The following is a 72,089-nucleotide window of genomic DNA, read 5'->3' as shown; positions in this document are numbered from 1 at the left end:
TTTAATCAGATCCTCTCCAAAATCCTTTTCAAATCCCAACAGCCAAAGACTTGCAGTTTTGAGAGAACCCTGCTCTTCAGCAGTGTATAGTACAATACCTCCCTCTGGCCACAAGATGGCAGCATAACAGCATCGCTCAGCAATGAAAGGCCTGAGGGCATCATCCTCATGTTTCAGACCAGCCAGAGTGGCAGACATCCCTCCCGCAGCTGCCAGATTTTACATGGAGATTGATGCATTATGAATCCTATAATTATTCACTGAAGTGAATCAATGGGAGTCAATGACCTGTAGACACAAGTGATCCATGATCACATATTCCGTCAATTCTTGGTCCAGAAGCTAGCAATCCATGGCTCAGTGCTTCTACATTTAGGGTTGTCAGGCACCATGCATACGGTTAGTATACAGGATCCATGAATGGACGTCTTTCTGCCTTAGGCCCTCTGCGCACTTGCCGGTTTTTGCCGCGGATTTCCTGCGGTTTTGCTGCAAGTTTCGCTGCAGAAAATGTTCATAACATCTCTGCAGTGATTCACCAGCAAAACCTATGGGGAAAAAAAAATGCTGTGCGCACTATGCGGAATTTGACAGCTGCATGTTTTGCTGCGGGATTCCCGCAGCAAAAACAATTGCATGTCACTTCTTTTCCGCACGTCGCTGCGGGATTTCACTCCATTGACTGCAATGTAATCGTGAAATCCCACAGGGAATAACGCAGGCAGCAAATTCTGTGCAGTTCATTGCGTTTTCCTGCGTTATTCCCTGCGGTATTTTGCGGTTTACCTGCGGTAATGTACATCGCTGCCTGCGGTTTGCAGGGAAGTGATGTCATTATGCCAGGAAGAGGAAGCGAAGCCGAGTAAACACACACACATCACAGACACAGACATAGAACACAGACACAGACATATAGAATACACATAGAAAGCAAACGGAAATATAGAAAACAAAACACGTGGGCTCCGCCGTATTTTTACCTTCCAGCCGAGGTAAGCACACAGCGGCGGCCCGGTATTCTCAGGCTGGGGAGGGCGAGGGCCAGGGTTAATGTCCCCCGCCTCCCTCCCACCTCCCGCAGCCGAGAATATCAGCCGCAGCTGCCCCGGGACTGTCGCATCCATTATGCGACAGTCCCGGAGTGTCCCCGGCTCTTCTTGTTGCCATGATGCAGTGGCAATCAAGGTAATGTAAGGAGTTAATGGCGGCAGATCGCCGCCACTAAGTCCAGGCTTGATCATGGCAGCGTCTATGTGACAGCTAACTTGATCAACCCGTAAGTAAAGTGAAAAAACACAAACACCGAAAAATCCTTTTATTTTAAATAAAACACAAAAAAGCTCCTGGTTCACCATTTTATTAACCCCCCCAAAACACACAGCTCCGGCGTAATCCACGTCCTGCGATGCTTGCATCCAGCCGCGACTGACACACAGCGCTGAATGCAGCCTCACAGCGAGACAGCAGAGGTAACCACAGGGCATTTTCCATGGCCGGTAATGTAAACACACTACCACCGGGAGAAATGCAGCGTGTGCTCACAGGGACTCTATCTATCTATTCTTCTATCTGTCTATTTCTCTATCTATCTATCATCTATTATTTATCTATCTATCTCAGAATGAAATGACTTTTTCTTTTTTTTTTCAATGTGCTTTATTGCATTGAATGCAATAAAGCACATGTACAAACCCGCACCCGGCAATACCGCGAACAATACCGCAGCAAACCGCATGCGGTTTTCGGGTGCGGTTTGCAGCGTTTTTTTACCGTGGGTGCGGTAATCTTTCAATGCCTGCGTAATTTTCTTGAGAAAATTCCATTTTCCAGTGCGCACAAAGCCTTATTCGTCTTCATCCATCATCACCTCCCGGTGACTTCCTTCACCACTAATTTCTCCTTTAACTCCTGCTTAGTTGTTCCAATTATCCCTTTCTCTTAATTTATCCATCTCTGTCACATCAATCTTGCTGAAATCATCCGGTCAGTTCAGTCTGTTCCTGCCCTATAATCCCCAATGTCCTCCGTACTCATCAATCAATTGATTGTCAGGATCAGATGCCCGGGCCTCCTTTACCTGCCGTGTCCTCTGTTCATGCCTCTTGTCTTCTTCCAGTCCATTGTTACTCTGGATTTTACGCTCATTGCTGGGACCCCTGTTATTTCTGCAGTCACCGGTCTCTTCTCACATCAGTGTTATTCTAACTCCATTATATTCTACTTTTCCCCAGCAATTTTTAGGACAGATGCTCCAAATAATTCATCATATAACAATATAAAATGCACGGTTTACCAGGATATTCATGGTTGAATACTTCTATATGCTGCTAACACAATCATGACATTCGCTGACAACTATACATTGGAAATGCCTTCTCCCAATAATATCGCCATACAATGTCATATTACTATAGCCATTCAGTATCTAAATAAAGCTGTCATTCAATTTTCCAATGATACTGATAGCACAATGCTCAATAATACTGCCATACAGTGGAGTGTCCAATAACACTGTCAGAATAAATTGTTGAATAATGCCATCATACAGTGCGCTGTCCAATAACACTGCCATACGATGAGCTGTCCACTACTGCTGCCATATAGTGTACTGTCCAATGACGCCATACCACTGCCATGCAATGTGCTGACTAATACTGGCACCATACGATGCACTGTCCAATACTGCCAACATACGGTGCACTGTCCAAAAATATCTCCATATATAGTGCTGCCTGTAATGCCGCCATAAACTGTGCTGTCCAATAATTCTGTCATACAATGTGCTGTTCAATATTGCTGCCATATGGTTCGCTATCAAATAATGCTGCCATACAATGAGCTGTCCAATAAAACTGCCATACAGTGCACTGTCCAATATTGCTTATATATTGTGCATTGTCCAATAATGCCATAATATGTTGGGCTCTCCAATAATGCCATAATATGTTGGGCTCTCCAATAATGCTGCCGTATGGTGTGCTGTCAAATCATGCTCCCATTCTGTGAGTTGTCCAATATTGCCGCCATACTGTGCACTGTCCAATAATTCTGCCATACTGTGCGCTTTCCAATACTCCCGCCATAAGCTATGCTGTCCAATAATACTGCGATACGGTACGCTATCCAATAATGCCACCATACAGTTAGCTGTCCAATAATCCTACCATATAGTGTGTTGTGAAATACTGCTAACATATTTCGCACTGTCCAATAATACCATTATGTGTTGGGCTGTCTAATAATGGTACCATATGGTGTGCTGTCCAATCATGCTCCCATACTGTGCGCTGTCCAATAATGCTGCCATACTGTGCACTGTACAATAATGCCGCCATACTGTGCGTTATCCAATAATACTGCCATACAATGTGATGTTCAAAATCCAATCAATACTGCCATACAATGTTTTCTCCCTTTAATACCACCATACAATGCTTTCTACCTATAATAATGCCAAAAAGTGTTGTTCTAACATTACCACAATACAGTATCTTCACCCAACAGTACTGCCATACAATGCTTTTGCATAATATTACATACATCCAATAGAAAATAACAAATACTACGGTCATAAAATGCTTTCCTAAATTCCCTACTATTAGGTTTCCATGCTCTTCGCTAAGGCTAACCCTGGGGGTCTACTATTTTCCCACACACATTCTCCCCGTTAGAAAATGGCCCCGAGAATTTCTTACCCCCTAAAACTAACCTTGTCCTCCGACCTGTCTATGCTCTGGTCATACAGGGATCCCTGGCTCCTGGATAGAACAATAGAGTAATAGCAGCCATTAATGTCTAATCTACATCACAGTATTTGGTTTGCAGATTCCATCAAAAATGCCGGACAAAATACCGCCATGTGCTGCATTATTTTGTCCAGTACAAAGAGGGACACTGGTGGAGACCTGACATACAACATTATAGTACACAAGGTATGTTGGTCGCCATTGCTGCCCATCGTGTGACGGACCTGGCTCTGCTATCCTGGTTGTCCTGTTCCTCACACTGCTATCCTGGTTGTCCTATTCCTGACACTGCTATCCTGGTTGTCCTATTCCTGACACTGCTATCCTGGTTGTCCGGTTAATGGCACTGCTATCCTGGTTGTCCTGTTCCTGGCACGGCTATCCTGGTTGTCCTGTTCCTCACACTGCTATCCTGGTTGTTCGGTTCCTGGCTCTGCTATCCTGGTTGTCCTGTTCCTCACACTGCTATCCTGGTTGTCCTGTTCCTGGCACTGCTATCCTGGTTGTCCTGTTCCTCACACTGCTATCCTGGTTGTCCTGTTCCTGGCACTGCTATCCTGGTTGTCCTGTTCCTCACACTGCTATCCTGGTTGTCCTATTCCTGACACTGCTATCCTGGTTGTCCTGTTCTTGGTACTGCTATCCTGGTTGTCCTGTTCCTGGCACTGCTATCCTGGTTGTCCGGTTAATGGCACTGCTATCCTGGTTGTCCTGTTCCTCACACTGCTATACTGGTTGTCCTATTCCTGGCACTGCTATCCTGGTTGTCATGTTCCTGGCACTGCTATCCTGGTTGTCCTGTTCCTGGCACTGCTATCCTGGTTGTTCGGTTCCTGGCTCTGCTATCCTGGTTGTTCAGTTCCTGGCACTGCTATCCTGGTTGTCCTGTTCCTCACACTGCTATCCTGGTTGTCCTGTTCCTGGCACTGCTATCCTGGTTGTCCTGTTCCTCACACTGTTATCCTGGTTGTCCTGTTCCTGGCACTGCTATCCTGGTTGTCCTGTTCCTCACACTGCTATCCTGGTTGTCCTATTCCTGACACTGCTATCCTGGTTGTCCTGTTCTTTGTACTGCTATCCTGGTTGTCCTGTTCCTGACACTGCTATCCTGGTTGTCCGGTTAATGGCACTGCTATCCTGGTTGTCCTGTTCCTCACACTGCTATACTGGTTGTCCTATTCCTGGCACTGCTATCCTGGTTGTCCTGTTCCTGGCACTGCTATCCTGGTTGTTCGGTTCCTGGCTGTTCGGTTCCTGGCTCTGCTATCCTGGTTGTTCAGTTCCTGGCACTGCTATCCTGGTTGTCCTGTTCCTCACACTGCTATCCTGGTTGTCCTGTTCCTGGCACTGCTATCCTGGTTGTCCTGTTCCTCACACTGCTATCCTGGTTGTCCTGCTCCTGGCACTGCTATCCTGGTTGTCCTGTTCCTGGCACTGCTACCCTGATTGTCCTGTTCCTGGCACTGCTATCCTGGTTGTCCTGTTCCTGGCACTGCTATCCTGGTTGTCCGGTTCTTGGTACTGCTATCCTGGTTGTTCAGTTCCTGGCACTGCTATCCTGGTTGTCCTGTTCCTGGCACTGCTATCCTGGTTGTCTGGTTCTTGGTACTGCTATCCTGGTTGTTCAGTTCCTGGCACTGCTATCCTGGTTGTCCTGTTCCTCACACTGCTATCCTGGTTGTCCTGTTCCTGGCACTGCTATCCTGGTTGTCCTGTTCCTGGCACTGCTATCCTGATTGTCCTGTTCCTGGCACTGCTATCCTGGTTGTCCTGTTCCTGGCATTGCTATCCTGGTTGTCCGGTTCTTGGTACTGCTATCCTGGTTGTTCGGTTGCTGGCTCTGCTATACTGGTTGTCTGGTTTCTGGCACTGCTATCCTTGTTGTCCTGTTCCTGGCACTGCTATCCTGGTTGTTCGGTTCCTGGCTCTGGTATCCTGGTTGTCCTGTTCCTGGCACTGCTATCCTGATTGTCCTGTTCCTCACACTGCTATCCTGATTGTCCTGTTCCTGGCACTGCTATCTTTGTTGTCCGGTTTCTGGCACTGCTATCTTTGTTGTCCGGTTCCTATGCCGGAACAGATCAGACATAAGCAATGTAGAACGAAGCCTTCCTGGCTGAAGTTCAGAGAAGGATCGCCCTTATTTTTGGGGCACTGACGATGACTTGGAGAGAGTGGAGCACATCTTTAGGCTATGTGCGCACTAGAAAAGTGATTTTTCTCAAGAAAATTTCTTGAGAAACTTCTGGGAGTTGAAGATTACCACACCTGCGTTAACAAAACGCGCCAAAACTGCGGGAAAAACGCATGCGTTTTTGCCGCGGTTTTTCCGCAGGTTGGTCCCTGTGGTTTTTTATGCTGTAACTGCAATAAATAATATAGATAATAGATAGATAATGGATAGATAGATAGACAGACAGATAATGGATAAAGGGAAAGATGGATAGATGAATAGATAATAGATGAGAAAGACCTATATAATGTCCCACCCCCCTGCATATTCTAAGCTGGCACCCTTTAGTGACTTTCATGTGGCACTAAAGGGTGCTTACCCTTGTGTTTAGCCAAAAAATAAATAAATAATTAAAAATAAAATGACATGAGGTCCCCCATATCTTTTGTAGCCAGATAGGGTAAAGCAGATGGCTGCAGCCTTCAGACCACAGCTGGCACCTTTACCTTGGCTGGTAATCCAAAACAGAGGGCACCCCACACTGTTATTTTACATTAAATAAATAATTTAAAACAAGAAACTTGGGGTCCCCCCAAATTGGATCACCAGCCAAGGTAAAGCGGACAGCTGTGGTCTGGTATTCTCAGACTAGGGAGGTCCACCGTTATTGGACACTCCCCAGCTAAAAATAGCAGGCCACAGCCGCCCCAGAAGTGGCGCATCCATTAGATGTGCCAATCCTGGCGCTTTGCCCCAACTCATCCCATTGCCCTGGTGCAGTGCAAACGGGATAATATATGGGTTTGATGCCAGATGTGTAATGTCACCTGGCATCAAGCCCTGGGGTTAGTGATGTCACGCGTCTATCAGATACCTGACATCACGAGCCCAGTCAGTAATAAAAAAAAATTGACAACAAAAAAAGTTTTATTTGAAAAAACACTCCCCAAAGCATTCCCTCTTTCACCTATTTATTGAAAAGAACAATCAAATCCGGGTCCGGCGTAATCCAATAAGGGTGTCCGACGACGATCCATACCATAGTCACTGTCCCAGTCAATGAAGAACAAAATCTTCCCCATTGGCTGGGAGAGTAGTGCAGTGACCTGAGCTAACATCAATAGGTCAGTCCAGGTCACTGCAGGGGATGACGAGCGCTGCTGTCAGGAGGTTAGATGAGATCATTACCTGCTGTGACGATCTCCTGCTCTCCTAACATCAGCGCTGTCACTGACTTCTATGCCCGCTGTGTTCTCAGCAGTATCACAAGAGCCCGTGACGTCACCGCTAGTGAGTCTCGGGCCGCCCGCGAGACGGGCATAGAAGGCAGTGACAGCGCTGACGTCAGGAGAGCAGGAGATCGTCACAGCAGGTAATTACCTCATCTAACCTCCTGACAGCAGCGCTCGGCATCCCCGCAGCTGCCAGCACTGCAGTGTGAGAAGCTGCTGATACTGCAGTGCGGGCAGACACTGACACTGCAGTGCTGACACTGCAGTGCAGGCAGCCGCGGGGCTGGACAGGGACACAGACTGCACGGGCACCCGTGGGGGTCACACGGAAGTGCTTCCATGCGGTGTCCAGGGAGTGTGATGTGTGTGTTTACTCTGCTCCGCTTCCTCTTCCTGTCATAATGACATTACTTCCCTGCAAATCGCAGGGTAGTGATGACCATTACCGCAGGTAAATCGCGGCTATACCGAGGGTATACCGCACATCACTTGCTACCTGCGGTATACCCGCAGTATTTCGCGATTACATTACAGTGAATGGAGTGAAATACCGCAGGTACCTGCGGAAAAGAAGTGACATGCACATTTGCTCAAGAAATTTTCTCAAGAAATTGTGCAGTATTTTTTTTTCCCATAGGTTTTGCTGAGAAATGTCTGCAGAAAGATTCCAAACATTTCTCAAGAAATTTCTGCAGCAAAAGCGCGGGTAAAAACGCAGTCTGTGCACAGGGCTTAAGGCCAGGCTGCTCTGTAGCTTCTGGCCTGATCCTGTGGATGCCATAGTCCAGTGCTGCCAGGCTCCCGTCCCGCTGAGGTAACTCATCCGGGCAAATTTACTTCCATCTGTTCCCCTCTCCTCATATCTTCTGCATGCTCGGATCCTCTTTTCTATGCCCACAACAACTTCCTTTTCTTCGTGAATTGTGGTCACTGCACTGGTGGGGGATCAGGACACGACATCTTCATATGGTGACAGAGGAGTGGGCACATCTGAGCCCCTTGAATTCCTGCACAGCGGATACACCAAACTCTATATATTCACTGTATATGATAAGTCTTTCCTTCATACATTTCAAGGTTTATTCTACCATTTTCAGACACCCCCTATAATACCAATAATAACGCCAACTCTGCTCATTCCCTGCACAGACCATCAACAGGAAACATCTCAAATTCTCTTCCAGTGTCCAAAAATCATCCTCCATCCCGTTTACATTCCTTACGTATGGCCAAAATCGCCCCCTCACCCCACCTCAGCATCCAGGTAAAGTCATTAGGAGACACGGGAAGGAAGCAACACCTTCTAATGACCATGACCCTGGCTGAGCCTCATCTTACATGGCTCCCTCTGGCTGAACGTCACTGTGCCCCCCGAGTGCTGGAAATGTCTCTGCTCCTCTCATGTTTCCTCCTGCCCTCACTGTGCTTCTACAATGCTGCATGTAGTATGGAGATCTTCCCTTTCTCTCCAATCCACACGTCTTCCTCTAGCATGTACCCCTTATTGTGAACCTCTGAATATTATCCCTTCTTTACTAGATCAGCCGCCTTCATGTGAAGTCCTTCAATTATGTCAGAATTCTCCACCTCCCCCATATAAAGTCTCCCAGCACTATGTAACCCACTGTCATGTCAGCCCCTCTATGTGTCTCCCTCTATATCATGTCAACCACTTCATGTGTACCCCTCAATATCATGTCAGCAGGGGCGTAACTAGAGTTTGATGGGCCCCGGTGCAAAGTTCAGACCTGGGCCCCCCCTCCACGTACATCGACATTTAGGGTACAGGATAATGACACTGACACTCGGGGTACAGGATAATGATGCTGACACTTGGCTCTTACCCACAGCAACCAGATTTCCCATGATCTGAAATCCCTCTATCAGCACCCAGCTTTCCTATTTTCTGATATCCATCTTGTCCTCGGCACACTGCTTCCCCATGCTCTGCTATACATCTTTCCCTCAGCACCCAGCTTTCCCATATCAGAGCATGGGAAAGCTGGGTGCTGAGACATGATGTATAGCAGAGCATGGGAAAGCTTGGTGCTGAGAGAAGATGTATAGCAGAGCATGGGAAAGCTGGGTGCTGAGGGAAAATAGCCTTTTTCCCTCAGCACAAAACGTTCCCATCCCATGCTTGTATCTTTGTCCCCCCTTGTATATAGTTCTCCAAATACAATAATGGCACCCACATAGCCTTCCATATAGTATATAGGGTCCCACATAACCCTTCATATATTAGAATACACTTCCATAGTCCTCCATGTATTATAATGCATTTCCCATAGTTCTCCATGCATTATAATTCACCCCATAGTACTCAATATATAATACTGCACCACATAGTCCTCCATATATTATAATGCACCCCCATAATCCTCCATGTATAAAGTAGCCCTTCAATTATTATCTTGAATTTCTCATAGTTCTCTATGTATTATATTTCACCCCATAGTTCTCCATGTATTATACTGCACCACATAGGCCTCCATATATTATAATGCAGCCCTATAGTCCTCCTTGTATAAAGTAGCCCTCCAATTATTATAATGAATTTCTCATAGTTCTCCATATATTATAATTCACCCCATAGTTCTCCATATATTATACTGCACCACATAGTCCCCAATGTTTTATAATGCACCCCCATAGTCCATGTATAAGGTAGCCTCCATAGTCCTCCATATATTATAATGTAGCCCCCATAGTCCTATATGTATTATAACGCAACCCCATAAAACTTCATATTGCATTATGCAGCCCCATACTGCTCCATGCATAAGGCACCCCTATATTCCATGTATAAGGTGTCCTTCATTTTGTATTATGCAGCCCTCCCAGACCTCCATATATAATAATGCAGCCAGCCTCTCCAGGCCTCCATGTATAATAATGCAGCCAGCCTCTCCAGGCCTCCATGTATAATGTAGCAGCCAGCTTCTCCAGGACTCCATGTATAACAATGCACCCAGCCTCCTCAGGCCTCTATGTATAATATAGCACCCAGTCTCTCCAGACCACCTCCATGTATAACAATGCACCCAGCCTCCTCAGGCCTCCATGTATAATATAGCAGCCAGCCTCTCCAGGCCTCCATGTATAACAATGCACCCAGCCTCCTCAGGCCTCCATGTATAATGCAGTATCTCTAGGCCTCCATGTATAATGCAGTATCTCCAGGCCTCCATGTATAATAATGCAGCTTCCCCAGACCTCCATGTATAAAGCAGCCTCTCCAGGCCTCCATGTATAAAAATGCAGCCACCCCAGACCTCCATATATAATGCAGCCTCCCCAGACCTCCATGAATAAAGCAGCCTCTACAGGCCTCCATGTATAAAGCAGCCTCTCCAGGCCTCCATATATAATGCAGCCTCCTCAGACCTCCATGTATAAAGCAGCCTCTCCAGGCCTCCATATATAATGCAGCCTCCTCAGACCTCCATGTATAAAGCAGCCTCTCCAGGCCTCCATGTATAATAATGCAGCTACCCCAGACCTCCACATATAATGCAGCCTCCTCAGACCTCCATGTATAAAGCAGCCTCTCCAGGCTTCCATATACAATAATGCAGCTTCCCCAGAACTGCCTTCCCAAGCCTCTGGCCACCGTTTACTCACTTATATTAAAAAAAAAACAAGTACTCACCTTCTCTCTTCCTTCCACCGCTGCTGTCTTCCCCGCTGCTCGTTCTCCCAGTGCTGCGGTCGGCGTCCTCCTGTCCTGCACTCTGTGCACTCAGCACAGCAGTCACTCGGGAGTGACGTCATCGCACAGGGGGAGAATGGTGATGCATAGCGCGGCACCGGCCGCGCTATGCTTCATCATTACTGTGCGCGGTGACGGGGGAGACGCTGCAGCCGCTGACACCAGGCAGGGGGCCCCGGTGCCGCCGCTGACATCAGGCAGGGGGGCCCGGTGTCGGCAGCGGCAGCGGGTCAAATAGCGGCCGCGAGGTTTGTGACAGATCAGCGCAGCTCCTCTCACACTGACAGGAGCTGGCTGCTGATCTGCCTGGCGGCCGCCGGGCCCCTAACCTCCCGGGCCCGGTCGCGATCGCGACCACGGTAGTTACGCCACTGCATGTAAGTCCCCCCATGTACCCCTCTATATCATGTGATACCCTTCATGTGCCTCTCTGTATCATGTCAGACCCTTCATGTGCCCCTCTATATCATGTCAGACCCTTCATGTGCCCCTCTATATCATGTCAGACCCTTCATGTGCCCCTCTATATCTTGTCACACACTTCATGTGCCCCTCTATATCATGTCAGACCCTTCATGTGCCCCTCTATATCTTGTAAGATCCTCCATGTACACCTCTATATTATGTCAGACCCTTCATGTGCCCCTCTATATCTTGTCAGATCCTCCATGTACTCTCTATATCATGTCAGACCCTCCATGTACCCCTCTATATCATGTCAGACCCTTCATGTGCCCCTCTATATCTTGTCAGATCCTCCATGTGTTTCCCTCTAAATCATGTCAGACCCTCCATGTTTCCCCTCAATATCGTTAGTCTCTCTCTGTATCATTTTGGCTCCCCCTAATTGCCCTATCTATATAAGCTGTTTTTTCCCTAACCCTTTTACATTAGGGCCACATTTTGTTTTTGCCATTTTGTTTTTTTTCCTCCCCTTCTTCCCAGAGCCATAACTTCTTTATTTTTCTGTACACATAAACATATGAGGGCCTCTTTTTTTGCTAGACCAGTTTTACTTGTGAATGACACCATTCATTTTACCACACATCCTACTCTAAAATGGGGAAAAATAACAAATGTGGAGAAATTGTAAAAAAAAAAGAAGAATTCTGGTGTTTGTTTGTTAATTGTACCTTATGTATTCAGTGCCAATGTGATTACCACGGCATTGCTATACATAGCAGAAATCACAGTCTCCTATGAAGCCCAGTCACAAAGAGGTTTCGGAGGAGGCTGCTATGAAAAGCAGAAGCCCTGCTGTCACAGCAACCTGTAATCATGTCACGTTTGCGCCCGATGGTCGTTTAAAATTGTGCACCCCTGAACTTCCGGTTCCGGTCCTGGCTGAGGTGGAGGTTTAGAGGAGAAGCTCCTGCCACCCCCTGGGAAAAGCAGTCTGACAGAAGCCCCCCCGCATCAGAGACCGGGACGAGAGTGACGCAGCTGGGAAGCGGAGGTCGGCAGCAATGGACCGGTACTTGCTGAGGAGCGCCAGCGGCGGTGAGGGGACCGGGAGAGGCGGCGACGCTGCGGACATGAGAGGAGTGGAGGAGATGAATATGGCGCCGACGAGCAAGCCGGGGGCGGAGCCAGAGGTGCAGGGGAGAGACGCGATGGAGCTGGGTCGGAGCGGGAGATTAACAGAGGACGCGGCTGAAGAATCAGAGGAATGCGGAGCTGGAGACAGGTGGATGCAGGGGTCGGAGGAGGGCAGCTCACAGTGGGAGGATGAGGGGGAGGTGGGGGGAGAGACTGGAGAGGAAGACGCTGGCATTGTGGAGGGGGGATATGGAGGAACAGGAGGGCTGGAGGAAAAAGTAACCCAGCGAAGCAGAGGGAAGAGAGAGGGACAACCTCACCACAGGAGGAGCTCAATCTCTGGCACCCCTTGTAAAGGAGGCAAAAAGCAACAGGATACACTGCCATCTCAATTCTACAAGACACCAGAGGAAGGCAGAGGCTCAACACAAACAAGAAGATCCAAGAAAACAGCAGCACCTGCTGACCAAAATAAGCATGTACAAGAGTTCCATATGGACTATAAAAAATTGGCAATAGAAGTAGCATCTCACCTGTCCAAAGACATAAAAATAGCCATTGAGGCAGCCGTACAAACTTCACTAGCCGCCATGCAGAAGCAATTGACTGACCATTCAAATAGACTTATAGAAACAGAGCAGAGAATCTCTAATTCTGAGGAGGCAATCCTGACCATGCAAGAACAGATAGCAACTCTTGTAAAATCTAATGAATACCTGAAAGACAAGGCAGAGGACCTAGAAAACAGATCGAGACGAAACAATCTTCGCATTGTGGGGCTGCCAGAATCGGTAACACTGGGACAGCTGGACAGCATTTGTGAGGCGGAACTACCACAGGCGCTGGGTATAAAAGCGAAATTTAGAGTGGAAAGGGCCCACAGAGTGGGACCATTGAGACAGCAAGAGGCAAGCAAAGGAGAAGGACAAAATTCAAGCACTAAACCCCCTCCAAGAGCCAGACAGGTGATAGTCAAATACCTTGACTACAAGCACAAAGAGGAAATTTTGAAAGCCTTTAGAGAACGAAAACGGCCTTTACAATACCAAGGAAATAGACTGCTGATCTTTGGGGACTATTCCGTTGATGTGTCCAAACGGAGGAAGGACTTCAGTAAACTGTGTACATTTCTGTACAATAAAAGAATAAAATGCCAACTACTTTACCCGGCAATATTAAAGGTCAGGAACTCCAATGGTTCGTTCTCATACTACAAAGATCACAAGGAAGCGGAAAATATCCTCATGTCAGAACATAACGGAAACCGGACGGAGGGACAGGAGAGGAGATCTAATGGAGGAGGAAACTACAGAAAAGGTTCCCCTACAGGTTCGGGAGGAGAAGATGATCGACGCGGCAGGCAAACACAACCCGAGACCAGCGGAGAGGGGAGTCGCAGCCCAGCCCAACAGCCTGGCCCTGGGAAGGACTCTGGGGAGCAGCGTTCTTGAGAGCCGCCGAGACACACTATGACTCTTGTCTTGAATTGACCTCTACTGGTCCTTATCTGCCCCCCTTGATTAAAGAAGGTGGCCGAGCCGAGAGGGATGAGCCAGCGTGAGGGGGACTGAGGGGGAACTAACCAAGTGACCTACTCTCCCCCCCTTTTTTTTTTTCTCCTCTCTTCTTCCTCTTTTTCTCTCTTGTCTTCCCTGCCTCCTCCCTTCTCTCTTCTGTATTGTCTCCGGAGTGTTTTCTCTTCTCTCCTCTTCCTTCTTTCCTCTCTTTTCTCTCCTCGTTGTTTCTCTTCTCTCTCTCTCTTTTATGCCCTTCCCGGCTTTCCCTCTCTTTCCTTCTTCCTAGTACTGCTCTTCGTCTCTCTCTTCTTCTCTTTCTCTCTCTCTCTCGCTTCTCGGCTGGAGTCTTCTCTCTCTCTCTCTCTCTCTTTGCTCGGCTCTTCTCTCTCTCCTTCTCTGTTCTTCTCTTCTTCTCTCTCTGTGGATTGCTTTACAGATCCAAATACAGTGGGTACGACCAGGTTGGCAGGAAGGTCCCACAAAACCAGGACTAATCCAGTGAATGAACTCTCTGTAAGGTCTTACCACTTATAACATAATGTTTTAATTCTTGCCCATTGCTTCAGGCCGTTGTGTTTTACGCGGGGGATAGAGCACTGAACCTGTCTATCAGGGGGGTGACTAGGGAGACTCATATTTTGGTCAGGAAGAAGGGAAGTCACTAGCATGGCAAAAAATGCCGAAAGTCCCTTCAAAGGGATAACTTGTTCTATTGTTGTAAGACTTGTACTTTACATATGTTGTTTAAGAGTTTACATACAAGTTGGGGAAAAGAAATGCCATTCTGGTGGAATCACGTGTGAAGGCTATAATGATAGTCGTGTCTCTCCCACAGTTGGGGACCTGAAGGGCGGTATTGATAAGAGCAAATTATCTAGACAAACATGGTGCAACTAACAACGTGGAATGTTAAGGGCCTAAGATCACCTAACAAACGAGCGATGATACTAAGACACTTGAAAAGATTAAAAACAGATATTGCCCTACTACAAGAAACTCACTTGGGGAGGGAAGATTTCTTTCGCATGAAAAAATATTGGGTGGGTTCAGTATATGGGGCAGCGGCACAAGGAAGGAAGGCGGGCACAATGATTTTGATAAACAAACAGCTTAGACATGAAGTAGTGGCTCAGGAAGCGGATGACCAGGGAAGATGGCAGCATTTAATAATCAATAGCCCAGCGGGAACACTCAGCATATATAATATCTATGGCCCAAACTCGAAGCAGAATCAGTTTCATGACACCATAAAAGCCATAATCCTCTCGGACAGGGAACCTAACATCATAGTGGCGGGGGACTTCAATGCAGTGCCAGACTCGGTGGAGGATAGAAGCAAGGGAGAGGGTGAGTCAGGATCCGGGGATAAAGGTGCAATCCACAGAGACGTCTCACTGGAGGATGTAGGCTTAAAAGACATCTGGAGACTAAATCACCCACATGATAGAGAATATACTCACTTCTCTCACCCGCACAACAGTTGGTCTCGCATAGACCAGATTTGGTTGTCTATGGAACTTGCGAGTGGTGTGCAAAACTGCACGATTGAGAGTATGGTGATCTCAGATCATAGCCCGGTGAGAGTGGGCCTTAGAGAGAAATTCAAGAGAGGATCAGATTTTATTTGGAGATTCCCGTCGTTTCTCCTTAGACAGGACAATTTTCGCAAGACAATAAAAGAATGGTGGGAGGAGTTCTCAGAGGATAACAAGGACCACAGGGTGACCCCGATATTATTTTGGGAAACTGCGAAAGCGGTCTTGAGAGGACGCTTGGTGGGATATGCGGCCATGGTCAAACGGAAGACGAATGTGAACTACAACCTGCACAGCGAGGCAGTGCGACTAGCGTATACTAATTATCTGACGGACAGATCTAGCATGGCAAAAGATAGGTGGTTGGCAGCCAAGAGAGACTTTGACGAGTGGGCAAAAAAAAAGGAGCAATTATTTTGGTCACATAAAGAGGCGGATCTTCATAGATTTGGTAATAAGGCGGGGAGGATGTTGGCAAATCTAGCAAGGGGTAACAGAAAAATGACGGTAATCTCTACCTTGAAAACGAAAGGTGGGGGGGTGACTTTGGATCCCAAGGAAATTAATAAGGTGCTGGGAGAATATTACAGAAAGTTGTACGGGCCAGGACAGAACGACATGACTGACGAGTCGGAGTGGTTACGACAAGCCCAACTACCTAGCTTAACAGAGGAGGAACGGGAAGCCCTAAATGCAGACATTACGGAGGAGGAGGTTTCAAAAATAATTGGGGAACTTAGCACTAACAAGGCACCAGGGCCCGATGGTTTTAATAGCGAATTTTATAAAGCTCTCAAGGACCAGATTTCACCGGATTTAACTTCGGTCTTTAATGCGATTCTGGGAGGAGCAGAAATCCCTAAAATTGCTAATATAGCATACATTAAATTAATACCTAAGGGAACCAAAGACCTGGACGACCCCTCGAGCTATAGACCCATTTCGCTCATCAACCAGGACTTAAAAATAATGTCTAAAATCATGGCTGACAGATTGGCCACAGTCTTACCTAGATTAATTTCAGAACACCAGGTAGGGTTTATAAAAGGGAGAAATGCAGTGACCAATATTAGAAAGACGATTTTAGTGGTTGATGCGGTTAGACTGGGGCGTACGGAGGGAAGGGCAAGCCCTGCATTAGTCACACTTGACGCTGAGAAAGCGTTCGATAATGTTAACTGGAGCTGGTTGGACAAGGTGATGGAGGCCGCAGGGATCTTAGGTAGGATGAGACTTTACATTAACAATTTGTATGCCAACTCGGGAGCAAGGATTCACACACCGGGATTTTTGTCTGATGTGTTTCCCCTGATGAAAGGGACGAGACAGGGATGCCCGCTATCCCCCTTACTATTTAACCTGGCAATTGAACCCCTATCAAGAGTGCTGCAGGGTCACAATAGTTTTAAAGGGATCAACATAAGGGGAATAGAGATGAAGTTAGCGCTTTTCGCCGATGACGTGATTTTATACATGGGGGACCCTGTTGCGGACCTGCCCTGGACACTTGACATGATTGAAAAATTTGGTGCCTTTTCAGGCTTTAAGTTAAACAAAAAGAAATGCGAGCTCTTATTTCTGAGCGGAGGTAAAGGACCAACTGGGAGAAACCCAAGGGAGGGCCATGTAAATGGGATCCCTATAGCTCACTCATCAGTAAAGTACCTGGGAGTGTATATAGGGAGGACGGCGGAATCAATTTATAAACTGAACTATGGCCCACTGATCAGAAAAATCATTAATCAGTTGAGGGGCTGGAAGGGGCTACCCCTGCCATTATTGGCAAGATGTCACCTCATAAAAATGATGAGCTTTCCTAGGCTGCTGTACCCCTTCCAAACGATCCCTCTATTGATAACACTAAAGGATGTTAACAGACTCAATTCAGCGTATGCAGATTTTGTTTGGAGGGGAAAGAAACCCAGAATAAAACTGCGCACGCTGATGAAGTCAGTGGAGGAGGGAGGGATAAATTTCCCGGATGTCAGAGGGTATAACATTGTGTGCATCATGAGACACGTGATTGACTGGCTGAGAGGAACGAGCAGGCACTCAGATTATGGAACGGAACTCAAGTATGCAGAACCATGGGACCTGACATCCATTCTACACTCCCCACTGCCCAAGGTTGAAGGTCATATAAGAAACTCCGTTATACTCCGAGACACTATGCTGGCCTGGAGATTGGTTAGACGGAAATTGGGACTTTCATGGAAGGTATCAAAATACCTAAATCCTTGGCCATCACCAAACTTTCCCCAGGGGAGAGAGAATAAGTTATTCCTCAAATGGAAAGAGAAGGGCATCAGGAGAATGATAGATGTCATGAATGTGGAAGAGAGAAGATGGATGACAGGTCGGGAAGTTCTTGATAAATACAATCTCAACGGCCTCCACATTATTCAGTACGAACAATTGAAGCATGGAATAATGAGAGAGCTTGGTGAGATTGGAAGGGAACTGAACAAGAGTATGATTGACGAGCTTATGGGATGTAGTGTAACAAATGTAAACGTTTCTCGAATATACCGAATATTTAGAGGTGTGCTAATATCTAGGGAAGATAGTCGTACACTTCTAGCATGGGAAAAACAACTGAAAGGACAAGAAGTAGTGGAGGTCATACTGAAAAGATGGGTTCAGATGAGGAAACAAGTCACTAATGAGAGCTGGAGAGACACCCAATTTAGGATATTACACAGGGCTGTTTTGGGCTTCAACATTCCGGGCAGAGAGGCACGGTGTCCTAAGTGCCACAAAGAAAAAACAGACATGCTGCATGGTTTGTGGGAATGCAGATCAATAAAGAGGTTCTGGAATCAAGTCATAGCTTTAGTTCAGACAACATGGAAAATTTCCTGCAAACCAGAGTTAATGGTGTGGATCTTCCATTTTTTAGAGGGTGGAGTCAGAGGGGGATTGAACACGCAGGACAAAAAGACATTTGCAATCATACATGACATAGCCATGATAGCTAAAAGATGCATCCTAAGGCACTGGATACAGGAGGAGGCACCATCCACTGGGGAAGTCATTGGTGAACTACATAATCTTTTGAGGCTGGAGAAATTAGAAGCAGAAAGGGACAAGGATAATATGACAACCAAGTTTTTTGGGAGGTGGAAAGCTTTTATAGAAGTCTATTTCAAACAGGAAGAAATAAACCATTTAGTGACACCTTTCAGGCATACGGAGTAGTACCTCCTAAATGAAATCCAGGATAGCTTGGGAAAGCTGAGGACTACCTAGCGGGGACCCAGGTGAGGGACAAAGACGAGATGGTATGACATCATCAAGGCACGGCATTGACATTAGAAATATTAAAGAATGGCACAGGGGCTCAAGGGTTTGTTTCATGTATGTTACGTTCGGATTTTCTAATTCTGATTTATTATCTGTCAATGTAATCTGAATTGTGATTTGAGATAGAGAGGGGATTTTACCCCTTTCAATGGTACATATTGACAGCTGAATTCTTGTTTTTTGTAAAACATATTACTTTTGCTACGGTATTGAAAAAAACTTGTAAAACCAATAAAAATTGTTTGGAAAAAAAAAAAAAATTGTGCACCCCTATGCCTGTGCGTGTTGAATTCCACTGTCAGAGTTTGACAGTGGGATTTAACAGGTTAAAAATTGTGGGCGGAGCTCTGGCTTCACCCGTAGTGTCAGGTCCTGGCTGTAATACACAGCCATTACCTGCTGAGTAGGGGCACGCACCCATACACACCCGCTTCCGACATGCACCGTACATGTACGGTGGATGTCGTAAAGGGGTTAAAGAGAACCTGTCCACAGGATTATGCATGGGAAAGTAAAAACATATTAATAATGGCGGTTATACAGGTTCAATAGATACCGTCAGTGAAGACATCTGCATCCTGGTTGTTGTTTAATTAGCATTTGAAGTTTGAGTAGCCTAAGCTTTCGGTGTATTGGGGACTATGGGGTGGGTTTTGGCTCCACCCTGACCCCTCTGTCTTTCCCTGGTGTCTGTATCTTTTTCCTGTTTTAGAGTTTTGTGCCGGCGCCATCCTAGCCAATGTGCGGCGGTTGGATGGATTGTTCTCCCATTGAGCTTCAGTAAAGTGGTACTGATGGAGGCGCATGCGCAGAATGACCTCCCAGCAGTCTTCAATAACATGTCCCCGATAACTGCGCATGGGCAGATTGAGATCTCGGTTTGTCATTCAGCTGATATCAAAATCTGTGCATGTGCCACCACCTGCAGATTAACTCCATATCTGCAGGTTAATAGCGTTTTTTCACATGACAGGTTCCCTTTAAGCCCCAAGTATACAGTTAGGTCCGGAAATATTTGGACAGTGACACAATTTTCGCGAGTTGGGCTCTGCATGCCACCACATTGGATTTGAAATGAAACCTCTACAACAGAATTCAAGTGCAGATTGTAACGTTTAATTTGAAGGTTTGAACAAAAATATCTGATAGAAATTGTAGGAATTGTACATATTTCTTTACAAACACTCCACATTTTAGGAGGTCAAAAGTAATTGGACAAATAAACCAAACCCCAAAAAAAATTTTTTATTTTCAATATTTTGTTGCGAATCCTTTGGAGGCAATCAATGCCTTAAGTCTGGAACCCATGGACATCACCAAACGCTGGGTTTCCTCCTTCTTAATGCTTTGCCAGGCCTTTACAGCCGCAGCCTTCAGGTCTTGCTTGTTTGTGGGTCTTTCCGTCTTAAGTCTGGATTTGAGCAAGTGAAATGCATGCTCAATTGGGTTAAGATCTGGTGATTGACTTGGCCATTGCAGAATGTTCCACTTTTTTGCACTCATGAACTCCTGGGTAGCTTTGGCTGCATGCTTGGGGTCATTGTCCATCTGTACTATGAAGCGCCGTCCGATCAACTTTGCGGCATTTGGCTGAATCTGGGCTGAAAGTATATCCCGGTACACTTCAGAATTCATCCGGCTACTCTTGTCTGCTGTTATGTCATCAATAAACACAAGTGACCCAGTGCCATTGAAAGCCCTGCATGCCCATGCCATCACGTTGCCTCCACCATGTTTTACAGAGGATGTGGTGTGCCTTGGATCATGTGCCGTTCCCTTTCTTCTCCAAACTTTTTTCTTCCCATCATTCTGGTACAGGTTGATCTTGGTCTCATCTGTCCATAGAATACTTTTCCAGAACTGAGCTGGATTCATGAGGTGTTTTTCAGCAAATTTAACTCTGGCCTGTCTATTTTTGGAATTGATGAATGGTTTGCATCTAGATGTGAACCCTTTGTATTTACTTTCATGGAGTCTTCTCTTTACTGTTGACTTAGAGACAGATACACCTACTTCCCTGAGAGTGTTCTGGACTTCAGTTGATGTTGTGAACGGGTTCTTCTTCACCAAAGAAAGTATGCGGCGATCATCCACCACTGTTGTCATCCGTGGACGCCCAGGCCTTTTTGAGTTCCCAAGCTCACCAGTCAATTCCTTTTTTCTCAGAATGTACCCGACTGTTGATTTTGCTACTCCAAGCATGTCTGCTATCTCTCTGATGGATTTTTTCTTTTTTTTCAGCCTCAGGATGTTCTGCTTCACCTCAATTGAGAGTTCCTTAGACCGCATGTTGTCTGGTCACAGCAACAGCTTCCAAATGCAAAACCACACACCTGTAATCAACCCCAGACCTTTTAACTACTTCATTGATTACAGGTTAACGAGGGAGACGCCTTCAGAGTTAATTGCAGCCCTTAGAGTCCCTTGTCCAATTACTTTTGGTCCCTTGAAAAAGAGGAGGCTATGCATTACAGAGCTATGATTCCTAAACCCTTTCTCCGATTTGGATGTGAAAACTCTCATATTGCAGCTGGGAGTGTGCACTTTCAGCCCATATTATATATATAACTGTATTTCTGAACATGTTTTTGTAAACAGCTAAAATAACAAAACTTGTGTCACTGTCCAAATATTTCTGGACCTAACTGTATACGGTAATCCCTTGAACAACACATTATATATGTGATGCCGCTATCCTGTAGTCTATACGATGACCTGTGATAATATGGACCTATATACATCACTATATGGGAAGCATGGTCTCTATCTGTGCTTCTGTACATTATATGTCACACCGTGGTCCTCTGCTTGTGCTTTTCCTTTTTTTTTCCAAGATTATTTGTGTTAGAGGGATTTTTTTGACTAATGTGCACATGAAGGATGTAGATAGGAAAGCCCCCCGTATACAGCTGTACCATGTGGCTGGGAGAAGCCCCCTGTATACAGCTGTACCATGTGGATGAGAGAAGCCCCCTGTATACAGCTGTACCATGTGGATGAGAGAAGCCCCCTGTATACAGCTGTACCATGTGGATGAGAGAAGCCCCCCCGTATACAGCTGTACCATGTGGATGGGAGAAGCCCCCTGTATACAGCTGTACCATGTGGATGGGAGAAGCCCCCCGTATACAGCTGTGCCATGTGGATGGGAGAAGCCCCCCGTATACAGCTGTACCATGTGGGTGGGAGAAGCCCCCTGTATACAGCTGTACCGTGTGGATGGGAGAAGCCCCCCGTATACAGCTGTACCATGTGGATGGGAGAAGCCCCCCGTATACTGCTGTACCATGTGGGTGGGAGAAGCCCCCCGTATACAGTTGTACCATGTAGATGGGAGAAGCCCCCGTATACAGCTGTAAAATGTGGATGGGAGAAGCCCCCCGTATACAGCTGTACCATGTGGATGGGAGAAGCCCCCCCTATAAAGCTGTACCATGTGGTTGGGAGAAGCCCCCCGTATACAGTTGTACCATGTGGATGGGAGAAGCCCCCCGTATACAGCTGTACCATGTGGTTGGGTGAAGCCCCCTGTATACAGTTGTACCATGTGGATGGGAGAAGCCCCCCGTATACAGCTGTACCATGTAGATGGGAGAAGCCCCCCGTATACTGCTGTACCATGTGGGTGGGAGAAGCCCCCCGTATACAGTTGTACCATGTGGATGGGAGAAGCCCCCCATATACAGCTGTACCATGTGGGTGGGAGAAGCCCCCCCGTATACAGCTGTACCATGTGGATGGGAGAAGTCCCCCGTATACAGCTGTACCATGTGGATGGGAGAAGCCCCCCATATACAGTTGTACCATGTGGATGGGAGAAGCCCCCCATATACAGCTGTACCATGTGGGTGGGAGAAGCCCCCCGTATACAGTTGTACCATGTGGATGGGAGAAGCCCCCCATATACAGCTGTACCATGTGGGTGGGAGAAGCCCCCCGTATACAGCTGTACCATGTGGATGGGAGAAGCCCCCTGTATACAGCTGTGCCATGTAGATGGGAAAAGCCCCCAGTATACAGCTGTACCATGTGGATGATAGAAGCCCCCCGTATACAGTTGTACCATGTGGATGGGAGAAGCCCCCCGTATACAGCTGTAAAATGTGGATGGGAGAAGCCCCCCGTATACAGCTGTACCATGTGGATGGGAGAAGCCCCCCGTATACAGGTGTACCATGTGGTTGGGAGAAGCCCCCCGTATACAGTTGTACCATGTGGATGGGAGAAGCCCCCCGTATACAGCTGTACCATGTGGTTGGGAGAAGCCCCCCGTATACAGTTGTACCATGTGGATGGGAGAAGCCCCCCGTATACAGCTGTACCATGTAGATGGGAGAAGCCCCCCGTATACTGCTCTACCATGTGGGTGGGAGAAGCCCCCCGTATACAGTTGTACCATGTGGATGGGAGAAGCCCCCCGTATACAGCTGTACCATGTGGGTGGGAGAAGCCCCCCGTATACAGCTGTACCATGTGGATGGGAGAAGTCCCCCGTATACAGCTGTACCATGTGGATGGGAGAAGCCCCCTGATACAGCTGTGCCATGTAGATGGGAAAAGCCCCCCGTATACAGCTGTACCATGTGGATGACAGAAGCCCCCGTATACAGCTGTACCATGTGGATGACAGAAGCCCCCGTATACAGCTGTACCATGTGGATGGGAAAAGCCCCCCGTATACAGCTGTACCATGTCGATGAGAGAAGCCCCCCGTATATAGCTGTACCATGTGGATGGGAGAAGCCCCCCATATACAGCTGTACCATGTGGATGGGAGAAGCACCCCGTGGATACAGCTGTACCATGTGGATGGGAGAAGCCCCCTGTATACAGCTGTACCATGTTGATGAGAGAAGCCCCCCGTATATAGCTGTACCATGTGGATGGGAGAAGCCCCCCGTATACAGCTGTACCATGTGGATGGGAGAAGCCCCCCGTATACAGCTGTACCATGTGGATGGAAAAAAACCCCCGTATACAGCTGTACCATGTGGATTGGAGAAGCCCCCCGTATACCGCTGTACCATGTGGATGGGAGAAGCCCTCCCGTATACAGCTGTACCATGTGGATGAGAGAAGCCCCCCGTATACAGCTGTACCATGTGGATGGAAAAAGCCCCCCGTATACAGCTGTACCATGTGGATTGGAGAAGCCCCCCGTATACCGCTGTACCATGTGGATGAGAGAAGCACCCCGTATACAGCTGTACCATGTGGATGGAAAAAGCCCCCCGTATACAGTTGTACCATGTGAATTGGAGAAGCCCCCCGTATACCGCTATACCATGTGGATGGGAGAAGCCCCACTTATACAGCTGTACCATGTAGATGGGAAAAGCCCCCCGAATACAGCTGTACCATGTGGATGGGAGAAGCCCCCTGTATACAGCTGTACCATGTGGATGGGAGAAGCCCCTGTATACAGCTGTACCATGTGGATGGGAGAAGCCCCCCGTATACATCTCTACCATGTGGATGGGAGAAGCCCCCCGTATACAGCTGTGCCATGTAGATGGGAAAAGCCCCCTGTATACAGCTGTACCATGTGGATGGGAGAAGCCCCCTGTATACAGCTGTACCATGTGGATGGGAGAAGCCCCCCATATAGAGCTGTACCTTGTGGATGGGAGAAGCCCCCTGTATACAGCTGTACCATGTGGATGGGAGAAGCCCCCGTATACAGCTGTACCATGTGGATGGGAGAGGCCCCCCATATAAATCTCTACCATGTGGACGGGAGAAGCCCCCTATATACAGCTGTACCATGTGGAAGGTAGAAGCCCCCCGTATACAGCTGTACCATGTGGATGGGGGAAGCCACCCGTATGCAGCTCTAACATGTGGATGGGAGAAGCCCCCTGTATACAGACACTGCTGACCATAAGAGCTTACACTCTACAGGAAAGAGAGGACACTGCTGACCATAAGAACATACACTCTACAGTATAGAGAGGACACTGCTGACCATAAGAGCTTACACTCTACAGTATAGAGAGGACACTGCTGACCATAAGAGCTTACACTCTAGAGGAAAAAGAGGACACTGCTGACCATAAGAGCTTACACTCTACAGTATAGAGAGGACACTGCTGACCATAAGAGCTTACATTCTAAAGTATAGGGAAGACACTGCTGACCATAAGAACTTACATTCTACAGGAGAAAGATGAACCTGCTGACCATAAGAGGTTATACGTTACAGAAGAGGACTCTTTTGACCATAAGGCTGGAAACGCATCTATGCGAGTAAAATCGGTCCGACTGGGCTGAAAAAAACTCAGCTGATTTTAGTTCACATTAGGTCCGAGTGCAACGCAAGTGCGATGCTTTTTCTGAATAAATTAATGATTTTACTAGCGTGTGTAATGCGTGTGTAATGCGTATTTTTTACTATGTCATCTGCCATTTAGCTCTGCTACATGGCCGCTGACAGCAGCCACAGACAGCCATGTAGCAGAGCTGAATGGCCGGTGACAGCAGACACAGAAAGAGCCACACGATCACAATGAACTCGTGTGAACTTCACCGGACTTCATTGTCATGCTGCGGCTCTGTCTGTGCCGCGTCCTGATTAGCGGTCACCTGTAAAGGGCTCACCGGTGACCGCTAATCTCCTGAGTGACTGAAGTGTCCCCCCCGCTCTCATACTCACCGATCCCCGGGGCGTTCACACTGCTCCGGCGGCTTTTACTATTTTGAAAAAGCCGGCCGCTCATTAAACAATCTCGTATTCCCTGCTTTCCCCGCCCACAGGCGCCTATGATTGGTTGCAGTGAGACACGCCCCCACGCTGAGTGACAGGTGTCTCACTGCACCCAATCACAGCAGCCAGTGGGCGGGTCTATACTGTGCAGTGAAATAAATAATTAAATAATTTTAAAAAAACGGCGTGCGGTCCCCCCCAATTTTAATATTAGCCAGATAAAGCCATACGGCTGAAGGCTGGTATTCTCCGGATGGGGAGCTCCACGTTATGGGGAGCCCCCCAGCCTAACAATATCAGCCAGCAGCCGCCCAGAATTGCCGCATACATTAGATGCGACAGTTCTGGGACTGTACCCGGCTCTTCCCGATTTGCCCTGGTGCGTTGGCAAATCGGGGTAATAAGGAGTTATTGGCAGCCCATAGCTGCCACTAAATCCTAGATTAATCATGTCAGGCGTCTCTAAGAGATACCTTCCATGATTAATCTGTAAGTTACAGTAAATAAAAACACACACACACACACACACCTGAAAAATCCTTTATTAGAAATAAAAAACACTAACAAATTCCCTAGTTCACCACTTTAATAGGCCCCAAAAAGCCCTCCATGTCCGGCGTAATCCAGGATGGTCCAGCGTCGCTTCCAGCTCTGCTGCATGGAGGTGACCGGAGCTGCAGAAAACACCGCCGCTCCTGACAGCTCTACGCAGCAACTGAGGTGAGTATCGCGATCATCTGAGCTGTCACTGAGGCTACCCGCTGTCACTGTTGGAGGATCCAGCGGTGGCCGCGGGTAACCTCAGTGACAGCTCAGCTGATCGCGATACTCACCTCAGTTGCTGCATGGAGCTGACAGGAGCGGCGGTGTTTGCTGCAGCTCCTGCCACCTTCATGCAGCAGAGCTGGAAGCGACGCTGGACCATCCTGGATTACGCCGGACATGGAGGGCTTTTTGGGGTTTATAAAATTGTTGAACCAGGGAATTTGTTAGGGTTTTTTATTTCTAATAAAGGATTTTTTCGGGTGTGTGTTTATTTACTGTAACTTAAAGATTAATCATGGAAGGTATCTCATAGACGCCTGACATGATTAATCTAGGACTTATTGGCAGCTATGGGCTGCCAATAACTCCTTATTACCCCGATTTGCCAACGCACCAGGGCAAATCGGGAAGAGCCGGGTACAGTCCCAGAACTGTCGCATCTAATGTATGCGGCAATTCTGGGCGGCTGCTGACTGATATTGTTAGGCTGGGGGGCTCCCCATAACGTGGAGCTCCCCATCCTGAGCATACCGGCCTTCAGCCGTATGGCTTGATCTGGCTGGTATTAAAATAGGGGGGACTGCACGCCGTTTTTTTTAATTATTTAATTATTTATTTCACTGCACAGTATAGACCCGCCCACCGGCTGCTGTGATTGGGTGCAGTGAGACACCTGTCACTCAGCGTGGGGGCGTGTCTCACTGCAACCAATCAAAGGCGCCTGTGGGCGGGTAAAGCAGGGAATACGAGATTGTCTAATGAGCGGCCGGCTTTTTCAAAATAGTAAAAGCCGCCGCAGCAGTGTGAATGCCGTGCAGCGCCGCGCCAGGGATCGGGGAACGGTGAGTATGAGAGAGGAGGGGAAAATGACCGACAGACTGTGAGAGAGGGACAGAGATAGTGACGGACCGACAGAGAATAAAGACCGAGAGGGAGAGACCAACTGACAGAGAATAGTGATTGACAGACATTGTGAGACATCGCTCGTTTCCAGTGTTTTAGGAAACATGCGAGAAATGTATTTAGAAAATCGGATGTCCCTAGGATGGTGTGAGTGCCGTCCCGTGACATCCGATTTTTTTACACGCTCCCATAGACTTGCATTGGAGAGACTCGCAGTAGAAACTCGCAAAAAAGCAGCATGCTGCGATTTTTTTTCTCAGTCCGATTTGGACTGAGAAAAAAATCGCAGATGAGAGCTGAATCATTCACTAACATGTGTCCGATTCCAATGCGAGATTTTCTCGCATTGCTCTACTGCGAGAAACTCGCAAGTGAGAAGCAGCCCTAAGAGCTTACACGCTACGTAAGAGGGAATCCCACTGATCATAAGAGCTTACACTCTACAGAAGAAGGAGACTTACCAAGTGTACATAGAAAATTGCCCTGCTGTAAAAACTGTGCTCCACTGGGAACTTCTGATTAATGATTGCCCAGGTTCTGATCACCACTGTACAAGGTGTGATAATCCATAGACGTCATAAAGTGTTGGAGGAAAAAGGAGAACCCGGAGGAAACCCATGCAAACATGGGAGAACATACAGACTCCTTGCAGATGTTGTCTTTGGAGGGATTTGAACCCAGGATTGGAAAGCAGCCGTGCTAACCACTGAGCCACTGTGCTGCCCATAACACAAAGTCAGGGATTATGAGGGATTATAGTCAGGTGTGTGAGTAAATAGACAAAAACTGGGTGAGGAAAAGTTAAACTCAACTGCAGAGGTGAGGCTGATGAAGACAATTTCATGCCAAGACAGAGCACAGCAAAAAGTGGCAACAATTTCACAGCAGACGGGGCTTCAAGATTTGTAGTTCAAGTAATTGTAAAGATGCACCAAGAAATGGGCGACGTTGAGCGCTGAACATGCAGAGAAGGAAACGGCAGCAGATGAAAGACAGAACATGAATCAGAAAATCTCCCTCAGCCCCATCAGCTCAGAACTTATTGCAACCAATGGACCCCAGTGATGATATTGGAGTCCGGCTGACACCTCGGCCGCAGTCAGGGTCATTAAGCTAAATGTCAGTAATGTAGAAATAACCATCAGCCGTGTGAGAAAAAAGGAAATTTTGTAAAATATCCTGTTCAGGAAGAGGTAATTCAAAATAATATAATTTATAATTAACTCCTTCGTGCACCGATACTCTAATAATAGAGAGTATCAGGAATATAATGTCCTGACGATATCGATAGTGTCATTTTAATTGCTGTGTATGAAAACATAAAGCTGCTCCCCCAGATTATCTCCCCAGCTTCTTATATTAAAGAAGTTGTCCAGTTACCAAAACTGATTTTTTTTTTTCTGATAAATCTTGCTAATATGTGCCCCTCAACACATCTATTATGTTTTTCAGCAAAATTACCTTTCATTGTGCACTAGCAGCACATGCTCATTGCTGGCTCCAGCTCTGATGGGGTTAATCTCTCCTCTGACTTCCTGTGTTCAGTTCCTACAAGTCCCAGAATTCTTTGTGGCTCTAGGGCGGTGTCTAGCTTATCTAACACACCCATTGTGTCTAATACACCCACTCTGCTCCCACCCAAACCCTCCTCCCTGCCTCTTCCCAGTGGATGTGCACTGAGATCAATTACACAGAGACAGCAGCAGCTCTACACAGCCAGGGGAAGAAAGTGTGTGCGCGCGTATATACAGTGTGTGTCTGCGTATATACGGTGAGTGTGTGTATATATACAGTGTGTGTGTGCGTATATACAGTGTGTGTGTGTATATATACAGTGTGTGAGTGAGTGTGTATGTGTGTGTGTATGTCATACTCACCTGTATGCAGGGTCCCGGTGCCATGCCTGCTTCCAGCCCCTGTCTCGGTCCCGCCGCTTCGGCTGTGTGCAGTCTCCCCGGGGCACGCACGAAGCTTGCAGGACCTGGCCGTGGATCACCTGATGCAGTCACCTGACGCATCAGCTGATCGTAGTCTCGCCGGCTTTTTCGCGCCCGGCCGGCTATCAGCTGATCCTGCCGTCAGGGGACTTCATCAGCTAATCGTAGTCTCGCCGGCTTTTTCGCGCCCGGCCGGCTATCAGCTGATCCTGCCGTCAGGGGACTTCATCAGCTGATCGTAGTCTCGCCGGCTTTTTCGCGCCCGGCCGGCTATCAGCTGATCCTGCCGTCAGGGGACTTCATCAGCTGATTACCGGCCGCTCCTGCAGTGATGGGCCAGGATCAGACTCCGCTGCAGGAGCTGCCGGTAATCAGCACAGACGTGAGTATTTATTTATTTTTATTTTTTTTTGCACTGATGCATCAGCTGATTGTATAATCGGCTTTTATACAATCTGCTGATGTGTGATGGGATTCATGTAGTTTAACCTGACACATCATCTGATCGCTCTGCCTTCCAGCAAACCGATCAGATGATATTGGATCCGGATTGGACGTCGCGGGACCCTAACCCAGGATTACTGCGGAGGGGGGTTTATTTCAATAAAGATGGAGTCACTAATTGTGTTGTGTTTTATTTCTAATAAAAATATTTTTCTGTGTGTTGTGTTTTTTGTTTTTTTTATCATTACTAGAAATTCATGGTGGCCATGTCTAATATTGGCGTGACACCATGAATTTCGGGCTTAGGGCTAGCTGATAATATACAGCTAGCCCTAACTCCATTATTACCCGGCTAGCCACCCGGCATCAGGGCAGCTGGAAGAGTTGGATACAGCGCCAGAAGATGGCGCTTCTATGAAAGCGCCATTTTCTGGGGTGGCTGCGGACTGCAATTCGCAGTGGGGGTGCCCAGAAAGCTTGGGCACCCTTCACTGTGGATTCCAATCCCCAGCTGCCTAGTTGTACCCGGCTGGACACCAAAATTAGGCGAAGCTCACGTCATTTTTTTTTAAATTATTTCATGAAATTCATGAAATAATTAAAAAAAAAAAAGGGCTTCTCTATATTTTTGGTTCCCAGCCGGGTACAACTAGGCAGCTGGGGGTTGGGGGCAGCCCGTACCTGCCTGCTGTACCCGGCTAGCATACAAAAATATGGCGAAGCCCACGTCATTTTTTTTTTCTTTTTGGGTAAAAAACTGCATACAGTCCTGGATGGAGGATGCTGAGCCTTGTAGTTCTGCAGCTGCTGTCTGCTCTCCTGTATACAATGAACATTTTGAATAAGGAAATGACATCAGACCTTTTTTGCTTTTTTCATCAACAATCATTAATGGCATTGTGCACTGATTAAAAACGCAGTGAGCAAAAACGCAGCAAAAAAGGCACCAAATCGCGGCAAAAACGTGACATGCAGCACCGCAGGTGACAGAGCAGAGCAAGTTGGTGACATGCTCTGCTCTGACACATAGTGTGCTGCATGTCACTGTATCCACTCTGGGACTTGTTGTGCAGGTGACCGGATGATACATGTCACTAACTGCCCCACTCTGTGATTTCTGCTGCATAGTACCAACTGTATACACTCTCACCTGCACAACAAGTCCCATAGTGGAGACAGTTAGTGACATGTAGCATCCGGTCACCTGCACTACAAGTGCCAGAGTGGAGAAAGATAGTGACATGCAGCACACTATGTGTCAGAGCAGAGCATGTCACTGTCTCCACTCCGCTGACCTCACAGCCAGTACACGCTGCGATGGATGCAGCGGGACACAGAACAAGTAATCGGCCGACACTGGAGTCATCTGATTACTTGGGATGAATTGAGCAGTAAAATGCTCTGGTGCTCGATGGGCGAAGCCCATGCCGATTTTTTTTAAAAAAAATTCATTAAAAATAAAAAAACAAAAAAATCACATTGTTTGTGGGCTCCCGCTGCATTTTCTGTTGCTAAGGGTAACCAAAGCAGCTACTGGCTGCTAGCCCCCGCTGCTTGGTGTTACTTTCACTGGCAATAGAAATGCAGGGAAGCATTTTTTTTTTTATAAAGGTTTTTCCCTGAAAACGTTTTTAAGAAAATGACGTGGGCTTCGCCATATTTTTGTATGCTAGCCAGGTACAGCAGGCAGCTACGGGCTGCCCCCAACCCCCAGCTGCCTAGTTGTACCCGGCTGGGAACCAAAAATATAGAGAAGCCCTTTTTTTTTTTTTATTTCATGAATTTCATGAAATAATTAAAAAAAAAATGACATGGGCTTCGCCGAATTTTTGAGTCCAGCCAGGTACAACTAGGCAGCTGGGGATTGGAATCCGCAGTGAAGGGTGCCCAAACTTTCTGGGCCCCCCGCTGCGAATTGCAGTCCACAGCCGCCCCAGAAAATGGCGCTTTCATAGAAGCGCCATCTTCTGGCGCTGTATCCAACTCTTCCAGTGGCCCTGGTGGCAGGTGGCACGCTGGGTAATAAGGGGTTAATACCAGCTATGTTTTACCCGCTGGTATAAAGCCCGAGATTCTTAATGTCAGGCCAAGGTTGACCTGGCCATTAAGAATCTCCAATAAAGGGTTTAAAAAAAAAAGACCACACAGAGAAAAATACTTTATTAGAAATAAATACACAGACACAGTAGGGACTCCATGTTTATTACTCCCTCTCACCCCTCCACGATGGAGAGATTTCTGTACTGACCATGCCAGGAGAGAGCGAGGGAAAAGAGAGAGAGCGAGGGGGGGGGGGAAAGAAAGCGAGCGGGGGGGAGGAAAAGAGAGCGAGCAGGGGGGGGAAAGAGAGCGAGCGGGGGGAGAAGAGAGCGAGGGGGGGGAGAAGAGAGCGAGGGGGGAGGAAAAGAGAGCGAGGGGGGAGGAAAAGAGAGCGAGGGGGGAGGAAAAGAGAGCGCAGGGGGGAGGAAAAGAGAGCGCGGGGGGAGGAAAAGAGAGCGAGGGGGGAAGAAAAGAGAGCGCGGGGGGGAGGAAAAGAGAGCGAGGGGGAGGAAAAGAGAGCGCAGGGGGGAGGAAAAGAGAGCGCAGGGGGGAGGAAAAGAGAGCGCAGGGGGGAGGAAAAGAGAGCGCGGGGGGAGGAAAAGAGAGCGAGGGGGGAAGAGAGCGAGGGAAAAGAGAGGGGAGAGGAGAGAGGGATAAGAGGGGGGCAGAGAAGAGGGGGAAGAGGGGAGGGGGAGAAGAGTGGGGGGAGAGAAGAGAGTGGGGAAAGAACAGGGGGGGGCAGAGTGCAGACAGTTGGTCCCATGCAGCAGGACAGATGGCAGAGCACAGCGGTGACATGCCTGTCAGTGTCTTGCTGCTGGGAGGAGCACATGATCACACTGCCCGACACCGGCCGCTCTCCTGACATCGCAGCAGAGCGGGCGGGTGGACAGTGTGATCACATACTTACGTGCAGGGGGGGATTCAGCTGAAGACCCCCCCTGTACTGCACACTGGCGCCCCGTGTCTCACCATCTGCAGGACGCGGCTCCACACAAACGTCCTCCGGATCCTCCCCTCGATGCTGAGCTGTGACGTGCGGTAGTCACCGCCCACAGCCCTGTCACTCAATCTGAGTGGCGCCGGCATCCTGTGACGTACCCGTCTTGTTTGAGAGCCCGGAAATGCCGGGACGTCAGAGGATGCCGGCGGCCACAGCTCCAGGGGGTCATGTGACCGGCACTGAGCGTGCAGGATAGCGCCGCTCAGTGCCAGAACTGGAAACAGAAGCCAATGGAGAAGACGCCTAGAAAGGTAAGTAGAGCTCATACAGAAAATAAAAAAAATGGGTGAACCACCCCTTTAAGCAGAGTTATAGCACGTCTATATGAAATGCACTGTGAAGAAATAAGAGTGTCCTGTCCCTTTAAATTCTGTGTGTTGCATGACACTGGTCAGCAGCCAATAAAATTGCTGGATTTGAATCTGAAGAAATAAACACAAACAAACTGTCGCTCTCCTCAGTGTTTTACAGACAGTGACGAGTGGAGTTGTATATCGGTGAGTGCCGCCATCACATCCCCTGATGACCGGACACTGATTTATCTCCTCTCCTCGATGCTTCTTTCCTGTTATCTGGAATCCGCTGATGATTTTATCATTTCACCTAAACTCAAAACAGGTGAGAACACCGGGCAGAGCAGAGAATTCTGCCACAACCGCTGCTGTCACCGGCCACTAGGGGGCGCTATCAGTACAATCTGTATTTACTGGTGCACTGGGCTCCCCCTAGTGGCTGCAGAAAAGCAGAAGTTTATGTTTAGGTTACACAGGACACTGCTGCCGGTATTATTTATTGGGGCATTATTTACCACTAATGTCAGTGGGATTAGTGTCCTGGCACTGTTATTGGGGGTTAGGCTCTATGTGCTGGTAATGAAGTCACTTTCGCTGTCATTTTTGTGGGGTTACCTGTATTTATTTGCATGAGGAACATAGAAATCCATGTTTGCAATATATCTTTATTTACAGGCCCCAGAACAATCCAATGTACAATGTTTTCCATGTGGTATTACCTATACTGGAGACTCTACAAACACCCAGAATAGACTGGATTTGATCATGTTGCCTCCATGTATGGGTGTAATGGGGTCCGATACTGGGGGGGGGGCACTCACTATGAATATGTGTGGGAAGCTGCGGTGTTTGATCTCTATCAGATCTGTGAATAAATCTTTTTTGGATTCACAGATTTTCCTATGGAGTTGTCAATGAACGAGATTTACAGAATGGCATGGAGCCGCAGCTCTATGGAGGTCCGCAGCTTTATTATACACAGACCCTCGTCCTATTGTCCATCCCTGATGAGTGATAAGTGGACACTCACCGGATTCTGTTTTCTTTAGGACGTCTACCGCCGCCAGGAATGCGTCTTCGGTTCTGGATACGTATCATGTGAGATTATTATTTTATATAATCACAATTTTCAGTTAATCTGAGAATAAAGTGTCATTCCTATAATCCAGCATTTAATAATCCAGAACATGTATTAGTCCAGCACAGAATTACAGCACATTGCAGATTGAGCAGAAAGTCAGTTAGAAAATAGTTCTCCATAGTAATTTGTGTGATTTTCTTTGCACAGAATCAGTCAGAATCCAGCAGGTCACGGTGATTTGGATTAAAGGAATTTTCCTGTAATTTTAAGGATTTCTGGACATTGTATGATTGATCCCATTATCTGCTTGTGTTTTCTCTCCAGCTTGTCCCAGCACCAAGGAGGAGGCAGAAGACCAACTGCTCATCTACAGCACAAGATTCCTGCCATCACCGATCTTCAATATGGAGGTGACTGATCACTCCGCATATTATGTCCTCGTGTTCTGTCCATAGATGTAAAGGAACATTTCAGCAGACAATTAACTTGCTCTTTTTTTCTCAGCACCTGATGCCGACCAACCGTGAAGCCCAGAAAAAATATCTTCCATTTCCATTATTTGAAAAAGGACCTGAGCCGCCATCAATGACGCCAGATCCGCCATCAGTGACGCCAGAGCAGCTCAATGAAGAGGACATAACGGAACCAATGGAGGTCACAGACCAGGAAGAAAGTGAGACAGAAGACACCAAGAAGACGCCAGTGCAGCAAAATGAAGTAGTGATATCCGAACCAATGAAGTATCGGGAGATGAAAGACCTGGAAGAAGATGAGGAAGATGACACTAAGAAGAAAGAAAAGAAAGGTTCAGGAGCTAAACAACGAATGGTGCAAAATACCACAACAAGCACTCAGGACCAGCCGGCAAAGAGACAACGAGATCAGGACCAGCCGGCACAGAGTCAACAAGATCAGAATCAACCAGCAAAGCGACAATGAGATCAGAACCAGCCGGCACAGAATCAACGACTTCAGATCCACCTGGCAAAGAAACAAAGACTTCAGAAAAATCCAGCAAAGAGACAACAAGTTAAGTAGCAGCCGCACAGAGACAGATGATCCGCCGGCAGTCTTCCATATTCAAAAAAATCAGCACCAACCTCAGTAAAATAAAAAACACCATATGGACCAACCTCTTCAAAGCGATGAGACGCTGATGGACTGTGGCCCCAACATACAAGCTGTAAGAACATCAACAGCATAAAATCTGGTAAGTATAATAATAATAATAATAATAATAATAACTATAAAATAGTAATTATTATGTTTAGAAATAGGTAGTAAATAATGTAGTAAAAGCATTAAAAAGACATATAATAGGAGCAGTAATATAGTATCGAATATCATAATCATTAGAGCAGTAACTCTAACATTAATTGTATAATAATTTAGAGCCATAAAAATAATCTCAGCAGGTTTGATCCAAGGTTCTCGGACTGATCGCCTTTTCCCGGGGTCAAGAAGGAATTTTTCCCCGAGACATAAATTGGCTGAATGTGTCCGGGGGTTTTGCCTTCTTTTGGATCAACAGCTTTAGGAGTAGGGATCTAAGTTATAATTTTGGTAAAATATCAATACAAATGTTATTAATAATAGTAATAATAAAATAGCAATAATCCAAACATATCTAGAGAAAAATATTACAGGGTAGAATAATATTAATAGTATAGTAATAAGATCAGTAAAATAGCAACAAACTAAACATAGCATAAATAATAGTAAAAATAATAGTAATAATAATAATAGTAATAATATTACAGTATTATAATGACTAGAATAATTAGTAAATATTTAATAGGTATACATTATTATTACGAATAATATAATAACAACAAGATAATACATTATTAGGTAGTGTCAGGTTTGATCCAGGGTCCTCGGACTGATTGCCTTTTCCCGGGGTCGAGAAGGAATTTTTCCACCTGAGACACAAATTGGCTGAATGTTTTCGGGGGTTTTTGCCTTCTTCTGGATCAACAGCTTTAGGAATAGGGATCTAATTAATAGTAAATAGAGATATAATAGAAATATTAGTAATAAAAATCATAATATTAGAAATAATAAGTTAAAAAAGATAGAAATAGTATTTAAAAAAATAATAGGAATAATATAGAAATACAAATCGGAATATTACATTATTATTATTAAGAATAATATAATAATAACATAATACATTATTAGGTAGTGTCAGGTTTGATCCAGGGTCCTTGTATTGATCGCCTTTTCCCGGGGTCGAGAAGGAATTTTTCCTCTGAGACACAAATTGGCTGAATGTGTCCAGGGGTTTTTGCCTTCTTCTGGATCAAAGAATAGGGATCTAATTATTAGTAAATAGAGATATATTAGAAATATTAGTAATAAAAATCATAATATTAGAAAGAATGAAAATAGTATTTAAAAAATAGTAATATAAATTATATTACATTATTATTAGGAATACTATAATAAGAACATAATACATAAATAGTATTTAAAAAAAAACAATAGTAATATAGAAATACAAATTGTAATATTACATTATTATTTTTAGGAATAATATAATAATAACATAATACATTATTAGGTAGTGTCAGGTTTGATCCAGGGTCCTTGTACTTATCGCCTTTTCCCGGGGTCGAGAAGGAATTTTTCCCCTTGACACAAATTGGCTGAATGTGTCCAGGGTTTTTTTCGCCTTCTTCTGGATCAATAGCTTTAATTCTAGTGATCTTATAGTACTAGAATAATGATAGTAATAATAAGTATAATAATATTGTAATAGTAATGATTAGGTTACTAGGATAATAAGAATATTATAAATACAATAAATAGGTTAGTGTAGGGCCCCATCTGATGAGGTTGCCTTGTCGTTGGCAGATGGGCTTGCACAATTTGGTTAAATTGTGCACTAAGAACCTCACATTTATAAGTATAGTAAATATGACAGTAATAAAAGGTAGAATATTATAAATATAACTTTCTGTCGTCTCCTTTATTTTCCTGCAATAAAGAAAAACAGAAAATCAAACACGTTTTGAAAAATGTGTCTTTCAATGTAGCAATGAGATGTATGATCTAGATGTCGCCTGCACATGCCGCTGTGTAGCCCTAATCTAAAGTGTATCACTGGTGGCCGATCAGCCAGTAATTGAGAGCTATGGGAATGATGAGTCCAGTTGTTCTCATCTGCATACAGTTTTAGGCCTCTGCCACACTCACGTGGAAAGTGCAGGCAGTCCACAGCTGCAAAACAAGGTGCAGGAGAAAAGCGGGGACCACCAAACCGGGTGGGGGACCAGACGCAGCCGGCTGCGGGCACCGACCACCATCTTTTTGGTTTACCAGAGACTCCGGTGTATCTGTCAACTGTGCCCTCGGGCCGTGCACCGCCCCGCACCACACCAATCCGTCCGCACCCTCACAACCGCACCCCGTCAACCCCCTACCCACAGAGGGGTGAACACCTGGCTGCGCAACACTGTCCCCGGGGGCCTAGGAAACGGTAGCGGTGGTGTCTACATTCACCACAACCCATGGGTGGCGTCACGAACTTAACCCTACCCACGGCCCCGGCTGTAAACCTACCTACAAACCCCCTACGTAGCGCCAGCATCCTTTCAGAGTGACGTGACCCCGGGTCCGGAGGCGCTCGAGCCACCCACCGACGAGCCCGGATCCGAGCAGCTCGGCTGCAGCCGAGCGCGGGGCGGTACATGAACGCTGCCTGAGATGCGCTAAATATATCAAGAGTCATTCAACTTTAACAAATTTGCGGCACCTTATTCCTCCTTCACACGTCAATGATTTTTCTCATACACAAACAACTCTCCGAATTTTATCCAGGTAAAATACATTTTTGTACCGTGTTAGCCAGTAGATAGAAAAAGATTGTTTAAAAGAAGTGAGATTCATCATTGGTTGATCCAAGTTTCATCATTATTATCCATCAGAGTCATCAGAGTTTGGTCAGTGTCAGCTTAATAGGTAGAGCTGAAGATCTCATTTTGTTCCTTTCTATTTGCATATTTAAATTGAAAAAGAGCATTGCATGGCCTATAAGTCTCCTTATACTGATATAGCTCACTCCACAATGAGAAACCTTTTTCCCTTTAGACTTCTCTGCTGGAAAAAGATTTTTTTAACCTCTTACCGACATTGGACGTACTGGGTACCTGCAGTGAGTTCCGCACATGTCAGCTGATTTGAACAGTTGAACAGCCATTTTCTGGGGCGAATGCGGACTGCAATTCGCAGCTTGGGGGCCCAGAAAGCTTGGGATTGCTGGGATTCCAATCCACACCTGCCTAGTTGTACCTGCCCGGACACAAAAATTGGGCGAAGCCCACGTCGTTTTTTTTTTTATTTCATGAAATTCATGAAATAATTAAAAAAAGGGCTTCCCTATATTTTTGGTTCCCAGCCGGGTACAAATAGGCAGGTGGGGGTTGGGGGCAGCCCGTACCTGCCTGCTGTACCCGGCTAGCATACAAAAATATGGCGAAGCCCACGTCATTTTTTTTTTCTTTTTGGGTAAAAAACTGCATACAGTCCTGGATGGAGGATGCTGAGCCTTGTAGTTCTGCAGCTGCTGTCTGCTCTCCTGCATACAATGAACATTTTGAATAAGGAAATGACATCAGACCTTTTTTGCTTTTTTCATCAACAATCATTAATGGCATTGTGCACTGATTAAAAACGCAGTGAGCAAAAACGCAGCAAAAAAGGCACCAAATCGCGGCAAAAACGTGACATGCAGCACCGCAGGTGACAGAGCAGAGCAAGTTGGTGACATGCTCTGCTCTGACACATAGTGTGCTGCATGTCACTGTATCCACTCTGGGACTTGTTGTGCAGGTGACCGGATGATACATGTCACTAACTGCCCCACTCTGTGATTTCTGCTGCATAGTACCAACTGTATACACTCTCACCTGCACAACAAGTCCCATAGTGGAGACAGTTAGTGACATGTAGCATCCGGTCACCTGCACTACAAGTGCCAGAGTGGAGAAAGATAGTGACATGCAGCACACTATGTGTCAGAGCAGAGCATGTCACTGTCTCCACTCCGCTGACCTCACAGCCAGTACACGCTGCGATGGATGCAGGGGGACACAGAACAAGTAATCGGCCGACACTGGAGTCATCTGATTACTTGGGATGAATTGAGCAGTAAAATGCTCTGGTGCTCGATGGGCGAAGCCCATGCCGATTTTTTTTAAAAAAAATTCATTAAAAATAAAAAAACAAAAAAATCACATTGTTTGTGGGCTCCCGCTGCATTTTCTGTTGCTAAGGGTAACCAAAGCAGCTACTGGCTGCTAGCCCCCGCTTTTCTGGGGCGAATGCGGACTGCAATTCGCAGCTTGGGGGCCCAGAAAGCTTGGGATTGCTGGGATTCCAATCCACACCTGCCTAGTTGTACCTGCCCGGACACAAAAATTGGGCGAAGCCCACGTCGTTTTTTTTTTTATTTCATGAAATTCATGAAATAATTAAAAAAAGGGCTTCCCTATATTTTTGGTTCCCAGCCGGGTACAAATAGGCAGGTGGGGATGGTAGGGGGCAGCCCGTACCTGCTAGCTGTACCTGGATAGCATACAAAATATGGCGAAGCCCACGTCATTTTTTTTTTTTTCGTTTTTAGCAATATTATAGAAGTTATAGTCTTGTACATAGGAGCAGTATTATAGTAGTTATATTCTTGTACATAGGGGGCAGTATTATACTAGTTATATTCTTGTACATAGTAGCAGTATTATAGTAGTTATATTCTTGTACATAGGAGCAGTATTATGATAGATATTTTTTTGTACATAAAGGACAGTATTATAGTAGTTATATTCTTGTACATAGGGCAGTATTATAGTAGATATATTCTTGTACATAGGAGCAGTATTATAGTAGATATATTCTTGTACATAAGGGGCAGTATTTCAGTAGTTATATTCTTGTACATAGGGGAGGTATTATAGTAGTTATATTCTTGGACATATTGGCAGTATTATAGTAGTTTATTCTTTTACATAGGGGCAGGGTCGGACTGGAGTATCTGGTGCCCACCAGGGAAATTGACTCCAGCGGCTCACCCTACAGCGATATGCAAATAATTGTTATCCGTTATCCCCATTATAGTGCAGCATTGACTGTAAAACACAGGCAGCTTCTACACATCTCCTGTGCACACAAAATAACTGATGTACAATTACAGTAGTTTGCAGTAAGGGGGATCTTTGGTGAAAACAAGTGATCACCGATCCACAGGTTGGGTAGGTGATAACTTATTGAATGAATGAATCCGGCGACGAGTCTGACATCAACTCCACTTTAATGGGGGGGATAAAAGTTGCACGATCGGTGCAGGTCCCAGCAATCGGTCCCCACAGATGAATAAGTTATCACTTATCCTTAGGCCACGTTCACACGTTCAGTATTTGGTCAGAATGTTACATCAGTATTTCTAAGGCTAGTTTCACACTTGCGTCGTTTGGCATGCGTCACAAAGCGTTGTAAATAGTGTGATAATAAAGGCAACGGATTCCTGTGAAATAACAAATTGCGTTAGTTTTCTTTAGCCGAGAGAGAGAGAGCCCCAATCATCACCGTAAACACCCCGGCACTACCTTCCCCATCATCACCGCACACACCCCGGCACTACCGAACCATCATCACCGCACACACCCCAGAACTACCGACCCCATCATCACCGTACACACCCCGGCACTACCGCCCCCATCATCACCGCACACACCCCGCCACTACTGAACCATCATCACCGCACACACCCCGGAACTACCGACCCCATCATCACCGTACACACCCCGGAACTACCGCCCCCATCATCACCGCACACACCCCGGCACTACCGAACCATCATCACCGCACACACCCCGGAACTACCGACCCCATCATCACCGCACACACCCCGGCACTACCGTCGCCATCATCACCGCACACACCGCGGCACTACTGCCCCCATCATCACCGCACACACCCCGGCACTACCGACGCCATCATCACCGCACACCCCCTGGCACTACCGCCCCCATGATCACCACAAACACCGGCACTACTGCACCCATCATAACCGCACACCCCGGCACTACCTTCCCCATCATCACCGCACACACCCCGGCACTACCGCCTCCATCATCACCGCACACACCCCGGCACTACCGCCCCATCATCACTGCACACACCCCGGCACTACCGAACCATCATCACCGCACACACCCCGCAACTACCGACCCCATCATCACCGCACACACCCCGGCACTACCGCCCCCATCATCACCGCACACCCCCGGCACTTCCGCCTCCATCATCACCGCACACACCCCGGCACTACCGAACCATCATCACCGCACACACCCCGGAACTACCGACCCCATCATCACCGCACACACCCCGGCACTACCGACCCCATCATCACCACACACACCCCGGCACTACCGACCCCATCATCACCGCACACCCCCTGGCACTACTGCCTCCATCATCACCGCACACCCCTGGCACTACCGCACCCATCATCACCGCACACACGCAGGCACTACCGCACGCATCATCACCGCATACACCCCTGCACCACCGCACCCATCATCACCCACCGCACACACGGAGGCACTACCGCACGCATCATCAACGCATACACCCCGGCACCACTGCACCCATCATCACCGCACACACACAGGCACTACCGCACCAATCATCACCGCGCACACCGGCACTACATCAGTGACGTCCCCGTTGACAGCGCGATTCACTTCAGTTGCTCTGTGGAGCTGACAATGCGGCGGTGTTGTACAGCCGCTCCTGTCAGCTTCAAGTAGCAGAGCTGAAAGCGTCATGGGACCTCTATGGATTACGTCGGACCTGGAGGGGTATTTGGGGATTTTATTAAAGTGGTGAAAGAGGATGTTTTTTTGTCTTTTATTCCAAATAAAGTATTTTTTCGGGTGTATGTGTTTGTTTACTTTCACATATAGGTTAATCATTGGGGGTGTCTCATAGACGCCTGCCATAATTAACCTAGGACTTAGTGGCAGCTATGGGCTGCCATTAACTCCTTATTACCCCAATTGCCACAGCAACACCAGGGCAATGCGGGATGAGCCAGGTGGAGTCCCCGGACTGTCGCATCTAATGGATGCGGCAATTCCGGGCGGCTGCTGGCTGATATTTTTACGTTGGGGGGCTCCCCATAACGTGGGGCTCCCCATCCTGAGAATACCAGCCTTCAGCCATGTGGCTTTACTTTGGCTGGTATCAAAATTGGCCTATGAGGAATTAACGGCTTCCTGCAACGGTTACTGTAAATCCTCAAGGTGGCGGATTGCAACAGATGCTGCACAATGCAAGTGTGAAAGTACCATAAGCCAAAACTAGGAGTGGGTTAAAAATGCAGAGGTGTTTCTATTATACTTTTCCTCTGATTTTACCACTGTTGGTTTTGGCTACAACTACTGATGTAACACCTTACCAAATATTCAACATGGGCACATGGCCTTAGAATAGGCGATTACTTAGCATATTTGCTACAGTGTAATAGTCACTGGATAGGGAGGAGTCAAACGTTCACGTATTTAATCTCTACTGGAAATAATCTTCCCTTTATTGATAGAGAGAAAAAGTGACCTCCAGACACAATCCACTATCCCAAGACCAATTATACCACATACAAGGGAGAAATACTGCCACACCCTGATCAATAACATATTACCACCACATAGTACCTGAATACAACCACATACAAGAGAGAAATTCTGCAACACTATGACCAGACCACACAAATGACCAAATAATACCACATACAACAGAGAAATAACCCCACACTGTGACCAGACCACATATTACCACCACACAGTGCCCGACTAAACTACAATAATGATCATGAATAAAAATCACAATACTAATAACACTAATATTACCATCAGTGCCATTATACATAGGAGCTCTGTATATAGTGTCAGCGTACAGGTAATATAGTGATCACCAGTGACATTAATTAGTGACATTATACACCGGAGCTCTGTATATAGTGTACAGTGTGTACATGTAATACACTGACTTACCAGTGACCTCTCTAGCTGAAGATATTCATCTTCATTTTCTTCTTCATCTGGCGCTGACCGCCATCACTTCTTCCTGCCATGATGCAACTCTACAAAAAATAACACAGTCACCTATAGCCGATCACTCCCAGAGCACATTCCTCCCTTTTTCCCCAATTTCTACACTACGTCAGACTTTTGTTCCCCACATGGAAGACAGTATCTTCAAAATTAAATTATATTAGAGCAGTAATAATATCCTCTAATTTGTCCCTACAGTAATTATGTCCACCATTTGCCACCATTATCCAATAATGTATGTTCCTCACTTTGGCCCCATATAGTAATAATATCTTCCATCCTGGCCCCCTTTATTTAAATATCTCCCATCCTGGACCCCTTTATTTAATAAAGTCTCCCATCCTGGGTCCTTATGTTCCCCAAATTATTGTTCATTCCTAAGGTGGGGAGACAGAAGCTGGTAGTGATTGGACATAGAGCTCCCGTGATGACACAATATAACGTGAGCCCCGAATTGCGATTACGGACAGCACTGGAATGATGCCAGCCCCAGAGGTTAATACAGGGTCTTTTATTTTAGCCGGGGGAAACAAGAGGAATCAGAAGGGGTTGTTAATTGCTTCCTACACAAAATATTCCCACACACACTGCTCCTCTCCAAAATAGCTCCACAAAGTGACCCTTTCCATAATGTCCTCCCAAAACTTGCCCTTTCTATAATATCTCCCCCATACTTTTTTTTTTTTACATTTTATCACCTTCTTGTAATATTGTTTTATAATTAGCAGCATCATATAGTAATCTTAGCCAAGATCTTGTAGTAATGTCCACATGCTGAAGTAATGTCCCCCATCCGTGTGCCCTGAAGTAAGGTGCTCATCCTTGTACTATAGTGTCCTGTAGTATTGTGCTCATCCTTGTAGTATTGTACCCGGTAGTATTGTGCTCTCTAGTATTATGCTCATCCTTGTAGTACTGTGCTCTGTAGTACTGCGCTCTGCAATACTGTGCCCTTCCTTGTAGTACTGTGCTCTGTAGTAGTACTGTGCTCTGTAGTATTGTGCTCTGTAGTATTGTGCACATCCTTGTAGTACTGTGCTCTGTAGTATTGTGCTCTGTAGTATTGTGCACATCCTTGTAGTACTGTGCTCTGTAGTATTGTGCTCTGTAGTATTGTGCACATCCTTGTAGTACTGTGCTCTGTAGTACTGCGCTCTGTAGTACTGTGCTCTGTAATACTGTGCTCTGCAGTACTGTGCCCTTCCTTGTAGTACTGTGCTCTGTACTAGTACTGTGCTCTGTAGTATTGTGCTCTGTAGTATTGTGCTCTGTATACTGTGCTCTGTAGTATTGTGCTCTGTAGTATTGTGCTCTGCAGTATTGTATCCATCCTTGTAGTACTGTGTGCTGTAGTATTGTGCTCTGGAGTATTGTGCTCTGTAGTACTGTGCTCTGTAGTACTGTGCCCAATCTTTAGTAATACGCAAAGAAAAAAAATTCTCCTCACCTTTCCTCCGTTCCCTGCATGCCCACGATCAGTGTTTGCAGAGTTTTGGGTGAGCCATATTTCAGCTGCATCCAAAACGCTGCGATGTACAAGGACTGTGCATGTACGGCCCACAGTGAAAACTGACCTGCGGCATTCAGAGGCCGCAGTATGTGAATTTATGCTGCGGAGTCACTGCCCTCCCTAGGGAGAACACAGCAAGGGCACCGAAGCGCTCCGATCCCTGATTCCGGGCATTGGCTAACACGGTACAAAGATATATTTTACTTGTATCAAAATGGAGGATACCAGAATGTACCGCATCTTTATGGAACTAAAGACACTTCTGGCTAACACGGTACAAAGATATATTTTACTTGCTGCACAATAATCAGATGCAAGGAGGTGAAGTCATACAGCGATGAAACTTCCCTGCATCTGATTGCGGGCAGCAGCCATTGGTATAGCGCTGACAGCTCCTCTGCACGGCCCGCGTGTTTGAGACCTCTGCTCTACAGTATACAGAGTACACTGCTGACCATAAGAGCTTACACTCTACAGTATACAGCGTACACTGCTGACCATAAGAGCTTACACTCTACAGTAAAGAAAAGATACTGCTGACCATAAGAGCTTACACTCTACAGTATAGAGAGGACACTGCTGACCATAAGAGCTTACACTCTACAGTATAGAGAGGACACTGCTGACCATAATAGCATACACTCTACAGGACAGAGAGGACATTGCTGACCATAAGAGCTTACACTCTACAGTACAGAGAGGAAATTGCTGACCATAAGAGCTTACACTCTACAGTATAGAGAGGACCCCGCTAACCATAAGAGCTTTTCACTCTACAATATGGAGAGGACACTGCTGACCATAAGAGCTTACACTCTACAGGGCAATGAGGACACTGCTGACCATAAGAGCTTACACTCTACAGTATAGAGAGGACCCCGCTAACCATAAGAGCTTTTCACTCTACAATATGGAGAGGACACTGCTGACCATAAGAGCTTACACTCTACAGGGCAATGAGGACACTGCTGACCATAAGAGCTTACACTCTACAGTATAGAGAGGACACTGCTGACTGTAAGCACTTACACTCTAAAGCAGGGTTATCAAACTCGGCAGAGTATAAGGGCCGCACATAGAAAAAAAAATTATTTGGGGGGCCGCATTCTTTACTGAACCCAGTGACATTTTAGCGATCCAATATTTTTTTCTATATACCTTTTGATCACATTTTTTGAACATTTTGTCTGTTTATTGTAATAAATGTGCACTTTTTTGTATTCCAGTTTATATATTAAAAATGCTTTACATGGGGAAAAAAAGTCATTCTTTATTTTGATATTTTTACATTTAATCCCCTTCTTGTAAGTAATATCATTTTACAATTACCACCATATAATCATTTTGGCCAACATTTTGCAGTTATATTTCCATCCTGGTCCTCATCTTTTAGCAATGTCCCCATCCTGTAGTAATGTGCTCAAATTGTCCCCTGTGGTAATGTGTCCATATTGTTCCCTTCTACTAATGTGCCCATATTGTCCCCTGTAGTAATGTGCCCATATTGTCCCCTGTAGTAATGTGCCTATATTGTCCCCTGTGGTAATGTGTCCATATTGTCCCCTTCTAGTAATGTGCCCATATTGTCCCATGTGGTAATGTGCCCATATTGCCCCCTCTTAGTAATGTGCCCATATTGTCCCCTGTAGTAATGTGCCCATATTGTCCCCTGTGGTAATGTGCCCATATTGTCCCCTGTGGTAATGTGCACATATTGTTCCCTTGTAGAAATGTGCCCATATTGTCCCCTTGTAGTAATGTGCCCATATTGTCCCATGTGGTAATGTGTCCATATTGCCCCCTTGTAGTAATGTGCCCATCTTGTCCCCTGTGGTAATGTGCTCATATTGTCCATTGTAGTAATGTGCCCATATTGTCCCCTTGTACTAATGTTCCCATATTGCACCCTTGTAGCAATGTGCCCATATTGCCTTCTTGTAGTAATGTGCCCATATTGCCCCCTGGTAGTAATGTGCCCATATTGCCCCCTGGTAGTAATGTGCCCATATTGTCCCCTGTGGTAATGTGTCCATATTGTGTTCTAGTAGTAATGTGGCCATATTGCCCCCTAGTAGTAATCTGCCCATATTGTGCCCTGGTAGTAATGTGCCCATATTGTGCTCTGGTAGTAATGGGCCCATATTGTCCCCTGGTAGTAATGTCCCATCCTGAAATATCCCGTTGTGACGTTGTTCACATACAAAAAAAAATAAAATATTTTTCTCACCTTTCTTCCGTTCCCTCGTTGTCCTCCTTACCTGCTTCTTGCAGCTGCAGGCACATAGAGCCCGTGAAAATTGTGGCCCGGTACATACACAGGGCCGCCGCCATCAGCGCATTCCTACTGGGGAACGATTCGCAGCACGGCTGTCCTGACATCTTTACTAATGGCAGCCGCGCCGGCTAATCAGAATACACACACGTTAGCTGCTGGCTTCTGATTGGCCGGCGGCAGCTGCTATTAGAAAAGCTGTGTAGAGATGTGCGCAGATTATACTAGCTGGAATAGTATATGTTCCGTCTATGTTCCGGGTTGCAATCATCACATGGTCTAGGTGTCTGGGGGCCGCAAAAAGTAGCCTCAGGGGCCGCATGGGGCCCTTGGACCGCATGTTTGAGACCTCTGCTCTACAGCATAGAAAGGACCCTGCTGACTATAAGAGCTTACACTCTACAGTATACAGAGGACACTGCTGACTATAAGAGCTTACACTCTACAGGAAAGAGAGAGAACCCCGCTGACCATAAGAGCTTACACTCTACAGTATAGAGAGGACACTGCTAACCAAAAGAGCTTACATTTTACAGTATAGGGAGGACCCCGCTGACCACAGGAGCTTACACTCTACGGTATAGGGATGACACTGCTGACCATAAGAACTTACACTCTACAGTATAGAGAGTACACTGCTGACCATAAGGACTTACACTCTCCCGTTGTCCGTGCTTACAGAGACCAGAACACACGCATATGGCATACGTCCTGTCTCTTTGCACCGCCAACAAGCAGTGGAACAAACATAAGACACACATAACACTGTTTGTTGGCGGTGCAAAGAGACAGGACGTATGCCATATGCGTGTGTTCTGGTCTCTGTAAGCACGGGCAACGGGATTTTTGTGATTATTCCGAGCCAGTCTTTATGTAGAGCTTACACTCTACAGTATAGAGAGTACACTGCTGACCATAAGAGCTTACACTCTACAGTATAGAGAGGACACTGCTGACCATAAGAGATTACACTCTACAGTATAGAGAGGACACTGCTGACCATAAGAGCTTACACTCTACAGTATAGAGAGGACACTGCTGACCATAAGAGATTACACTCTACAGTATAGAGAAGACACTGCTGACCATAAGAGCTTACACTCTACAGTATAGAGAAGACACTGCTGACCATAAGAGCTTACACACTACAGTATAGAGAGGACACTGCTGACCATAAGAGTTTACACTCTACAGTATAGAGAGGAAACTGCTGACCATAAGAGCTTACACTCTACAGTATAGAGAGGACACTGCTGACCATAAGAGCTTACACTCTGCAGTATAGAGAAGACACTGCTGACCATAAGAGCTTACACTCTACAGTATAGAGACGACACTGCTGACCATAAGAGTTTACATCCTACAGTGTAGAGAGGACACTGCTAACCATAAGAGCTTACACCCTACAGTATAGAGAAGACACTGCTGACCATAACAGTTTACATTCTACAGTATAGAGAGGACACTGCTGACCATAACAGTTTACATTCTACAGTATAGAGAGGACACTGCTGACCATAAGAGCTTACACTCTGCAGTATAGAGAAGACACTGCTGACCATAAGAGCTTACACTCTACAGTATAGAGAGGAAACTGCTGACCATAAGAGCTTACACTCTACAGTATAGAGAGGACACTGCTGACCATAAGAGCTTACACTCTACAGTATAGAGAGAAAACTGCTGACCATAAGAGCTTACACTCTACAGTATAGAGAGGAAACTGCTGACCATAAGAGCTTACACTCTACAGTATAGAGAGGACACTGCTGACCATAAGAGCTTACACTCTACAGTATAGAGAAGACACTGCTGACCATAAGAGCTTACACACTACAGTATAGAGAGGACACTGCTGACCATAAGAGCTTACACTCTACAGTATAGAGAGGACACTGCTGACCATAAGAGTTTACACTGTACAGTGTAGAGAGGACATTGCTGACCATAAGAGCTTACACTCTACAGTAGAGAGAGGACACTGCTGACCATAAGAGCTTACATTCTACAGTATAGAGATGACACTGCTGACCATAAGAGCTTACACTCTGCAGTATAGAGAAGACACTGCTGACCATAAGAGCTTACACTCTACAGTATAGAGAGGACACTGCTGACCATAAGAGCTTACACTCTACAGTATAGAGAGGAAACTGCTGACCATAAGAGCTTACACTCTACAGTATAGAGAGGACACTGCTGACCATAAGAGCTTACACACTACAGTATAGAGAGGACACTGCTGACCATAAGAGCTTACACTCTACAGTATAGAGAGGACACTGCTGACCATAAGAGCTTACACTCTACAGTATAGAGAGGAAACTGCTGACCATAAGAGCTTACACTCTACAGTATAGAGAGGACACTGCTGACCATAAGAGCTTACACACTACAGTATAGAGAGGACACTGCTGACCATAAGAGCTTACACTCTACAGTATAGAGAGGACACTGCTGACCATAAGAGCTTACACTCTACAGTATAGAGAGGACACTGCTGACCATAAGAGCTTACACTCTACAGTATAGAGAGGACACTGCTGACCATAACAGTTTACATCCTACAGTATAGAGAGGACACTGCTGACCATAACAGTTTACATCCTACAGTGTAGAGAGTACACTGATAACCATAAGAGCTTAAACTCTACAGGACAGAGAGGCCATGTGGATGGGAGAAGCCCCCGTATATAGCTGTACCATGTGGCCTTCATATGAAAATATCTGCAGCAAAAGACTACACTGAACTGTGTCGTGCTCCATGGGAAACCTCAGGGGTTGTGAAAGAGGCTGAATAATTGAGGCTGTGCCAGTCACAGGAACAGCAGCAAAGGTTTTATTATGATGTCAAAGAAAATAGAAGGGAAAAGAAAAGCACAAAAGCATCAGAGAGCAAAAATAGGGGGAAACAGTGTCTTTAGGGTCCGCAGGAGGTTGTAGCTGACAAGACAGATACAACGTAGCAGCAAAATGAAGATGGCCACTGGGGGGCACAAAGTTTTCATACAAAAAAAGAAATGTCAATATTTGTGAACTCCAGTCAGATTGCACTGCAGGCGCTCACTATTAACCAAACCTGTACTAACCTTATGTACATTAATGTTGATGACCTTCGCAATGCTACTACTGCTGTATATTTTACCTGAACAGCTTGTAAGGCTAAGTAAGGATTCTGAGGGTGAACTCTGCCAGGCTAGTGTAGCGCACTGAGGTAGTCGCCAGGAATGTGCCGCCTGGGCCGGAAAGCAGGTAAGTAATATGGACCAATGGCAACAATGGGGTAGAGACGTGTTTTCTGCTAATTGAAATAATCGTGTCTGCTCTTCGGTCTCATCACCTGATATAGAGGACGTGACATCCACTGCTCAAATTTTAGTTATATTATATAGGAGGTGACATCATCGCTCTCCAAATATCAGTTATATTATGCAGGAAGTGACATCATCGCTCTCCAGATATCGGTTATAATATACAGTAGTGACATCACAGCACTCCAGATATTAGTTATATTATACAACAGTGACATCACTGCTCTACGAATATCAGTTATATTATACAGTAGTGACATTACCGCTCTTCAGATATCGGTTATATTATACAGTAGTGTTGTGAATGTCAGTTATGCTTTGGCTGCTGGGAGGCTCCCTCTTGTGGCCAGGAATCGTTTGGATATAGACCAGGTGTGTTGAGCAATGGGCGTTTCCATTGCTAAATCTCTGCTTATTTAAATCCTGGTCTGATAGCAGGCTATGCCGGATGTCAATTGTTCTTTGTTCACCAGCCTGCTTCATTCTGCTCCACACCACATCTACCCCAGATAAGTGCTTTGCTCTTTATGTGTTGTTTGGTTCTTTTAAGCTTATCTGAGTTTGTCATTTGCTGTTGTTGTTTTCAGTTTATTTGCATGCAGGGATTTTCCCTCGCAGTTGCTTAGCTGGGAAACTCCCTGCAGTTATGTTTGGAGTATAGCTCCTTTAAGTCCATGTGTTTATGGCTTTTTGAATTTGTAATGATTCTTGTTTTCTGTTCATTGGTATGACAAGAGCGCCTGGTATAGGACGGAGTGCAGGTCGTGCGATCTGAGGGCCTTTTTGTACTATCAGGAATTTGGAATTTTGCAGGGTTTTTCTCTGGCCACCATCAGCCCCTTTCCTGTCCTTTCCTATTTTAGTCAGTGGGGGCCTCACCTTTTGCTAATCCTATCATCTATCTGTGTATTGTGTTTTCCTATAATACCGCAGTCTTTGAATGTGAGGGGCTTGCTATTCTTTATCTATTTTCTGAGGCAGAGAGTTATTCATCTTTCCTTCCTTTAGGATAGCTAGTTCTCCGGCTGGGTTCGCAGTGCACAGGATGTTAGTTCACCCCTCGGCTACTTCTAGTGTTGAAGGTTAGTAAGGGGATGGCGGCCAGATTAGTTGCCAATGCTCTTGTCACCTTTTACCAATGATTATGGTGGTCTTCCATGGTTCCGGATCATAACACAGTAGTGTCATCACCGCTCTCCAGATATTGATTATAGTATACGGTAGTGACATCACCGCTCTCCATATATTGATTATATTATACAGTAGTGACATCACCGCTCTCCAGATTTTAGTTATATTATACAGGAAGTGACATCACTGCTCTCCAGATATCAGTTATATTATACAGGAAGTGACATCACCGCTCTCCAGATATCAGTTACATTATACAGGAAGCGACATCACCACTCTTCAGATATCGGTTATAATATACAATAGTATCACTGCTCTACGAATATCAGTTATATTATTCTGTAGTGACATTACCGCTCTTCAGATATCGATTATATTATACAGGACGTGACATCACCGCTCTCCAGATATCAGTTATATTATACAGGAAGTGACATCACCGCTCTACGAATATCAGTTATATTATTCTGTAGTGACATTACTGCTCTTCAGATATCGATTATATTATACAGGACGTGACATCACCGCTCTCCAGATATCAGTTATATTATACAGGAAGTGACATCACCGCTCTACGAATATCAGTTATATTATTCTGTAGTGACATTACTGCTCTTCAGATATCGATTATATTATACAGGACGTGACATCACCGCTCTCCAGATATCAGTTATATTATACAGGACGTGACATCACCACTCTTCAGATATCGGTTATAATATACAGTAGTATCACTGCTCTACGAATATCAGTTATATTATTCAGTAGTGACATAACCGCTCTCCAGATATCGGTTATAATATACAGTAGTGACATAACAGCACTCCAGGTATTAGTTATATTATACAACAGTGACACCACTGCTCTACAGAAATAAGTTAGCATGTAATATACAGGATGAGTCTACAAGTGCGGTCAGGCCATAAAGAAGAACCCTTCCACAAGAAGAACCCTCCATGTCAGTGACCTCTTCCTCAAGGAGTATCTGATGAACCCCCGCTCCCCTGTTATCACTCTCCTCTTCATGTTTCTGTCACATTTGTCTTTGAACTGCATGTTTGGGTCAAAAAGAAGGTCTAAAGGGGCAATCAATCATGGCAGCAGTGCTCCAGCGTCCGGCGAGTGACAGCATGAGAGAGGGCCCCTCCTGGTCACCCCCAGAAGATGCCCCCTACAGAGTGGTGGTTACTCTATTAAAGTGCATGATGGAGTTGCTTTCTATAAAGTTAATCAAACGAAATCCCAAATAATCAACTTTCATACGGACCAAGATAGTCAAGACACTATTAAAAAGGGATACTCTTTCAGGCCTCCGTCACACATCCGTGCCCCCGGTACGTGTTTGCCATTTTTATACGTACCAGAGACACGTACACATGGGGACCTAGGTAATCCCAATGGTTAGGAGACACGTAAGTATTTAGGAATGGAACATGTGTCCGTTCCGTACTTACGTGTCTCCGTGAGTTCCATACGCTGACATGTCCGTGTTGCTCCAGCAGCACGGGTGTCACACGGCCCGCACTCGTACCACACGGATGTAGTGTGGATGCGGTTCCGTGTGACACGCGCCGGAGAAACATACATGTCAGGTTAAAAATAAAAAAAACACACTCACCTCCACGAGCCTCTACAGAAATAAGTTAGCATGTAATATACGGGATGAGTCTACAAGTGCGGTCAGGCCATAAACATGGGACAGAGGGAGAAAGGCGGATGCAGGCATTTGCGCACAAGCTGTCATCAGCATCACACAGCACGAGTATAGGCGGCACACTGACTGAACCTGCTAATTGCACAATGATGTCATCACCCAGACAGCGCTATGTCACTGAATAAATAAATAATACGTGCACAGATTTAATGATGTCATTAGACAAACGCATAAAACCTCATCAGCCCCACCACATCAAGGTATTTGCCCCGGGACTCAGAAACAAAGTTTTACCTTGCTTTATACCAGGTAGGAGGATTGGGGCAGAGATTTCTGACTACTGTACAACTGATGGACAAAATCTGTGTCTGCTGCAAACATCTGTCCCGGAATCCTGATGTAGAATTAAGGGTTAAATCGCTGCTGGCCCCGACAGCCCCAATCATGAGCTCATATCACTTTCCCCATAAATCAGAAGTGGGCGCCACCTGCACTCCAGATCCAATTAGGGCTGCAGCTCTGGGACCCTCCTCTGAGCTCATTACTGGGGCGGCTTGGACCATCTCCCCACAATTGCTGGAGATACCCCATGTTTTTATCAATCACAAGGGGTTAAAGGCAGCTGTGGGCCGAGCACAGAGACGCTTCAGGAAATAAATTCATAGCCGGCGTGGAACCTGTGAACAATTATATAATGGCGCTGAGTCCTCATTAAAGAAACAGGAGAGCCGCGAGTGACAGTGTCAGCATGAGGCTGGGGCTACGCGACGACTTTGGCTGTGACACAGATCGAGCAGCCAAAAATCTCTCTATGCCGTTGTTACATCACTGAATAATGGAGGTGAACGGGGTCTTGATGCGACACGTAAGGTACCGTGATCAGCAAATAACAAAAAGCCAAAACCGGTGGGAATTTTTCGACTTGCTTGTCATGCTCACAGCCCCTTGCGGGTCACAATGCGACTCTATTCACCAGCAATATGCAGTGATGTAGCAGCAGTGGAACAATGTTTAAAGGCAATCTGTCACCAGGTTTTTGCTCCCCCATCTGAGAGCAGCATAATGTAGAGACAGAGACCCTGATTCCAGCGATGTGTCACTTGCTGAGCTGTTTGCTGTCATTTTGATAAAATCAATGTTTTCTCTGCTGCGGATCTAGCAGTTATACAGAGTAGTCCTGTAATGATAATCTACTGCTGATTAAACAGTGATTTTATCAAAACTACACTAAGCAGCTCAGTAAGTGACACATCGCTGGAATCAGGATATCTGCCCCTACATTATGCTGCTCTCGGATTAGGTGGCAAAAACCTGAGAACAAATTCCCTTTAACTGTGTGACCTATCATCACTGCGTAACGCGCACCTAAAGTCACATTCACACGTTCAGTATTTGGTGGGTTTTTACCTTGGTATTTGTAAGCCAAAACCTGGCGTCAGTGAATAATGCAGAAGTGGTGCTCGTGTTTCTATTACACATTTCCTCTGATTCTTCCACTCTCGATTTTGGCTCACCAATACTGTGTGAATGTGGTCTAAGATGGACACAAGAGATTAATGCCCTCATGTTTGGGTTATTCAATAGCTTCAGTCATTGCGGCTGTGATCAGACTAATTTTTCCTCCTGGCCCATGACTAGCGGCCAGCGTCTATGAAGGAAGGGCGTCTGTGGCTGGCATCTCCCAGGGACTTTCTGAACAGCGCCATCCCTGATAGAAGACAAGGTCCTGTTGGGTTGAGTAGCCGCACACGGGACCACATTGCCCATTACAGCACACAGCCGGCATTCTGGTCACTCTGGAGGCTTTATTATGTAGTAGACTAGATTGTAAGCTCTTCTGGTTCAGGAAACGTCCTCACGTTCCAATGCTTGTCGACATGAGCTGTACAGAGAGGTTTGGTGACATAATCTCCGCTGACTATGCTCAGCAATGGGGCCTCCACAATAACTAGAGGTAACAGGTATATTCAGCACGAGCAGAGTGGAGTCCTCCTGAAAGCGCAGGTGCAGAGTTCTTGCTAATCTCACACTTTGAACCTCATTGTGTTTTTATGGATGGAGACGAGTTATAAGACTATTTCACAATATGTGACCCTGCGGGGTATCTATACACCACAGTACAGCATTATGGAGTGTGTGCTGGCTCAGAAGAGGTTAATCTGGTGCGAGCTCCTACCCAAATCAGCCCCCGTGGGCTCCCAGGCACCTGGATCCAGTCTACAGCAAGCACAGGTGTGAGCGTCCCTCGTGCACTGCGCTCCCCGGCACCACCGGCGTCCAGTGACATATAAAAAGAAATTAATTTCCCACTAATATGAAAGCAAACGGTTATTAAATGGAAAGAACGCGAGGAATCGCACATAACTCCACATGATGGGGAGGCAGGTGTTTCCGCTGCGGTCCCTGCGCTCCACACGCGCCCAACCAATCCCTAAATCACTGACGTGAGAGCACATGCCTCCAGTCACTGACGGTTCAAAATCCGTCACCAAACGCGGGGGCAGACCGGATCCGTGCAGCAGATTGCAGGCGACGTAAGGACGCTCAGCCGCCATGTTGGATCATCTACCAAATCCATCAAAAGCGCTGAAGCTGCTCATCGCACTGACAATGTGACTTAGCATCAAATTACAGCTGCACAGTCGCAGCTCTGGTTTTATCCACCGGCAGCTGGGATCATAACCCCCATTACTGCATATGTGAGCCCCAATGGGGACAGCGTTGCTGATGTATGTAAAGCGCTGCGGAATATGTTGATGCTCTATAAAAATAAAGATTATTATTATGTCTCTTACAAAAGTGTAAGAAGTTTATATTTTACAATCTTGCGTTATTCACTGGCCAGCTCTTTTATTGCAGTCTCTTGTGCATCCATGGCTCTCGATGTCTGGGCCGCAGACGTCTAGGTACAGGCCCTGCTGAGTGTCTCCATCCACCCAGTGTATCAAACGACGCCTCTTCCACAAGAAGAACGGATGGAGAAGCCTCCATGTCAGTGACCTCTTCCTCAAGGAGTATCTGATGAACCCCCGCTCCCCTGTTATCACTCTCCTCTTCATGTTTCTGTCACATTTGTCTTTGAACTGCATGTTTGGGTCAAAAAGAAGGTCTAAAGGGGCAATCAATCATGGCAGCAGCGCTCCAGCGTCCGGCGAGTGACAGCATGAGAGAGGGCCCCTCCTGGTCACCCCCAGAAGATGCCCCCTACAGAGTGGTGGTTACTCTATTAAAGTGCATGATGGAGTTGCTTTCTATAAAGTTAATCAAACGAAATCCCAAATAATCAGCTTTCATACGGACCAAGATAGTCAAGACACTATTAAAAAGGGATACTCTTTCAGGCTTCCGTCACACATCCGTGCCTCTGGTACGTGTTTGCCATTTTTTACACGTACCGGAGACACGTACACACGGGGACCTAGGTAATCCCAATGGTTAGGAGACACGTAAGTATTTAGGAACGGAACATGTGTCCGTTCCGTACTTACGTGTCTCCGCGAGTTCCATACGCTGACATGTCCGTGTTGCTCCGGCAGCACGGGTGTCACACGGCCCGCACTCGTACCACACGGATGTAGTGTGGATGCGGTTCCGTGTGACACGCGCCGGAGAAACATACATGTCAGGTTAAAAATAAAAAAACACACACTCACCTCCACGAGCCCTGCAGTATTTGCCTCGGCTGTCACCTGCATCTGTCCCCCAGTGAATTTGAACAATGCATCTTCTTCACTGGGGACCGGAAGCAGCGTCAGCGGGGCGTGGCCTGTACCGGACACTGTCATTCAGCACCACAGACAGCTCCGGAAGAATCAGGTAAGGCGGGACTTTCCGTTCTCCGTGTGTTATTACATATAACACATGGAGAACACGTACGTGCCATAAACACAGCACACGGGGAATAAAACACCCCTTTAACACCTACGTGACAAAAACGTTACGTTTTGTCACGTAAGTGTGGCAGAGGCCTCAAGTGGGAGAATGAAAAAATATCTAGGAATCTTTTTAACGAAACCCTTAACAAATATAAGTCAAACAAACCTAGAGACCATTTACCAATCTATACAAAAAATCCTCTTAAACCTTGCAAAAGTGAAAGTCTCATGGATAGGAAGAGCAGTCTCATACAAAATGTCAATACTGCCAAAACTCATACATGTTTTCCGCTCTATCTCCTTAATCATTCCCAAATCCTGGCTACAAAAACTCCAACACCAGCTAGTCAAACACATATGGACCAACAATAAACCTAGGGTTGCAAGATCCATCTTAGCAAAACATAAAAAGAGTGGTGGACTAAGCCTCCCCAACATATCCGCTTACTATTCAGCAAGCATTACAAAGCTTAGCCAAAAATGGCTGTGTGGCGCCCCTGAGGGTCTAGTCACCACAGAGGTACTGCACCTCAGCCAGAGGTGTGATACCCCATTGCCCGATAAGGAGGAGCACACACACCACAGTACACACACACTCTTAGTATAGCTACACCACTTCAGGCCATGGTTAGGGCGAGATTGCTCCTTAGGGAGAGCACAGTCCCGGAGACAGTCTGGAGATGGGGTTAGTTAGTGGGTTGACACTTAGAACGGAGTGCAGAACAAAGTAGGATGTGGAGGAGAGAAGTCCTGAGGACTGGAGCCAGAGGACCTCGTCCTAGGACAAGGAGGAAGAACGGGTCCTAGGGCCACAGGAAGTGAGAGATCCACCCGTGGGCTCACATCCACGGCCGACTTACTGGTGTAGAGGGACTTGGCTGCAAAGGGGACCAGCCCTTAGACTAGTGGAAAACAACCAGGCTCAGCTAGCAAAACCGGAGGTTGAGGTAGCTTCATGTGCCGAAGCCAAAATCACACGACACCGGTTCAGGGCACTGTGTGTGAGACACAGGGCAGGAGGGCGAAGCCAGCGTAGGAAGATGACCAGGAAAGGAACATAGAAAGGGACACCGGTCTTCTGCCTCCGAATTACCTGGGGATCGGCTGGATCCTGTCACCGCAGGACTCAGCACTCCTCCAAGGGCAGCATTTGACCATCCGGATGTGATAATCTGGAACTGACAACTGTGAGTAAAGAACTGATGACTGCATCCTGCTGTGTCCTGGACTTATTGCCTGCATGACCAGCCCTGCGCTGTTTAAACACTTCATCACCTAACCACTGCCCACAGCTGCCCTGGGGCCCAGCTCCACCTGTACCATCTTAGCTGCGTCACCATCTGCCCCAGCGGTCCCATCCAGCAGCGTCGGACATACCTGGCCAAAGACAATAGGTGGCGTTATGACTTATCCCCTGTAAATAACTCCTCATTTAAACGACACCGCCAGGGTCACGGAGTTGGGCCCTGGCACCATAACCTCTCTAAAAAACAGAACAGCGGCCCGGTTCCAGGTCTCCCCCGAACGGCCCTGGTGGGCGCATCAGCTGCAAGATGGAGACAACCCAGCCTGGGTTAGGATTGAAAGAAGTTTAAAGAACAACAAATCTCTACTTGCCTTATTGCTGGCTCATCTCATGGACAATTCGAGACCCTTACCCAAAAATATGCTACATAAATCTACCGTCATTGACTGGAAATCTCTCCTCCTCGACGCCCAGCTGTACAAAACAAATGATACTCCAAAATTCATACCCCTAGAATTTCTTATCCCCAAAATAAATCTAGCAACTTGGAAACAACACGGTATAACAAATCTATTGGATATCCTTATAGATGACATCCCGGTCACCATTGGAGAGATAAAACTCAAATTTGGTCTCCCCATCAAAGAATATAGAAATTGGTTACGCATTAATCAACAGTTTTTAACAGAAGAAGTCAAACTTAAATTACCAACTCTTATAGTCAGTCTACTGAACAACCCCCTAAACAACCAAACATAGAAAACTAATAATATTTATAAGGTATTTAATAAAGACTCAGGGCCCAATATAACAACATGGGAAGAAGACCTGGGAGTAAAAGTTGAGGGGGAGAGGTTTTTTGAAAACTTTTGATACTATATACACAAACTCCCCCTGCGTTACTCTCTAGGTGGTATTTCACCCCGCAAAAATTAAACATGATTTTTCCACAAAAATCACCCCTCTGCTGGAGGAATTGTGGGGAAAAATGAAGCCTAAAGCGGGCTTTACACGCTACGACATCGCTAATGCGGAGTCGTTGGGGTCACGGAATTCGTGACGCACATCCGGCCGCATTAGCGATGCCGTTGCGTGTGACATCGATTAGCGATTTTGCATCGTTGCAAAACAGTGAAAAATCGCTAATCGGCGACACGGGAGTCCATTCCCAATTATCGTTACTTCAGCAGTAACGAGGTTGTTCCTCGTTCCTGCGGCATCACACATCGCTGCGTGTGACGCCGCAGGAGCGAGGAACGTCTCCCTACCTGCCTCCCGGCCGCTATGCGGAAGGAAGGAGGTGGGCGGGATGTTACGTCCCGCTCATCTCCGCCCCTCCGCTGCGATTGGGCGGCGGTTCAGTGACGTCGCTGTGACGCCGCACGGACCGCCCCCTTAGAAAGGAGGCGGTTCGCCGGTCACAGCGACGTCGCCGGACAGGTAAGTATGTGTGACGGCTCTGGGCGATGTTGTGCGCCACGGGCAGCGATATGCCCGTGTCGCGCAACAGATGGGGGCGGGTACGCACACTAGCGATATCGGGACCGATATCGCAGTGTGTAAAGTAGCCTTAACCCATATATTTTGGAACTGCCCAATCCTTGATAATTTGTGGTTGGACAAAAAAAGGCCTTATATTAAAAATTACTCATCTAAGTATCCCGCTCACTCCCCGGATAATTCTGTTCTCATTAGGTCTTGACGACATTGCAAACAAATATAGACGTATTCTCTGCCATATTTTACTAACCATAAACATCTTACAGCGTCAAGATGGGAACAGGTGTTTCCCCCCAAAATAGAGGACCTAGTGGAGAGAGTTTCCCTCCTCAATACATTTGAATATACCCTATTTTTCGTTTTATAAGACGCACCGAATTATAAGATGCACTCCAAATTTAGAGAAAATAAAGGTATATGGGGTCCGTTTTATAAACTGGTGGTGTCTTACCGGCGGGGGGCAATAGCTGTGATATGGAGCAGGGGTCACAGAAGGCAGCGGCGGTGCTGGAGTACGGTGATGCTGCGGCAGTGCAGAGGGGGGCCAAGATGTTCACTGGGGGCTGCGGCGCTGTCCTGGGTCAGCTGGCGCTGCTCTGTACACTAGGCGGTGGTGATTCACGGGACATTCTGAAGATTTCGGCGGTGCGGGCTTCAAAGAAATGGCGGTCGGAGTCGGTCCATGCGCAGATGAGAGTTTGAGCTGAGAGCTCCATGTGCGCATGCGCCGACTCTGGGGACTAAGCTTTCTTTGTGCCATTATAGATCCAGCAATGATGTATATATAATAATTGTAAAAGTACTTTTAACAAAAGGAAAAAGCTCTGATCTTTCCATGTAAATTGCTTTTTATACTTATTTATTCCCCCCCCCGTATTCCCCATGTAATCACCATCCCTAATTTTTCCTTCTGTGTCTCCCATACTTTTCCATACCATACCTAGCATTTGAAAATCAATAAAAACATTTAAATGAAAGTACATGATGAGTAAATACCTAATTAAAAAAACCCTTTCCATTCATTATAGAAAGTGGGGAAAGTTGGGGTCTGCTTGGCTACTGATACAGATCCACCCCTGCGTATATCAGGGCGACGTTTTGGTCTTGTTCAGTGGAGCAGATCAGCATGGCACCTGTGTAGGAGAGCACTATAAGTCACATGGGAAGAGTCCCGGCTCTGATATCGGAGGTCCCTTTAAATACTGCGGCATAAAGCAGTTATATAACATGAGCAGCGGAGAGGTAACCGCGAGGCACTTGCAGGTTTCAGAGATGAACTTGCACAAAGGCCGAGGTTTTCAGAGAAGATAAGTTTTCAGGGCAAATATAAAACCACGAGCTCTAAGTGATGGCCATAAGACACAATTGCATCACAGGTAATTATAGTAATGAGACAGTCAATGCTCAGGTATGTTCCCCGGGGGCAGAATCCACAACTCCTGCCGGCTGCTCGCTCAGGAATGTACAGAGGCAACTCCACCGCCTGTCAGTGACGACCAAGCTGCGAGGAGCTGAGTCCTGAGCGATGGTGACAACCTGCACAGGTGTCCGCCATACAATCATCCCCTCATGTCTCTACTTATCCTGCACTGAGCCACATCCAGAGCTCTAACATCATGTCTCATCCTCCAGAGCTGAAATCACTATTCTGTTGTTACATTGTCTCATCCTCCAGAGCTGCAGTCACTATTCTGTTGTTACATTGTCTCATCCTCCAGAGCTGCAGTCACTATTCTGTTGTTACATTGTCTCATCCTCCAGAGCTGCAGTCACTATTCTGTTGTTACATTGTCTCAACCTCCAGAGCTGCAGTCACTATTCTACTATTACATCATATCTTAGTCACCCCCAGAGCTGCAGTCACTATTCTGCTGTTACATCATGTCTTAATCTCCAGAGCTGAAGTCACTATTCTACTATTACATCATGTATTATCCTCCAGTCACATTCAGAGCTGCAGTTATTATTCTGCTGTTAAATTGTCTTATCTTCCTGTTACCCCTATGTCTCATCCTCCAGAGCTGCAGTCACTATTCTGCTGTTACATTATGTCTCATCCTCCACCGCTGAAGTCACTATTCTACTATTACATCATATCTTATACTCCAGTCATCCCCAGAGCTGCAGTCACTATTCTGCTGTTATATCATGTCTTATCCTCCAGAGCAGAAATCATTATTCTACTATTACATCATGTCTTATCCTCTAGTCACCCCTAGAGCTGAAGTCACTATTCTGCTGTTACATCATGTCTCATCCTCCAGAGCTGAAGTCACTATTCTACTATTACATCATGTATTATCCTCCAGTCACATTCAGAGCGCAGTCACTATTCTGCTGTTACATTGTCTTATCCTCCAGAGCTGAACTCACTATTCTGCTGTTACATCATTGTCTTCTCTCCAGAGCTGCAGTCACTATTCTGCTGTTACATCATGTCTCTTCCTCCAGTAACCTCCAAAGCTGCAGTCACTATTCTGCTGTTACATCATGTCTTATCTTTGAGTCACCTCCAGAGCTGCAGTCACTATTCTGCTGTTACATCATGTCTTATCCTCCAGTCACCTCCAGAGCTGCGGTCATAATATTGATGGTTTATGGCTACAAACCCACCTGGCAGTCACAACCAATCCTTGCTGCTGGTGTAACTTGCTGATGCTAATGATGGGATATGATGTAACATAATTTTGATTGCAGCTTTGCCTGTGACTAGAGTATGTGATGTACAAGATAACTAAGTATCATTAAATCTTCTATGCAAATGATCAGTGATGCCGCTCGGCTGACAGTGCAGATAAAGTCCTGTATATGGTATGTAAGGTACCTGTATGGTATGATGCTTCTTTACATATAGGGTCTGCAATCAGGTACTGGGGTCTTTTATTTATCATTCAATTCTTCTGTCTCTTACACTGAAGGGTTAAATCGTGGGAAGTCCTGGGATGGCAGAGAGCAGGTTGTATCAGGGCAGGAGTGCCAGGGTGTCTACTCCAGATTTCTGCAGATGAATGTGGAGGATTAGACACATTACATTCATGTAAAGCAAGAAGCAACAAGTCCTCCTGACACAGCAATAACATTGCTGAACATGAGCCCGAGGGCATAGAGAGGGCAGCGCTAAACCACAGAGGGCAGTGCCAGCCACACACACAGCCCTGATACCACCTCATACCACACCCTGCTCCTAGCGCAGGAGGTAGTGCGGCAGTAATCCAGGGACACCGTGCTGCAAGCAGATATGTACCCATCCCCATTGCTAGCGGGTACTATGCGGTGAGCGTAGGATCCTCCACGTGATTATCTGCCATAGACAACACAGCAAAGCGTTGTGATTAAATAAATTAAAGTGGTGATCTGGGAGACCAGTGACCGTGGTGGCCACAGGCCAGGGAGACCAGTGACCGTGGTGGCCACAGACCATGGAGACCAGTGACCGTGGTGGCCACAGACCAGGGAGACCAATGACCGTGGTGGCCACAAACAAGGAAGACAAGTGACCGTGGTGGCCACAGACAAGTAAGGCTAGTGACCGTGGTGGCCACAGACAACGAAGGCCAGTGACCGTGGTGGCCACAGCCCATGGAGACCAGTGACTGTTGTGGCCACAGACCAGGGAGACCAGTGACTCTGGTCTCCCTGGTTTCTTGTAATCTTGGTCACTGGTCACCAGTGACCAGAACTACAAGAAACCAGGGAGACCAGTGTTTACAAGAGACCAGTGACCAGAAGTACAAAAGACCTTGGAGACCAGTGACCAAGATTACAAGAGATCAGTGTCCATGATTACCAGAGACACGAGTAACGGAAGACCATTGACCAGGGATACAAGTGACCAAGTAGATCACTGTAACCAGACTGACCAGTAACTAGGCAGACCAACGACAAGTCTGGCCAGTGAGACACTAGGTACAGCAAAGTATCAAGCTAATGGTGGAAGGAAAACCCTTTGTCTAAGAAAGGGGAAAATGGTGACCCCTGACCAAACTTACCGCTGTTCATTGGGGTCCCTCACCACCATAGATCGACTCAACACATACAGCGCCTACAAGTAGTATTCAACCCCCTGCAGATTTAGCAGGTTTACACATTCGGAATTAACTTGGCATTGTGACATTTGGACTGTAGATCAGCCTGGAAGTGTGAAATGCACTGCAGCAAAAAAGAATGTTATTTCTTTTTTTTTTTTTTTTTTTTTTAAATTGTGAAAAGTTTATTCAGAGGGTCATTTATTAATCAACCCCTCAATCCACCAGAATTCTGTTTGGTTCCCCTAAAGTATTAAGAAGTATTTCAGGCACAAAGAACAATGAGCTTCACATGTTTGGATTAATTATCTCTTTTTCCAGCCTTTTCTGACTAATTAAGACCCTCCGCAAACTTGTGAACAGCACTCATACTTGGTCAACATGGGAAAGACAAAGGAGCATTCCAAGGCCATCAGAGACAAGATCGTGGAGGGTCACAAGGCTGGCAAGGGGTACAAAACCCTTTCCAAGGAGTTGGGCCTACCTGTCTCCACTGTTGGGAGCATCATCCGGAAGTGGAAGGCTTATGGAACTACTGTTAGCCTTCCACGGCCTGGACAGTCTTTGAAAGTTTCCACCCGTGCCGAGGCCAGGCTTGTCCGAAGAGTCAAGGCCAACCCAAGGACAACAAGGAAGGAGCTCCGGGAAGATCTAATGGCAGTGGGGACATTGGTTTCAGTCAATACCATAAGTAACGTACTCCACCGCAATGGTCTCCGTTCCAGACGAGCCCATAAGGTACCTTTACTTTCAAAGCGTCATGTCAAGGCTCGTCTACAGTTTGCTCATGATCACTTGGAGGACTCTGAGACAGATTGGTTCAAGGTTCTCTGGTCTGATGAGACAAAGATCGAGATCTTTGGTGCCAACCACACACGTGACGTTTGGAGACTGGATGGCACTGCATACAACCCCAAGAATACCATCCCTACAGTCAAGCATGGTGGTGGCAGCATCATGCTGTGGGGCTGTTTCTCAGCCAAGGGGCCTGGCCATCTGGTCCGCATCCATGGGAAGATGGATAGCACGGCCTACCTGGAGATTTTGGCCAAGAACCTCCGCTCCTCCATCAAGGATCTTAAGATGGGTCGTCATTTCATCTTCCAACAAGACAACGACCCAAAGCACACAGCCAAGAAAACCAAGGCCTGGTTCAAGAGGGAAAAAATCAAGGTGCTGCAGTGGCCTAGTCAGTCTCCTGACCTTAACCCAATTGAAAACTTGTGGAAGGAGCTCAAGATTAAAGTCCACATGAGACACCCAAAGAACCTAGATAACTTGGAGAAGATCTGCATGGAGGAGTGGGCCAAGATAACTCCAGAGACCTGTGCCGGCCTGATCAGGTCTTATAAAAGACGATTATTAGCTGTAATTGCAAACAAGGGTTATTCCACAAAATATTAAACCTAGGGGTTGAATAATAATTGACCCACACTTTTATGTTGAAAATTTAATAAAATTTAACTGAGCAACATAACTTGTTGGTTTGTAAGATTTATGCATCTGTTAATAAATCCTGCTCTTGTTTGAAGTTTGCAGGCTCTAACTTATTTGCATCTTATCAAACCTGCTAAATCTGCAGGGGGTTGAATACTACTTGTAGGCACTGTAGGTGTGGAACCTAATACCTGACCCTAGGTATCTCCAGTGCTGGACCCTAAATAGGGAATAGGTGGAATGAGCTCTTTGTCAACCCCACTAAACACAAGGAGGACACACGGGGGAAAGTGCATGACCTACTTATCCACAGATGACTCAGGTTGAAGATCAGCAAAGTTTCATCAACGATACTACAGATAACTACAAGCCACCTGCTTGCAACCAAAGCTTGAATGAACTGAATAATATCAGCAGTCCAGGGAAGATGGGAGTATTTAAGCACAAGGGGAATACTGATAAACAGCAGCTGGATGGAAGGAGGGCTCCCTGGGTTCTAAAGGGCAAGAGATAAAAACCCATCAGGAAAGCTACCTAGTACAATGAATACTAGCAGCAGGAACAATAGAAAGTAAGGGAACATTTTGCACAGCCAAACGCTGTGACCTTCTATTGCCAGAAACCACATGACTGTCTGTCACTCGTGACACCAAACATCACGAAAAAAAACAGAAACCAGTAAAAAGGGACATCAGTGAACAGGATTACAAGAGACCAGGGAGATCAGTGACCAGAGACTAATGACCAGAATCCATGCAGACCAGTGAAAAAAAACACGGAGACCAGAGACAATGGTAACTAAAGCTCTTTGACCAGGGATACCAATGACCAGGTAGACCAGTGTAACCAGAATGACCAGTAACAAGAGAGACCAGTGAAAAGTGTGACCAGTCCTATGGAAATATAGACCTACATAAATACAGACCTATATAAACACAGTCCCATGTAAATACAGTCCTATGTAAACTAATTATAAAGCAAGAACAAGTTCCACACCTTTGTACTCGACATTGTGTTGTAATTCTTCACTATTATCAGTATCTCTGCTTGTGATTAGAAAATGGAAATATCTTTATTTATACACAGACACTTGAAACCCATTATTGCTCAATATGTCTCACAGCTGAGCGTTTGCTTCAATGTATCCAGTCCATACAATCCTCTGATCTGATCTGTTCTCCCGGAGATAAGCGTTCTAGGCGTTCTCATACAGGACATGGAATCACTCGACCAAACGACAGCTCTTGTGTATGGGCGAGCCGGCCGAGATGATAGCCATGTAATTTGGTTGCCTGTAGTTTATTTGCCACCTCGCTTCTCGTTTTGTATTCTCTCAGAAATTGGAGGAACTCAGTGTAAAGTTTCTATTAAGATGTCAGTTCTGACTGCGCCGGTCCCGGGGTATGGAGCTGGGACTACAAAGTAACGAAGACTCCTCGGGAAAAAAACGTCCAAGCTCATCACATCCTTGTTTGATGAGGAGCCGTGAGGAGCGCCCCCCGGAGGATCACACTCGCAGCAGCTATGCATTTGCTTACAGATCACATCCTGGAATCATCTCTCCATCAGAATTAATGTGATGTGGAGCAGGGAACGCTCAGAGGTGTCCGACAACGTCAGAAGATTCACCATTAATTACAGGGAATGAATAGCCAAGTGCGAGAGAAGAAGAGACGCTAATTAACTTATTTATGGCTGGTGTCTGCTAAGAACATGAAAAATATCATCACCAAACTGCTCTGGCCTGAAAACCACTATAAATGTATAACCCCTAACAAGTCATTCTTTATAAGAGAAATTACATGATGTAAGAGCAACCACAGAGACCCCCAACATCACCGGAGGACATTGGACCCTGTTGATCTGAGGGGCACAAGTATTCAGATTCCGGGGGGCAATTCACCTTATGTCAATTCACCTTATGTGGGGGCAACATGACTGGTATCAGCCCCTCTTATAACGCTCCAGTACTGATATAACCCCCAAACATTACACCACATGTGACTGATATCAGTCCCTCTTATAACACTCCAGTACTGATATAACGTCCAGACATTACACCACATGTGACTGGTATCAGCCCCTCTTATAACGCTCCAGTACTGATATAACGTCCAGATATTACACCATATGTGACTGATATCAGCCCCTCTTATAACACTCCAGTACTGATATAACGTCCAGACATTACACCACATGTGACTGATATCAGCCCCTCTTATAACGCTCCAGTACTGATATAACCCCCCAAACATTACACCACATGTGACTGATATCAGTCCCTCTTATAACGCTCCAGTACTGATATAACGTCCAGATATTACACCATATGTGACTGATATCAGCCCCTCTTATAACGCTCCAGTACTGATATAACGTCCAGATATTACACCATATGTGACTGATATCAGCCCCTCTTATAACGCTCCAGTACTGATATAACGTCCAGATATTACACCATATGTGACTGATATCAGCCCCTCTTATAACGCTCCAGTATTGATATAACCCCCAAACATTACATCGTATGTGACTGATATCGGCTTCTCTTATAATGCTCCAGCGCTGATATAACCTCTAGACATTATACCATTTGTGCTTAATATCAGCCCCTCTTATAACACTCCTGTACTGATATTTACCCCAGACATTAGATCACATGTCACTGATATCAGTCCCTCCAGAACTGATATAACCCCCAAACATTAGATCATATGTGACTGATATCAGGCCCTCTTATATCGCTACAATACTGATATAACATCTTATATGGCTGCTGCATTATATATACTCTCCAGACTGTGAGGGTTACTGTCCCTTTAATATTACATATACGCCATGCATAATAAGCTGTGTAGATCGCCAAGTTTTTCATCTTAAATTCTTCCTCTGCACAGAGCCGCTACAACTTAGGAAAGGCCAGTTTTATTGAAGCTGCGGAGCTGTAATTCAATCTGCCGGGGACTACATTGTGTCAACTCCACCATCTGTAACCATTTATATATGTGCACCCCCCACCTTAACCAGCCAACTCTGCGCCAGTCCAAGACACGGGGCGGTTAGATATGAACTGAGCGGAGTAAGACAAGCCTCTGGCAGAGTAGTCAGGGAGTGGGCACATAGAGCGATGTCACCCCGGCCATCCGCCATCATGTAACGAGTCGTGACCGGGACCATTAAGCGTTCATGAGCTCTTGCGCTAAACAATGCGCCCAGTTATCATAAAGCATCTCCTGAAATCACAAATAAAGCGCAGCCATACTGAAGGGTCAACGGCGGGGCACTACGGCAGCCATGGAGGAGGCTGCGGACCCGGGGTGGGGGGCTGTGCCACTCTCGCTTGTAGTCAGGGATGTGTTTGCACACTTCAGATCCTCTGCGTTTCTCTGTGTATTCAAAGTTAATCAGCGTGAAGAGACAGAAGAGACAAAGGGATGAAAGAAAGAAAGAGCGCAAGAGAGGAAGCAGAGAATGACAGGAATGGGATTCCCAACATATCAGGATCTAAATCACTGGGGGCAAGTCAAAAAAGTCAGGAACGCTTCTAAACAGAGCCTTTCAGGATGGCGGCAATAACACCCATTACTCTAATTTACAATGATGAGAGTAATGTGTAGACATCTCTTACAAGCGCACGTGGAGCAGATGGGGGTGGGTTTCCTGGTGAACAAATGTAAGAGGGTCTCAGTGTGGGGGGATCCGTACTGATACATGGCACATAAGTACTCACTGACATGTCATCTCCATGCAGAATGGTGAATCCTACCCCGTGATACCAGCACCATCCTCCCATCATCCTGACCTGACCTTGTTTCCCCAAAAATAAGACACCCCGAAAATAAAATCTAGCATGATTTTACAGGATTTTTGGAATACAAGCCCTACCCCAAAAATAAGCCCTAGTCACAGTCAGGGCTGGCGTTAGAGGGAGTAAAGCTGCACAATTTCCCAGGGACCCCACTCTCTTAGGGACCCCAGCAGTTGTATTTAAAGGTCAAGATTGTTTAAGGACCTTTGGTAACTTCACAGTCATGTGACATGATGTCATCAAAGGTCTCTTAATTGCCGGAGTCTAAAAGAACTGAACAGAAGACAGGCTGGTATGCAAGACTGGCATTAGGGTGAAGGGAGAGAAAACTGGGCAGTTTCAAAGGGTTCCCATTCTCCTAGGGGTCCCAGTATTTATATCCTGATGACAAGACTGCTTAAGGACCTTTGTGACATCAGGTTGTTACCAAAAGGTCTTTTAATTACAGGGAGTCTAAAGCTGAAGAGGAGACAGGCAGGTATGTGCCATGTGTGTGTGTGGGTAGATAGATATAGGATCACTTATGAAAAAGTGATTTTTATTCTACGCGTTTCGGAGCAGGATAGCGTCTTCTTCAGAAATAAATCACTGATATACTTATCAGATTTATTCCTGAAGAAGGAGCTATCCTGCTCCGAAAATCAATTTTGATCTTCAATGAACCTTTGAAGTTTTGTTCCTGGACGGCAGAATGGCGTTAACCCTTTCATTTCCATAAGTGATCCTGTTCATCTGCTATAGGCACTGCTGCAGCCGGAATCTCTCCATCCATGCATATACAGTAGTTGTGACTCTCACAACTACCTCAAGTGAGCGACGCTGACCCTAATGTCATTTTATCCCCACCCGGGTAAGACCCTAACTGCGCCTCCTTTTGTCTTTTAAGTTCCCACAATCTAGACAGATAGACACACATTTTTCACACACAGGATTTGGAGAGTTATGTTGATGTTCCAGAATGTGATATGTGACTGTATTTGAATAAATGCTGTTTTTTGTTTTGTTCAAGCATTAATGTGGATTGTTGTTCATGGAAAAAAATAAGCCCTAGCCTATCTTTCGGAGCAAAAAATAATATAAGACCCTATCTTATTTTCAGGGAAATACGGTATTTGGATTCTATTCTACACACATACATATAGACAATGCAAGCAGGAAAGTCGCCACCTTTCTGAATCTGCTCCCTGTTCTCCACCAGACACAGAACACATTGTTCCCGCACTCACTGGGGGAAACGTCTCGGATAAACTGCTCTATTATGGGGGTAATCTGAGTAACATTGGCCACGCACTGCCTCAAACTGCTTCCGAAACCAGGCGTTGAGCAGCAGGATTAATCTCTACTTTGGCCAGGTACCCAGATGTCCACGTGGGCAGCTGGAGGGTTGGCCTCTATTCTCCTATGCAGTCTACTAATAGAGGCAGGCAGATTTCTATCACTTATACTAATAATTTTGCATGGAATATTATGTACCAGCGCCAGCTTTTCATTCGTCCTGTGTGCAGCCTTTTATTATAAATTTGTATCATCTAGAAAAAAAGACAAAAGTGATCATTGCATTGCAGATGCTTCCCTGCATTAGCAATGAGCATGAAAAAAATATGTGCCTTACTGGAAACCCCTATGTCAGGTCTCTTTAATACACAGGAGACAACAATAAATGCATGATATGAAAGAAAAAAAATTCCGGATTTGTACATTTTCATTAAACATTTCTGAAGGACATCAGTGACGTCCTACAGGAAGGGAAGGGGTCATGAATATCCCAAGCTTGGTCGAGAATCAATGGATGGTCTGGAGAATGTGGTCAGATGGTGGCCGCTCCTGAGATGTGGGAATGACACTCATTATGACTTGTGACCTCATGATTGGAGATGCTGAAGACCTCAGAGCTGCAGTTGTTGAAGCTCAAGAGCCTGGAAGAGTCATAAAAACAAAGCAGAAGGCTGCGGACTCCTCCTGTACATGGGGCACAAATTGACATCATTACCTTCCATTGTTCTTCCTCACAGGACTGATCACTTAGCTAAAAATCCCCACTAAAAGGGTGGACAATACTTCATGAAGGGTCAAAGACCTCCAGAGTTATGGCCTGGGACCTACAGACTATTGTCTAGTGAAGAGGTTTAGACGTCCACCATGACCAAACTAAGCAGTAAAGAGGTCTAGAGAAGGGTAAAGCGAGTCTCGAACAGTTGTTATATGACTCGATTTTGGAATTGGACTTTATGATAATTCTCATAATCTGTAATAACGAAGGTGACTGAATTGTATATTGATGTTGCAATGGCAGGGTGTGCATGTACATCTCCATAAGCTGAAGCTTACAGAGGACCAACCACCAGGATTTTCATATATAAACTAAAGCCAAGCTATACTGGTTCTATCATGCTGCTTCTAGACATATCTTTAGTTGTGACATCGGATGTATACTTTCTGATATATAGACAAGTTACGTTTGTGAAATGCACTGTTATTTGATTGATAGGTGCAACGGAATATCTAATAGGTGGGTCGGGTTTTGATAGTTATTCCCACCCCTGTCTGCCTGCCTGTGCTTCCTCCCCCTGACCTTCCTCACCCTGTAATGATAGAGATAGGGGGAGGAAGGACAGGCAGGCAGACAGAGGCTTGATTAACTATCAAAACCTGACCCACCTATTAGATATTCCGTTGCACCTATCAATCAAATAACAGTGCATTTCACAAACTTTACTTGCCTATATTTCAGAAAGTACACATCCGATTTCACAACTAAAGGTATGTCTAGAATCAGTATGCTAGCGCCAGTATAGTACAAGCTTTAGTTTATATTTGAAAATTCTGGTGATTGGTCCTCTTTAAGTAGGCATGTCACCTGCATGGAGCTCCTGCCCTGTCCTAGGTAAGGGTAAAGCCCTCAATCCTCTTCTGGAGCTCCTGGGAATCCCTTGCCTGTGCTCTGTGCTTTCTCTCTGTATACCAATCTCGAGTCTATTATCATTCCAAGAGAAATTGGAAACTTATCTTTCTCCTCTGCTTCTTCTCTGGTTCATTCCCAAATCTTAACTAGATCACGGTCCCCAGAGGCTGGAGGTAATTGAGTTGGCTGAAAATAAGAGCAGAATCCTCTGAGACTTTGTGTTAGTATTCAGTGTGTCACCACCCGCAAGAGAAGTGCGGCCCGAGGCAAGTGAGGGGTTAATGAGATATCAGGGATCCTTATCGTTCACCTCTGATAGTATATGTAAAGAGGCTGGAGGGTTCCACCTGGGGTTATGTCACCTCGTTTCCACAGGAAG

General features: G+C 46.1%; 1 long non-coding RNA gene across 1 annotated transcript; it reads right to left on the bottom strand.

The window, feature by feature from the left end:
- Positions 1–33,529: 33,529 nt before the first annotated feature.
- LOC142249199 (uncharacterized) lies at positions 33,530–62,519 on the bottom strand. Its single transcript, XR_012725010.1, has 3 exons — positions 62,363–62,519; positions 35,770–35,922; positions 33,530–35,107 (listed from the first exon to the last, which is right to left on the bottom strand). It is a non-coding gene; the product is annotated as an uncharacterized LOC142249199 (long non-coding RNA).
- Between the last annotated feature and the right edge of the window lie 9,570 nt (positions 62,520–72,089).

Source organism: Anomaloglossus baeobatrachus, chromosome 8 (genome assembly GCF_048569485.1).
Source record: "Anomaloglossus baeobatrachus isolate aAnoBae1 chromosome 8, aAnoBae1.hap1, whole genome shotgun sequence".
Lineage (NCBI taxonomy): Eukaryota > Metazoa > Chordata > Amphibia > Anura > Aromobatidae > Anomaloglossus > Anomaloglossus baeobatrachus.
Note: the sequence above shows the minus strand (reverse complement) of the source record. Positions and strands in the feature narration are given on the sequence as shown.